The sequence below is a fragment of the Meles meles genome, chromosome 19, assembly GCF_922984935.1.
Source record: "Meles meles chromosome 19, mMelMel3.1 paternal haplotype, whole genome shotgun sequence".
Lineage (NCBI taxonomy): Eukaryota > Metazoa > Chordata > Mammalia > Carnivora > Mustelidae > Meles > Meles meles.
In genome coordinates, this window is record NC_060084.1 from 37610662 (window position 1) to 37682750 (window position 72089).

The 72089-nt window shown below is 43.9% G+C and overlaps 1 protein-coding gene, 1 long non-coding RNA gene and 1 pseudogene across 3 annotated transcripts; all 3 read right to left on the reverse strand.

Annotated features, from left to right (window-relative positions):
• LOC123930516 overlaps window positions 1–1466 on the reverse strand; it is a 5736-nt pseudogene extending 4270 nt beyond the window's left edge.
• A 968-nt stretch (window positions 1467–2434) lies between these two features.
• LOC123930687 lies at window positions 2435–5624 on the reverse strand. Its single transcript, XR_006816126.1, has 3 exons — window positions 5472–5624; window positions 3347–3348; window positions 2435–2451 (listed from the first exon to the last, which is right to left on the reverse strand). It is a non-coding gene; the product is annotated as an uncharacterized LOC123930687 (long non-coding RNA).
• A 32369-nt stretch (window positions 5625–37993) lies between these two features.
• Window positions 37994–50247, reverse strand: LOC123930684. Of its 2 annotated transcripts, XM_045986895.1 has the most exons (4): window positions 49785–50246; window positions 45813–45955; window positions 38787–39028; window positions 37997–38237 (listed from the first exon to the last, which is right to left on the reverse strand). In XM_045986895.1, the coding sequence occupies exons 1-3, from the start codon at window positions 50159–50161 to the stop codon at window positions 38793–38795; spliced, it is 756 nt and encodes a 251-aa protein (XP_045842851.1). In that variant the 5' UTR covers window positions 50162–50246; the 3' UTR covers window positions 37997–38237; window positions 38787–38792. The 2 variants fall into 2 exon arrangements, with proteins under 2 accessions (XP_045842852.1, XP_045842851.1); XM_045986896.1 differs by lacking the exon at window positions 38787–39028 and having other exon boundaries at window positions 37994–38237; window positions 45841–45955; window positions 49785–50247.
• Window positions 50248–72089: the final 21842 nt, after the last annotated feature.

The following is a 72089-nucleotide window of genomic DNA, read 5'->3' on the forward strand; positions in this document are numbered from 1 at the left end:
GGTCCCGGACACAGTGACTGACCGTGTCTGTGGGAGGCTATCTGGCTGCAGCTCTTGGAGCGAGATCTACAAACCGTCCGATGATGAGCATGTGCAGAAGCGTGACCAAGGAGGGATGCACTGTCAGCTGGAGGAAGGAGCACGTCCTCCCAGAGTGATGTGTCCCTTTCAGAAACTTCTGAAACTTGTGGGCAGCATGCTCTTTGGCAATTAACCCAGGGGATGATTCTGTCTAGTGCCTGTAAAAGCTATAAAGAGTATATACTAAGATCCATCAGTTCCTCTCTCTCTGGGAAAGCCGAAAGACAAACAACCTGTTGCCATGGGTAACAGACTCACTTTCGGTGCCGGTCTCATTAGTTAAGGCTAGGACAGGAGCCAGACAGTCAAACAGCAAGAGCCTGGCTGTGCCTTGCTGTGAAAGCCAAGTGCAAACCCAGCCTGAGTTGGTAAAGGGAGGCTGCCCCCTTGTGGCGGCAGTGGGAGAAGCTCCCTTAGCTTCAGGGGAACTGGGTCTCCCAAAGCCACACCCACTCCAGGAGGAGGAAGCTGCCTTAGGGAGAAAGGCAGGGAAGCCCTTGCATACCTCTGCTGCTCTAGCTTGATGTCAAAGAGGTGCAGCTCCCTCCTCTCCCTGGCAGAGAGGCCCTTGGATTTCTTTCTCTTCTCCTTGTGCTTCCGGCGAGTGGCTACTCCAAGGACCACAGCGTTGCGTTGCAGCTGGTCCTCGAGGGCTTGCTGGCTCATGTGGGGCATGCTGTACTTCAGGAAGGCCCTCACGAAGGCCTCGGCCTGCTGGTATCCCGGAAGCTCATGGGGACAGGGTCGGACGGTGCCCACTCTTCTGGTGGGGGCAGCCCCAGACCCCAAGCCCTCCTAGACACCACAGGTGGGATGCCTTCCCTGACCCATCTGTCTCCTGACTGAGCCCCACACAGCCTCTCATCTGCTGAAGGTGAGCTCCCCACAGCTGTCCAGATGTGAAAGTCACCCTCAAATACCAATTCGGACACCAACTTGCACAAAACAACCACATCAAAATTCAACTTCCTACTATACATCTCTGAGGTTATTGTGAAGGGATTACAAAGAAAAAAGCCCAAAACCCTTCACATTAGGAAAAACAGGCTTCTCTGATCCTTGGCAGGGTGGAATGCTCGAGAAATGTATGCCAACAATATTTATTCAGTCACGACCAGATGAAGGCAAGCTATGGCCTCAAAGGAATGATCCGAACACTTGGGAAAACAGTACCACCTGGTGCCCCCAGAGTGGGCCATGCCTTGGGGGGGGCAGGAATCTGACACGGTGCCCAAGTGGCAATCCCCTTTACTTGGGTTTAACCCCATGGATGTGTCATGGCTACTGGCTAAGTCTGTTCCCGCAGCACGTGGGGAAAGGAAGTACCAGTGCATCTCAGCCTCCTGGGCTCACTCTCTCCCGAGAGCACAACAGCACTTGACCATGACTCAACACAGACTCCTAGGACATGTGGGCAAAAGCACTGTCCTAATGATGTGAAATTCTTGAGAGAACTCCAAATGTCACTGCCTCTCATGTGGGGAGTTCCACTGGTCTACTCCTCATTCAGCTGCCTGAGTCCTAGGTCAGCCACAGCCCAGGCAGCAGGGTCTAAGCAAGTCCTGCCTTTTGGCTGGGATTTCCTGACCCCCTGCTGAGGTAAGCGGGCTTAAACCCTGTGAAGCTCATGTGTCAATAATCACGCTCTCCCTTATGGAGAAGCCGGGCTGGTGAAGGGATGATGTGATACACTCGATCTTCAAGGCAGCTCACAGTCAGGAGGGCAGTCAGTTTCAACTTTGCACTTTAGATACTAATTAAAGATTCATTATCGTCAGTATTATTACCATGGCAGGACAATTACTTACTTTTTAAAAATACCTAAGTGGCCCTGTTCATGAAGAAACCAAATAAAAGTGTATCAGTCTTTCAAAATCTTGATTTCCTGTGAACTCCCTCATTAGGAGTCCCCAGTGGAGCGTCTGCCAAACTGATAAAGCATGTTGGCAGCATCCAGATATAATCCAGGAATTCCACTTAGGAAATGTGATCGCCTGCCCTCTTCAAGAGCGAAAGGGGCACAGTGACAAAGTCAAATAACAGTGCCCACCAGGGCAGGTTTCAGATAAGCATAACCAGTGTCCCCTACATAGTGGAAGAGGACACAGGATCAAGAGGTCCCAGTTAACCAAACAAGGGAAAAAGAGGCCAGCATCGGGAAACAGGTCATCAGAACAGCAGATCTCCATGGAGCCTAACACATCTACTGGAAGGATGAGGAGTAAGACATGGGAAGGACATCTAAAGCAGTGCGAGGGGATCGAGCCATCCTTGTCATCATGTCAGCTGCTCCCAGACTTCCTGACATGCACTGTACCTGAATGTCAAACTCTTTGGCCTCTTTCTGAGAAAAGGCATGGTAGATCACACCTGGGGGATTCAAATAAATAAGAAATGGTCATTCAGATTGGGCATGACTATGACTCATGACTTTTCTAACTATGAAACTAACTATGGTTATTTAGACAAAGAAGACAGGGATGCTACAGAGAACAGAGGTTTCTAAGCTTTCTTGGATGCCTCTTATTCTACCCTGTGGTTTCCCATCCTAGGAGTTACAGGAGTGTGCTTTCAAACAGTGCTTCTCAGGGTGCCTGGGTGGCTCAGTCAGTTGAGTGTTCAACTCTGATTTCTGCTCAGGTCATGATCTCAGTGTCTTAGGATTGAGTCCTGTGTCTGGTTCTGCATTGCAGGTGAGTCTGCTTGAGAATCACTCTGTTTCCCTCTTCCCCTCCTGAGTGTGCTCTCTCTCAATTAAATAAATAAATGTTTAGGGGTGCCTGGGTGGCTCAGTGGGCTAAAGCCTCTCCCTTCGGCTCAGGTCATGATCCCAGGGTCCTGGATCGAGCCCCACATCGGGCTCTCTCCTCCGCGGGGAGCCTGCTTCCTCCTCTCTCTCTGCCTGCCTCTCTGTCTAGTTGTGATTTTTGTCAAATAAATAAAATATTAAAAAAAATAAATAAATGTTTAATAAAAGTTATATGATAGCAATTCCCTGCATGCAGATTTTGGAAATATTACATTTTGTTGACTGTAAGATGTTTAAAAGATTTTTCACATATTTATGTCCATGAAAAGCGGAGCCTTCGATAGCTCAGTTGGTAGAGCGGAGAACTGTAGTGGTGTGAGTTGCGGCAATCCTTATGTCCATGAAATTGGGGTGTGTCATACAACAATGGTGTCCTTCACTGGTGAAACACAGGTCTTTCTTTAAGCTCAAAATATATATTGATCAATGTGGTTTCAACCTTAAAAATTTCCACACTCCTGCTTCTATTTAATTTTCTGATGAAGAAAAACATGGCTTTGGGGACACAGTATGGGTATAAATGGAAGATGTATAACAGAAAGGCCTAGTTTCAGGTCCAAGAGACTACAAAATCTGATTCACACAACACTCTATAAATTCCACCCCAACTCTCTTGGGCTTCCTGGAGTACATCTGGACAAGAAAACCAAAGCACTTATATTATACAATATACGCAGTATATTATTTTATATAATGTACAGAGTTTTGTTTTGCTTCAAATGCAAGAACGGCATTAAAACCTGTTTCTAAAGAGCAACCCCAGAATGACTTTGCTTCAACTGTCACAGGTGCTTCAATTAGACTTGAAAGTCTTTTCTGGAATAAAACACATCTAACAGTTACTGAGCACTCATTATTTGTCATGCACCTGGCTAGAAGCTACACATTTTATCTCATTATATTTTCTGAACAATCCTTTAAAGTAGACATTATTCCTATAATGCACATGAGAAAACTGAAGCTCAGATATGCTGAGACCCATAACTGGATCACAGAGATAGGGAGTGGCAGAGGTGGAGATGAATGTACTGGTCCAAAGACCAGTTTTAATGCTGTCTATACTCCCCTGCTTACAACTGCCCTGAGGGATTGCTCCCTTCCTTGACATAGCTATTCTCTGCTCAACTCCCAAGGTCTTGGGTTACGATACCATTCTTCAGCATGGACAGATCAGGACATAGTAACAACATTAGGGTTTGAAAGTGACAGCTAAGAAAGAATTCTTGAAACGTCTTTTGTACAAAAAGGTGGTTTTGTTTAAGCATGGGGACACAACCCATGGGAAGAAAGAGCTGGACCAGGGTAATGAAGAGTAGCCCTTTATATACTTTCAGGTTGGGAGCGCGTTAGGGATAATGGAATTTTGGAAGCAAGGTTTCCAGGACCATGAGAGGGCTGGAAATTGTGAAAAATAACACGGAGGACATGGGGAGATGGAGAGAAGTGAGTTGGGGGAAATTGGGAGGGGGGAACAAACCATGAGAGACTGTGGACTCAGAAACAAACTAAGGGTTTTGGAAGGGAGGGGAGGTTAGGGATTGGGTAAGCCTGGTGGGGGGTATTGTGAGGGCACGTATTGCATGGAGCACTGGGTGTGGCGCATAAAGAATGAATTCTACAACACTGAAAATAAATTTTTTTAAAAACTGTCATTTACTAGTATCTAATAAAACCTGAGTCATGAGGCCCTTCAGAAGTTAATCAGTGGCCCATATGCTTGGCAGATGATTGCCAACACAGAGTTCTGGGGGTTTAAAATAAAGGAAGTTTCCAAAAGAATTTTTTTTAAAGATTTCATTCATTCATTTAATAGGCAGAGATCACAAGTAGGCAAAGAGGCAGGCAGAGATAGAGTGGGAAGCAGGCTCCCTTCTGAGCAGAGAGCCGGATGCGGAGCTTGATCCCAGGACCCTGGGATCATGACCCAAGTGGAAGGCAGAGACTTATCCCACTGAACCACCCAGGCGCCCCATCCAAAAGAATTTTTATATGTTAAAGTAGATTTACAGGATATTGGGAGGGGGTGGGGCTAGCACTGCTTTATGCCCTTAGCAAAATGTCAACATCAAGGCAGTTGAGTTCCTAGAGGAAGGCTACTCTCCCTGTTTCAAGGACTTTCCAGTGAGCTGTAGGTAGTATGGAAATTGAATAATTTTTCCTCTGCCTTTGTTTCCCACATCACTTTCCACCAGACAAGGGTCGTTCACAGAACAGCTGGCGGGGCAGGAACCACCATCAGCACCTCACAGAAGGGGAAACCAGGTCGCAGAGAGGATCGGGGCCTTAACCACAGTCAGCAGATGGCAGGCAGTGGCCAAGTCGGCCCAAGGCCCTCGGCCCTCCTTTAGCACACTGAGCCGGCCCATGGGGACCTGTCGCCAGCTCTGACATCAATCTTCACCGCAGAGACTGCGCCAGGCCAACGGGGACTCCGGGCTTCGGTTTCCCTTATGTAAGGCGGGACAATTCCCCTAGCAGTTTCAGTCCGCCTCCGCTGCGAACCGGTCCACCGACCAGCACCAACTTCCCGACCCTTTACATCCCACCCTCCCTGCGCACAGGCCTTCAACCTCGATTCCACTTCATCCTCCAGCCGCTTCCGGTGCGTTCCGATGACGTTTCCTGCAGGCGACCCTCACTCTTTACCTCTCTCCACTTTTCTCAGCAGCCCTCGGCCATCAAAACTTCTCTCGGGGGGCGACTGGGTGGCTCAGTGGGTTAAAGCCTCTGCCCTCGGCTCAGGTCATGATCCCAGGGTCCTGGGATCGAGCCCCTCATCGGGCTCTCTGCTTGGCAGGGAGTCAGCTTCCTCCTCTTTCTCTCTCTCTCTCTCTCTGCCTGCCTCTCTCCCTACTTGTGATCTCTATCTGTCAAATAAATAAATAAAATCTTAAAAAAAAAAAAAAAACCTTCTCTCGGTAAAGTTTGGGCTGGAGGTATTGCTCCCGAGCTCGTGCGCGACGCCAGACAGACGCTGCAACTCTCACCTGGAGTCGCAGGCGCGCCGGCTCGCAAGTGGCGTCGTCTGTGACGTCACCGACGCGCGCCGACCTAACGTTGCGCATGCGCCGGGTGGCGGCTCAGCTGCAGCAGAAAGTCGGCTAGTCTTGTTGGTGTCTCTGCTTCTTGGGGCTTTCTCAGCTCCCGTGTACTGTGGGCGGGGGAATGCTAGAAACCTCGGGGTTGTGGTTAGAGCGTGTGGACTGTTTGTGATGAGCTGGAGTAGAGTGGGGCCAGCCTACCCGAAGAGGACTCCGGGGACGTTGGGTATCGGGACTACGGAAGGGGGACAAGGATGGTGGGAATGAGGTCCATGGGGTCGCTCATCAGCCTTGTCTACAGAGTAGCCAAGGCACTGAAGTTGGGATGGACGGCTTAGGCTCTGCTGCTAAACTAGCTGTGTGACCTCGCTTAAGGCACTTCCCATCTCCAGCGTCCTTTTCCCATCACTGTGAGTGGGTTGGGCCCGATAGTCTGAACGTTTTCTTGAGACCCAGAATGTTAGTTTCTGTCAAAAGACAAGGAACGGATGCCCATTGTTCTGGGGAAGGGTCAAGAATTGCGGCTGGAAGGCCAGTGCAGACGTCTCAGAAGTGGCCTGGTGTGCAGCACTGTGCAGCCTTCATCTCTGCGGAGTGTGGCTCAGGAGAGCAGTAGGGCCCCTCCACTCTAAGTCAGTGGGTCAAACTTCCAGTAAGGTATAAAGTCCTTTTAAGGGAGCAGAAATTGTGTAGGAACCCCGAGGTTTTATGTCCACAGATACTAGTTTGGGAAACATTGATTTAATTGTTTTTGGGTGGTGACCTTGAGCCATTTTGATCTTAAACATAGGACTGCGGCCCTGAAATTCAATGGCTATCATGTGGCTTGTCCTGGTGAACGTGAACCTTGTATGTATATTAACATCGAAGTGGAATTACACACTGCACATTTAAATGTATTGTGCTTGGAGATGCCTGAGAATAGTTAGGAGTCTATGGGACTAAGCTTGAGAAACTGCTTTTGGGGATCCATACCATGTGAACTACCAAATGTGAACTTTAAAAGAGCAGCAGGAGATAGTAAGAGCCAACTTCAGTGCTATAGTCTCAAGGGGGCGCTTTTGAGAGGACCTTTGTGATTATGGTGACAAGGGAGAAGGCAGACCTCTCCCTTCTTGAGAGCTTCTTTTTTTAAGGTTATTAGAACTCTTTATGTCCTAACTGACCTTTCTGAAGTCGTCCAAGTCAGTTTGGAGAACTTCCAATCTTCCATGGAGTTCCTGCTTGTGGTGGGGTGAGCACTGAGAACTGCAGTTATTTTGTAATTCCCTGATCACTAAATCGTTTTAAAAACAAACAAACAAGTCGAACCACTTTATTATCCTCAGGAAGCAAACGTCTGTGTATGCAGACTGGCACCTGTCCTTACCAATATCAGTATTGTGATCGTTATTTATATTAGCAAAGACTTGGAAACCACCTGATACTAAATAGTAGTGGATTAAGTAAATGAAGTATGTGTTAATTGATTAAGTAGGTTAATTAAATGCATTGCAATCACAGGATGAACTTCAAAAATTCAGATTCCTCAGTATTCCTGGAGATTCTTATTTAGTACGTGGGTCCCAAGAATCTGTATTTAAAAAAAAAAAAATGTTCCCATGTGATTTTGTTGAGTAATTAGTTTTGGGAACTATAGTATGATACATTTGTAGAACTTAATATGATAGAACACCACATAGCCACTTGAACTATAATTTTTTTAAAGATTTTATTTATTTATTTGTCAGAGAGAGCATATACAAGCAAGGGGAGTGGCAGTTAGAGGAAGAAGCAGGCTCCTCACTGAGCAAGGAGCCTGCTCAGGTCCCAGAACGCTGGCATCATGACCTGAGCCAGAAGGAGATGCTTAACCAACTGATCCACCCAGGAATCCCAAATTATAATTTTTTAAAAGATCACAAAATACTAACACAAAATTATACATAAAAGGATTAGAAAGACATACTACTATATAGGAAGTTTTTTTTTTCCTTTTCATCATAACAGTATTCATTGTTTTTGCACCACACCCAGTGCTCCATGCAATACGTGCCCTCCCTAATACCCACCACCTGGTTACCCCAACCTCCCATCCCCGCCCTTTCAAAACCCTCAGGTGGTTTTTCAAAGTCCATAGTCTCTCATGGTTCATCTCCCCTTCCAATTTCCCTCAACTCCATTCTCCTATCCATCTATATAGGAAGTTTTTAATAGCAGTCTAGGTGAGCTTATGAAGAGATTCTTTTTTTTTTCTTTTTGTCTATTTTCTAACTTTTTTCAGAGAAAATAAGACTTTCTTAATTTTTTTTTCCATTTTATTTATTTTTTCAGCGTAACAGTATTCATTCTTTTTGCACAACACCCAGTGCTCCATGCAAAACGTGCCCTCCCCATTACCCACCACCTGTTCCCCCAACCTCCCACCCCTGACCCTTCAAAACCCTCAGGTTGTTTTTCAGAGTCCATAGTCTCTTATGGTTCGCCTCCCCTCCCCAATGTCCATAGCCCGCTCCCCCTCTCCCAATCCCACCTCCCCCCAGCAACCCCCAGTTTGTTTTGTGAGATTAAGAGTCATTTATGGTTTGTCTCCCTCCCAATCCCATCTTGTTTCATTTATTAATTTTTTTCATTTAACAGCTATAAATGATAAATTATCAAACATGGCTACACATGTGTTTTCCCACTAGTGGCTCTGTGAAACTTCCATGGGAAGTCAAAGTTCAATAGCATCATTGAAATGATCATCTCCTTCCCCCTGAACAACTTGTGAAATATGTCAAAGGTGCAGAAAAATGGAAAGAATTCTACTGTGAATACTCATATGCTTTTAAGTTCTATAGTTCATATTTTGCTCTCTTTGGACAGGTTTCTTTGCTGTTTTAAGACAGGCTGTTATATTCAATACCCACAAGTTTCATATTTAAGGTCAAAAATTAAGCCTCAAATAATACTAAATAAGTGGATATCTATGAGAGTTAGAACCTGCTTTATTGAATAAAAAAACATGGCATAGAGTGAGATGATGCCTATGTTAAAGCAGAGCCTGGCACAGATGACACACTTGGACAGGACAGCCATCATTATCTGAAATCTCATAAAACTGGCACATCCCTGAGACTCAGGATTAAGAAAGTCTCTTGCCCCATGATCTGTAGGCTGGTCCAAACATGGCACATTGATTGGCAAAGGAGCTGGGAGTGTTGGTGGTGGCTGACCTGTGCACAGTGGCACCAGCAGTCATTCCTCAGGCTTAATAGTGCTGTAGGAGATTCTCTGTGTGACAGAAAGTGAAGAGAGTAAGCAGTAAGGTTCCAGTTCTAACACTGGACATTCCTGCCAGAAAACCCGTTTCCAGCTAGGCGATGGAGTGTTATGGCTACAAGAATCAAAGAGCTGATGCTCATGGGAGGATGACCTACCAGCCCCTCTGGTCAAGAGACAGCACTGAGCTCTAAGTCAATTTCAGGTCAACCATTTAGAATTCCAAGCAGCAGGAATTACAACACTTAGCATGTGTAGCCAAATACCAGTTTTTGAAATCGAGGATTTTCAGTCTTCCAAAATCCAAAAGTGACTCTTCAAGGGCACCTTCATCCTGGATGTCTAAAATGCAACATTATAGATTCTTCCAGTTCCCTGAAGAAGTTTCCTTCTCAGCTGAAGCCACTGAAGCAATCTTAGTTTTGTTTCTCATGATGGGATGTCTGAATGAAGAGGAGGCTCTTTGGGGTCCTAAGAGATCTCCTTCACTGGATTCAAAGTGTAATTGCTGAGTCATTTGAAGGATTTGCAGGAGAATTTCTGCAGGCTTCATGGAGCATGTGTGGATGCAGCTCACACTCCCCCTCTCCTGTGCTCAATGTTGGGGAAGCAGCCATCAACTCCAGGCCTAAGAGCTATGTGTTAACATATGTATGAGTCCATTCCGGGCCAAAGTATGGGAAAGTGAGTGGGGGAAAGGAGCTAATATAAAATCACCCAAACTGGAATTAGGGCAAGGGAAGAAAGCAAAGAAACCTGGTTTTTGTTCTATTTGAATCCCAAAGTAGGGGACAGACTTCCATTTCAAGATATTTGAACCTAGAGGGGGACCTGAAACTATTTAAAAATCTGATTTAGTGAAGAGGTCAGACCTGCAAATAGCTGCCGGACAGGAAAAGGTGTGACCTTTCTGAGAAATGGGTCTACTTCTTACTTTCCTTTGGTCTCTTCTGTTCTTTAATATTCAGCATGCAACTTAAAATTTGAAAACCAGTATATCTAACATCTAAAGAAGCAGGAACTCTCACCCATAATCAAGAGAAGGATTGTCACCAGCATAGAACCATAAATGATCCAGATGTTTGGATTGGAAGACAATACTTTAAAATGTTTTTATAATACTTGAAAAACTTTATAATGCCATTACAGGAGGAGGAGTCCTAGGTGGCAGCCTAGGACCATCCTGAAATCACCTTTTCCCATGGACACACTGAATCTATACCTACCCGTGGACAAATACTTCCTGAAGAAGCAACTGAGGCTTATTGAAACATCTGCTGCACATGAAGGATAGCGGGACCACATAGAAAATGGAAGGAGAAATGGAGACACAGTAATGTTGGGGACCCCACTCCTGATGCTATGAACTATGATAGGGAGGGACAACATTGAGTGACTCACATGCAGATTTGCCTGATGTGCAACAAAACAAACCCTGCCAAACAAACAAAAAACTGGTTTAGAGGGCCACTAGACTATAAGTAAGAAAACCCATTTACTAACACCAGATGGTCCACCAATGTTGGGGGGAAACTTCTGGAATTCTCTCTGGGATTGGAGACACTGGTGTGCACCATTGTTGATGTTTCCTCTCTGTCTTGGTAGCACAGATGGGAGGAGGGCCCAGGCATTTTGCTGGCCCACCGTGTCAATGAACCTTGGCTGCTAGCCCACAGTGGCTCCAGCCATGCCTCTTAAGAGGCCTTCCTGCCCATGATCTTCCTAGCTCCAGCCATCCCACCATGATGGCTCTGACATGGACCAACCTGAAGCCCACTGGTCCATGCCCACTTCAGTGGCAATGGTCCCATTAGAGCACCCTCTGTGTGGAGGGTCCCAGTCTGTGCCTACCCAGCTCTAGCCAAATTGCCAGGGTGGCACCAACCTGGAGTATCCCAGGACCACTTAGGCCATGCTTGCTTCAGTTTCACCTGTTTTGCCCAGGTGGCCCAACTATGGAGTACCTTGGAACTCCTACTAGACCCCATACTAGTTCCAGATATTCTGCCAGCACGGCTCCATGCTGCCTCACAGCAGTACCTGGCCTACGCTTACTCCCATCTCCAGCTGTCTTGCCTCAGTGACTCTGGTGTAGAGCCCCTGCAACTTTTGGACTTATGCCTACCTCAGCTCCAGTCATCTCACCAGGGTGACCCTGGCACAAAGTGCTCTGAAACCTCCAACCTCCTCCTGTTCCAGTTCCAGCCAGCAAAGGTTACCAGGCCAATGCAGTCTACACAGATGACATTCCTTCAAAACTTGGAGAGGTCGCTCCTTTGCTTAATTCACAGAAACAAACACAGTCAAACAAAATGAGACAGAGGACTATGCTACAAATGAAAGAATATGACAAAACTTCAGAAAAAGAATTAAACGATAGAGATAAGCAATCTACCTGATAAAGAGTTTAAAGTAATGGTCATAATAATGCTTATCAGACTTGAGAGAAGAGTAGATGAACTCAGAGAGGACTTCAACAAAGACATAGAAAACACAGAAAAGAATCAGATTTGAAGAATACAAAAACTGAAATAAAAGATACAGTAGAGGCAGGATGCCTGGGTGGCCCAGTTGGTTAAGCATCTGCCTTCAGCTCAGTTCATGATCTCAGGGCCCTGGAATTGATCCCCAAGTGTGGCTCCATGCTCAGGCAAGGAGTCTGCTTCTCCCTTTCCCTCTGACTCTCCCAGCTCTTTGTGTGAGCTCTCAAATAAATAAATCTTAAAATAAAAAGAAAAACTAGAGGGAATCAATAGTAGATTAGGGGATGTAAGGAATGTATCAGTGACCTGGAAGACAAAGTATAGCATCCAAGCTGAACAGTAAAAAGGAAAAAGAATTAGAAATGAGGATAGGTAAAGGGGCCCCTAGGACAATATCAGGATTACTAATATTCACATGATAGGGTCCCAGAAGAAGAGAGAAAGGAACAGAAAACTTATTTGAGTAAATAAAAGAGAAGATGGCAGAAGAGTAGAGGACCTCGTTTCATCTGGTCCCTTGAATTTAGCTAGATAATCATCAAATCATTCTGAATACCCATAAATTCAACCTGAGATGTAAGAAAGGAATATCTGGAACTCTACAAGTAGAAAAGTGAACACTTCTTGCAAGTAGGACTTGTGGAGAAGTGATTCTGAAGAGATATATTGGAACATAAATGATGGGGGTGAGGGAGCTTCAGTAAGTCAGCTGCTGGAAAGTGGTATAGACCCAGAGTGCAAAATCAGAACCCTTAGAAATCTGCTCCAGTGAGAGAGAGCGCTGCTTGAAAGGTGCTCAGGTGGTGAAATGGCAGAATTCTGTATGGCATACAGTGTGGTCTCAGGATCCCAGGAGTCACAGAAAGAATGGGGGTGTCTGAGCAAGTAGAGTTTCCAGGCATTATAATGGGGAAACTGGTTATGGTCTGCAAGGCTGGAAGGCAGCTTTCAGTTTGGTTCACCATAAACCATGAGCCTTGGCCTACTCTCTGCATGGCGACCATCTGCCTTCCCCTAGGAGGGGTGGAGTGGGTGCACCCACGACTTTTCAAGAGCTTTCAGGGTGGGAGCCCTGTAAAGGACAGTAATGGGTGACTTTCCACTTTCCCCCAGATAGGGTGGAGTGGATGCATGCATGATAAGGAAACAACTCTTTATGCCAAGTCCCCACAAAATACAGAATCAAGGGATCCTCCACCTTTCCCGGGGAAGAAGTGCAGGCATGCACTGCAGAAGTCTGCAGAGATAGGCACACACAGCAGTGAAGACTGTTTTTCCCTGTGGTTTACCAAACAGAGGGGACCTTGATCCTTCAGCAATTGGGGTGGATACTCAGGCCATTAATTTGTATTTTGATCCACTAAAGAGGTGCAGAAAGTCTTCAGGGAACAAAAGCCACACAGAGCAACCAAAAGCAGCATACACTGAGACCAGCCCACTGGAAAGGGGCATGCAACTCCGCTTAGGTAAAGATACCTGAGAATCAGCACAACAGGTTCCCTCCCCAAGAAAACCAACTAGAAGAACATGTGAACAACAAGATTACAGACCACAGAAGACTGTTAAATTCCAGTGTCAGGAGAGAATAGTATATAGAATTTGAGGGGTTTTCTCGTGATTTATCTATCTTTCAGTTAAATTTTTCCAATTCTGTTTTTTTTTTAATTTTTATCAATTCTTGTTTTTAACTCTTTTTTTAAAACTTTCATTTTTTACATTTACATTATAGATATATTCTTCATTATTGGCTTCCTTTCTTTCTATTCAATTTTATATTTTTGTATATGTGTGTGTGTGTGTGTGTGTGTGTGTGTGTGTGTGTGTGTGACTTTTGCTTTCTTTATGGTTTTGGGATTTACTGTCTTCTAACACACAGAACAAAATACATCCAGGACTATGTGGATCACCCTGGTTTTTACACCCTGTGAGATTTTATTCTCTCTCTCCCCACTTTTTTTTTAATTTCCTTTTTTTTTCTTTTTTCTTTTCTTTTTCTCTTTCTTTTCTGGTATCTGAGGTCTTCAGTTATGTTTAGTGTGTATTTCATTTGGATCATGGTTAATATTATTTATAGTGCTCCCTCATTCATCAATTCTTCTCTGGACAAAATGACCAGAAGGAGGAATTCACAACAAAAAAAATAACCAGAGGTAACACTCTCTGCCACAGATTTAATTGATATGCATATAAGTAAAATGTCAAAGCTGGAATTCAAGATAGCAATTATGAAGTTACTAGCAAGATGTGAAAAAAATCAGAAAAGACCACATGCATTCTGCTCGAGTGTACATGGAACACTGTCCAGAATAGATCACATCCTAGGTCACAAAATCAAGTCTCAACTGGTACCAAAAGACTGGGATTATTCCCTCCATATTTTCAGACCTCTATGCTTGGAAACTTGAACTCAATGACACAAGGAAAATTGAAAGGAATTCAAACACATGGAGATTAAAGAGCATCCTGCTGATGAATGAATGGGTCAACCAGGAAACTAAAGAAATACTTTAAAAATTCATGGAAACTAATAAAAATGGAAACACAACTCTTCAAAACCTTTCAGATTCAGCAAAGGTGGTCCTAAGAGGGAAGTACATACAATACAAGCAATACAAGCCTCTCTCAAAAATGTAGGAAAATCTCAACTACACAAGTGATCTGTGTACCTAAAGGATCTGGAAAAAGAACACAAAGCCTAAAAACAAGCAGGAGAAAGGAAATAATAAAGATTAGAGCAGAAATCAATGAACTAGAAACCAGAAGAACAGTAGAACAGATCAACAAAACTAGGAGCTGATTCTTTGAAAGAAGTAATAAGATCAATAAACATCTGGCCAGTCTTATCACAAAGAAAGAGAAAGGACTCAAATTAATAAAATCACAATCAAGATCATTACCAACACTAAGAAAATACAAAAAATTGTAAGAACATATTATGAGCAACTATATGCCACCAAATTAGGCAATCTGGAAGAAACAGATGCATTCCCAGAAACTTATAAACTACCAAGATTGAAATAGGAAGAGGTAAAAAATCTGAACAGACCAATGACCAGCAATGAAATCGAAGCAGTAATCAATAACTTCCCCCCAAAATCAAGAGTCCAGGGCTGGATGACTTTCCAGGGGAATTCTACCAAACATCTAAAGGAGAAATAATACCTAATCTACTGAAGCTACTTCAAAAAATAGAAATGGAAGGAAAACTTTCAAACACATTCTACAAGGCCAGAATTACCTTGATTCCAATACCAGTCAAAGTCCCCATCAAAAAGGAGAATTACATACTGATATCCTTGATGAATATGGGCACAAAAATACTCCCTAAGATACTAGTCAAAAAGAACCAACAGTACATTAAAAGGATTATTCACCATGACTAGGTGGGATTTAATCTTGGGATGCCACTGTAGTTCAACATTCACAAGTCAGTGTGATAGAGCACATCAGGAAAAGAAAAGACAACCATATGATCCTCTCAATTGATGAAAAATCATTTGACAAAATACACCATTTCTTGATGAAAACACTTCAAAGTATAGGGATAGAGTGAACCCACTTCAATATCATAAAAGCCATCTATGAAAAGCCCATAGCAAATATCATTCTCAATGAGAGCTTTTCCCTTAAGGTCAGGAACACAACAGGGATGCCTACACTCACCACTATTGTTTAACATAGTACTACCAGAAGTTCTAGCCTCAGTAATCAGACAACAAAGATTAAAAAGCATTCAAATTGGCAAGAAGAAATCAAACTCTCTCTTTGCAGAGAACATGATACTTTATGTGGAAAACCCAAAAGACTCCACCTCAAAATTGCTAGAACTCATACAGCAAATTAGCAATGTGACAAGATACAAAATCAGTAAACAAATCAGTTGCATTTTGATACACTAATAATGTAACTGAGAAAGAAGAATCAAGGAATCATTCCCATTTACAACTGCACCAAAAACAATAAGATACCTAGGAATAAACCTAACAAGAGCGGTAAAGGATTTATACTCTAGAAACTACAGAACACTTATGAAAGAAATTGAGGAAGACACAAAGAGAAGGAAAAATATTTCATGCTCATGGATTGGATGAATAAACATTGTTAAAATGTCTATGCTGCCCTGAACAACCTACACAATCAATGCAATCCATATCAAAATACCATCACCATTTTTCATGGAGCTGGAACTGATAATCCTAAAATTTGTTTGGAACCAGAAAATCACCAGGAGATTGTTGCAAAAGAAAACCAAAATGGGGCATCACAATGCTTTACTTAAAGTTATATTACAAAACTGTAATCATCTTCAAGCTATATTACAAAGCTGTAATCATCATGAAGCATGATACTGACACAAAAACAGACACATAGATCAGTGGAACAGAATAGAACCATAAATCGACCTTCAACTCTATGATCAACTAATCTTTGACAAGTCAGGAGAGAATGCCAATGGAAAAAAGACATTCTCTTCAATAAATGGGGGGGGGGGATTGGAAAGCCACAGGTAAAAGAATGAGACTGGACTTTGTTCTTATACCACACACAAAATAACCTGAAAATGGATGAAAGACCTAAATGTGAGACAGGAATCCATTAAAATCCTAATGTAGAATGCAGGCAGCAAATACTTTCTCCTCACCCACCAGAACTTCTTGCTAGACACATCTTAAAATTCAATGGATACAAAAGCAAAAATGAACTATTGGGACTTCACTAAGATAAGAACTTCTGCAAAGCAAAGGAAACAGTCAACAAAACTAAAAGCAGCCTACAGAATGGGAGAAGATATTTAAAAATAGCATATCAGATAAAGGGCTAATATCCATGATTTATAAGGAACTTTTCAAAATCAACACCTAAAAAACAAAGAATACAGTCAGGAAATGAGCAGAAGACTCAAACACACACTTCTCCAAAGAAGGAATACCAATGGCCAACAGATACATCAAAAAATGCTCACATCCTTTGGCATCAGGGAAGTACAAATCAAAACCACAATGAGATACCACATCCCATGAGTCAGAGTGGTTAAAATTAAGAGGACAGGAAACAGCAAATGTTGACAAGGATACAGCAAAAGGGGAACCCTCTTACACAGTTGGTGGGACTGTAAGCTGATTCAACTACTCTGGGAAACAGTATGGAGTTTCCTAAAGAAGTTAAAAGTAGAGCCACCCTGTGACCCAGCAACTGCACTGCTAGGTATTTACCCTTAGCTTCCAAATGTAGTTATCCTAAGGGGCACCTCCGCCCCAATATTCATAACAGCAATGTCCACAATAGCTAAACTGTGGAAACAGCTGAACTGTCTGTAAACAAATGAATGGATAAAGAAGATGTGGTATATATAGACAATGGAATGTTACTCAACCATCAGAAAGGATGAATATTTACCATTTTCATTAATGTACATGGAACAGATTGGTATTTTGCTGAGCAAAATAAGTCAAACAGAGAAAGACAATTATATGATTCCATTCATATGTGGAATATAAGAAACGGAAGAGAGGATCATAGGAAAAGGGAGAGAAAACTGAAGGGGAAGTCATCAGAAAGGGAGATTCTTAACTATAGAAAACAAACTGAGGGTTGCTGAGGGGTGGGTAGGTTGGGGGATGGAGTAATTGAATGGTGGGTCTTAAGTAAGGCATATGATGTGATGAGCACTGGGACTTATATGCAACTGATAAAGTATTGAACACCACATATGAAATGAATGATGTATACATGTTGTCTAGTTGAGCTTAAATTTAAAAAATAAATTAAAAAAATAATAAAATTTCCTAGACGGGAGTTAAAGTATTTTTGGCCACTAAACCAGCTTTATATGGAATGTTATAGGGACTTCTTTATGTAGAAAATGAAAGGCATATGTAGAAATAAAATTATCAAAGAGAAAAAAGTTCAGTGGTAAAAACAAACATATAGTAAAAGTAGTAGATCAATCCCTTATAAGTATGAAGGTTAAAGACAAAAGTAGTAAAATCAGGGGTGCCTGGGTGGCTCAGTGGGTTAAAGCCTCTGCCTTCGGCTCAGGTCATGATCCCAAGGTCCTGGGATCGAGCCCCACATCAGGCTTTCTGCTCAGCAGGGAGCCTGTTTCCTCCTCTCTCACTCTGCATGCCTCTCCACCTACTTGAGATCTCTGTCTGTCAAATAAATAAAATCTTAAAAAATAGTAAAATCAGTGGTTCAAAAAAAATTAGCTAAGGGGAAGAGCAAGGCAAAGGAGCAGGAGATGTAAATTTTATCAGGTCCCAGAAATTCAGCTAGATAGTTATCAAGCAACAGAATACACATTCTTCTCTAGTGCACATGGAACATTTTCCAGAATAGATCATATCCTGGGTCACACATCAGGTCTCAACTGGTACCAAAAGATTGGGATCATTCCCTGCATATTTTCAACCACAATGCTTTGAAACTAGAACTCAACCACAAGAAGAAAGTTGGAAAGAACTCAAATACATGAAAGCTAAAGAGCATCTCGCTAAAGAATGAATGGGTCAACCAGGAAATTAAAGAAGAATTTTAAAAATTCATGGAAACAAATGAAAATGAAAACACAATGGTCAAAAGTGTTGGGATACAGCAAAGGTGGTCCTAAGAGGAAAGTATATAGCAATACAAGCCTTTCTCAAGAAACAAGAAAGGTCTCAAATACAAAACCTAACCCTACACCTAAAGGAGCTGGAGAAAGAACAGCAAGTAAAGCCTGAACCCAGCAGGAGAAGAGAAATAATAAAGATCAGAGCAGAAATCAATGAAATAGAAACCAAAAGAACAGTAGAACATGCAATACATGCCCTCCCTAATACCCACCACCTCATTCCCCCAACCTCCCACCCCCTGCCCCTTCAAAACCCTCAGGTTGTTTTTCAGAGTCCATACTCTCTCATGGTTCACCTCCCCTCCCAATTTCCCTCAACTCCCTTCTCCTCTCCATCTCCCCATGTCCTCTATGTTATTTGTTATGCTCCACAAATAAGTGAAACCATATGATAATTGACTCTCTCTGCTTGACTTATTTCACTCAGCATAATCTCTTCCAGTCCATCCATGTTGCTACAAAAGTTGGGTATTCATCCTTTCTTGCATGGAGCACTGGCTGTGGTGCAAAAACAATAAATACTGTTATGCTGAAAAGAAATAAAAAAAATGTTAAAAAAAGAAATTACAACTATCAAGAAAGAGAGGAGATATTACTATAGACTATGATGATATCAAAAATGATAATAAGGGGATACTGTGAGAAACTCTATCTATACATAGATTTGACAACCTAGATAAAACAGACTAATTCTTTTTAAAAAAATACTACTATTCACCCAATATGAAAGAGATCATTTGAATTGTCCTCTCAGTAGTAAGGAAATCAAAGCAATGGATGTCTTCACTATATTGAATATTCCAATGCATGAACAAAGTATGTCTCTACATTTATTTGGATCACCTTTAGTTTTTTTCATTAGCATTTTGTAGCTTTTAGCATACAAATCCTGTACATGTTTTCTTAGATCTATACCTAAGAGTCATTTTATTCTTTGTAATGATTATGAATGATATTGAAATTTCAGTGTCCATGAAAAAAAAAAAGAACAGTAGAACAAATCAACGAAACTAGGAGCTAAGAGTTAATAAGATTGATAATCCCATGGCCAAATTTATCAAAAGGAAAAGAGAAAGGACCCAAATTAATAAAATCATGAATGAAAGAGGAGAGATCACAGCCAACACCAAAGAAATACAAACAATATTACAAACAACTATACCCCTGCAAATATGACAATCTGGAAGAAATGGATGCATTCCTAGGGACATATAAACTACCAAAAGTGAACCAGGAAGAAATAGAAAACCTGAACAGACCCATAACCAGTAAGGAGATTGAAGCAGTAATCAAAAGTCTCCCATCAAACCAGAGTCCAGGGCCAGATGGCTTCCCAGGGGAATTTTAACAAACATTTAAAGAAGAATTAATACCTATTCACCTGAAACTGTTCAAATAAAAATCAAAAGAAAATTTCCAAACTCATTGTATGAGACCAGCATTACCTTGATCCCAAAACCAGACAAAGACCCCATCAAAAAGGAGAATTAAAGGTCAATATCCCTGATGAACACTGATGCAAAATTTCTCACCAAAGTACTAACCAGTAGGATCCACCAGTACATTAAAAGGATTATTCACCACAAACAAGTAGGATTTATTCCTGGGCTGCAAGGTTGGTTCAACACTTGTAAATTAATCAATGTGATATAATACATTAAATAAAGAATAAACAATGAATCTTGGAACTCTGCATCAAAAACTAATGATGCATTTTATGGTGACTAACAATAACACAATAACAACAAATCTAACACAATAAAAAAAGAACCATATTATATGCTCAATAAATGCAGAGAAAGCATTTGACAAAGTACAGTATCCTTTCTTGATCAAAACTGTTCACAGGGGATGCCTGGGTGGCTCAGTGGATTAAGCCATTGCCTTCAGCTCGAGTCATGATTCCAGGGTCCTGGGATCGAGTCCCACATGGGCTCCTTGCTCAGCAGGGAGTCTGCTTCTCTCTCTGCCTCTGCCTGCCTCTCTGCCTGCTTGTGTGCTCTCTCTCTCTCTCCTTCTCTCTGAAAAATAAATAAATAAAATATTTTTTAAAAAAACTTCTCACAGTATAGGGATAGAGGGTGCATTCCTTAATATCATAAAAGCCATCTATGAAAAAAGCACAGCAAGTATCGTTCTCAATGGGGAAACACACACACACACACTCACACACTGGAATACAATGCAACCATTAAAAAAAGCAGGGATGTCCACTATCACCACTGCTACTCAACATAGTACTAGAAGTCCTAGCCTCAACAATCAGACAATAAAAAGAAACAAAAGGTATCCAAATTAGCAAAGAAGAAGTCAAACTCTGATTCTGCAGATGATATGATACTTTCTGTGGAAAACCCAAAAGACTCCACTCCAAAACCACTAGAACTCATATAGGAATTCAGTAAACTGTCAGGATATGAAATCGATGCACAGAAATCAGTTGAAATTCGTTACACAAACAAGACAGAAGAAAGAGAAATTAAGGAGTCAATACCATTTACAATTGCACCCAAAACAGTAAGATACCTAGGAATAAACCTAACCAAAGAGGCAAAGATTCTGTACTCAGAAAACTATAAAGTATTATGAAAGAAATTGATGAAGGAACAAAAAAGGTTCCATGCTCCTGGATTGGAAGAACAAATATTGTGAAAATGTCCATGCTACCTAAAGCAATCTACACATTTAATGCAATCCCTATTGAAATAACTCCAACTTTTTTTGAAAGAAATGGAACAAATAATCCTAAAATTTATATGGAACCATAAAAGAACTCGAATAGACAGAGGAACTTTGAAAAAGAAAACCAAAGGTGGCAGCATCACAATTCCAGACTTCAAGCTCTATTACAAAGCTGTAATCATCATAACATTATGGTACTGGCATAGAAACAGACACGTATACCAATGGAACAGAACAGAGATCCCAGAGATGGACCCTCAACTCTACGGTCAACTAATCTTTGACAAAGCAGGAAAGAATGTCCAATGGAAAAAGGACAGTTTCTTCAACAAATTGCGTTGGGGAAATTGGACAGCCACATGGAGAAGAGAGAAACTGGACCATTTCCTTACACCACACTCAAAAATAGACTCAAAATGGATGAAATACCTCAATGTGAGACAGGAATCCATCAAAACCCTTGAGGAGAACACAGGCAGCAAACTCTTTGACCTCAGTTGCAGCAACTTCTTCCTAGAAACATCGCCAAAGGCAAGGGAAGCAAGGGCAAAAATGAACTCTTGGGACTTCATCAAGATCAAGAGCTCTTGCACAGCAAAGAAAACAGTCAAAAAAACCAAAAGAGAACCGACAGAATGGGAGAAGATATTTGCAAATGACATATCAGATAAAGGGCTAGTATCCAAAATGTCACGGCCCGCGTGACAAATCGACCAGGAACACGAGGGTAAGAGGCTGGTAAAAAGAAATCAAAGAGACAAAGAGATGGGAGCAGGAGGAGCACTGGGGATGATTTCCACCAAATGCCGCTTTATTAGTAAAAACGAGAGAGTATATAGAAGTCTTACAGTGAAAGGGTGTATCTAAGTGTTGCTGCAGGATTAAAGGTTCACACACCAGTTTCATAATATTTTTCACTACAGACATACCAGTGCCAGGTGGTGGATGGTAAACATCATCCACTAGAAACACACTTGAAAGTTATCTCATAGCTTCTTACAGGACAGCAAGAACCACTAGAAGATTAACAAGTGCATCTGGGTTGTTTTGAAGGTCAAATATCTAGAGGGCATGTGAGAAGTCATGTAGGCGAGCAAGCAGCGCATGGCACGGGCTCTTTCTCAAATGCAGCTCAACACCATTATCCTCTGCCTTGAATCAGGCAGTGAGACATTGGAGGAGGCATAAGTCTGAGCCTGGTTTGGCTCTCGTCTCAAGCCTTACCATGGCTTCCCACACCAAAATCTATAAAGAACTTCTCAAACTCAAAACCCAAAGAAAAAATAATCCAATTAAGAAATGGGCATAAGACATGAACAAACATTTCTGCAAAAAAGACATCCAAATGGCCAAAAGACACAGTGTTCAACATCACTTGGCATCAGTGAAAGACAAATCAAAATCACAGTGAGATACCCCCTCACACTGGTAAGAATGGCTAAAATTAATAAGTCAGAAAATGACAGGTGTTGGTGAGGATATGGAGAAAGGGAAACCCTCCTACATTGTTGGTGGGAATGCAAGCTGGTGCAGCCACTGTGGAAAAGAGTATGGAGGTTCCTAAAAATGTTGAAAATAGATCTACCCTATGATCCAGCAATCACACAACTGGGTATTTTTTCCTAAAGACACAAATGCAGTTATTCAAAGGACACGTGAACCTGAATGTTTATAGAAGCAATGTCTACAATAGACCAACTATGGAAAGAGCCTAGATGTCTATCAATAGATGAATAGATAATGAAGATGTGATACAAACACACACACACACACACACACACACACACACACACACACACACACACACTGGAATACAATGCAACCATCAAAAAAACCGAAATCTTGCCATTTGGAATGATGTGGGTGGAACTAGAGGGTATTATGCTAAGTGAAATAAGTCAATCAGAGCAAGACAATTATCACATGATCTCTCTGATATGAGGAATTTGAGAGGTAGGGCAGGAGTGGGGGGGAAGGGAGGGAAAAATGAAACAAGATGGGTTCAGGGAGGGAGAAAAACCATAAGAGATTTTTAATCTCAGGAAACAAACTGAAGGCTGCTGGGGGGATGATGGAGGGATAGGTTGTCTGGGTGATGGACATTGGGGAGGATATGTGCTATGGAGAGTGCTGTGAATTGAGTAAGACTTATGATTCACAGACTTGTACCCCTGAAATAAATAATACATTATATGTTAATTTTAAAAATTAGCTAAGGAACTCACAAAATTTTAAAAAAATCTAAAATACGGTATTCTAAATACTGGAGGGTGTGTAAAAATATAGTGCTTTTAGAATGTGTTTGAACTTAAGTGAATATCAGCTTAATATAGACTGATATATAGTTAACATGTTCTATATGAATCCCAGGTAAAAATCAAAACCTGTAATAGATAAACAAAAAGGGGAGGGAATGGAATCCCAACATAACACAAAAGAAAATTCATCAAACCACAAAGGAAAGAGTAAGAGAAGAGGAAAAAAACAAAGGAGAACTACAAAAACAACTATAAAACAATTAACAAAATGGTAATAAGTCATGCCAATCAATAATGCAATGGACTAGATGCTCCCTTCTAAAGACATAGGGTGACTGAATGGATAAAAATACAAGACTCATCTATATGTTGCCTACAGGAGATTCACTTCAGAACTAAAGACACAGACTGAAAGTGAAGGGATGGAAAAATATATTCCATGAAGATGGAAATGAATAAAAGCTGGGGTAACAATACTTATATAAGACTAAATAGACTTTAAAACAAAGACTGCAACAGGAGAGAAAGGGCATTACATAATGATAAAGCCTTCAATCCAACAAGAGGATATAACAATGGAAAATACCTATGAACACCTAGATACATAAAGCAAATATTAATAAAAATAAAATAAAAATTAATAAAAATAAAGAGAAAAATTGACAGTAATACAATAGTAATAGGGAACTTTAACACAACCTCACTTTCCTCAATGGATACATTATCCAGCAATACATCATAAGGAAGGAGATGGTGACTTTGAAAAGCACATTAAGCCAGGTGAACTTAATAGATATATACAGAATATTCCATCCAGAGGTCCTTGTTGTCTCAATCAGTTGAGTGTTTGCCTGTGGCTCAGGTCATGATCTAAGAGTGCTGGGTTAAGCCCCACATCAGACTCCCTAATCAATGGGGAGTTGGCTTCTCTCTCTACATTTGCCCCTCCCCCTGCTTGTGATCTCTCACATCAACTCTCTCTCTCAAATAAATAAATTAAATCTCTTTAAAAAGTATATTCCATCCCAAACCGGCAGATTACACATTTTTTTCAAGTGCACGTGGAATATTCTGTAGGATAGACCACATGTTAAGCCACAAAACAAGCTCAATAAATTTAAGTAGAATGAAATTATCCTAAGCATCTTTCTGACAACAGTGGTATGAAACTCAAAATCAATTGCAAGAGAAAAAAATCTGGAAAAACAAAATCACCTAGATGATAAACAGCCTTCCTGTTGAGATCAGGAACACGACAAGGATTCCCACTCTCACCACTCTTGTTCAACATAGTATTAGAAGTCCTAGCAACGGCAATCAGACAACAAAGAGAAATAAAAGGTATCCAAATTGGCAATGAAAAAGTCAAACTCTCTCTCTTCGCAGATGACATAATTCTTTATATGGAAAACCCCAAAGACTCCACCCCCAAACTACTAGAACTCATACAGCAACTCAGTAATGTGGCAGGATACAAAGTCAATGTACAGAAATCAGTGGCTTTCTTATACACTAACAATGAAAATACAGAAAGGGAAATTAGAGAATCGATTCCATTTACTAGAGCACCACAAACCAAAAGATACATGGGAATAAACCTAAACAGCATGCAACTAAACAACCAATGGGTCAATGAAGAAATCAATGGAAAAATTCAAAAAACTACCTTGAGACAAATGAAAATGGAAATACAATAGTTCAAAAATCTCTGTGATACAACAGAAGCAGTTCTAAAAGGGAAGTTTGAGGTGATATCTCATTGTGGTTTTGATTTGTATTTCCCTGATGCCGAGTGATGTGGAGCACTTTTTCATGTGTCTGTTGGCCATCTGGATGTCTTCTTTGCAGAAATGTCTGTTCATGTCCTCTGCCCATTTCTTGATTGGATTGTTTGTTCTTTGGGTGTTGAGTTTGATAAGTTCCTTATAGATTTTGGATACTAGCCCTTTATCTGATATGTCATTTGCAAATATCTTCTCCCATTCTGTCAGTTGTCTTTTGGTTTTGTTAACTGTTTTCTTTGCTGTGCAAAAGCTTTTGATCTTGATGAAATCCCAATAGTTCATTTTTGCCCTTGCTTCCCTTGCCTTTGCTGATGTTCCTAGGAAGATGTTGCTGAGGCTGAGGTCGAAGAGGTTGCTGCCTGTGTTCTCCTCAAGGATTTTGATGGGTTCCTTTCTCACATGGATGTCCTTCATCCATTTTGAGTCTATTTTCATTTGTGGTGTAAGGAAATGATCCAATTTCATTTTTCTGCATGTGGCTGTCCAATTTTCCCAGCACCATTTATTGAAGAGGCAGTCTTTATTCCATTGGACATTCTTTCCTGCTTTGTTGAAGATTAGTTGACCATAGAGTTGAGGGTCGATTTCTGGGCTCTCTATTCTGTTCCACTGATCTATGTGTCTGTTTTTGTGCCAGTACCATGCTGTCTTGATGATGACAGCTTTGTAATAGAGCTTGAAGTCCGGAATTGTGATGCTACCAACGTTGGCTTTCTTTTTCAATATTCCTTTGGCTATTCGAGGTCTTTTCTGGTTCCATATAAATTTTAGGATTATTTGTTCCATTTCTTTGAAAAAAATGGATGGTATTTTGATAGGGATTGCATTAAATATGTAAATTGCTTTAGGTATCATAGACATTTTCACAATATTTATTCTTCCTATACAGGAGCATGGAACATTTTTCCATTTCTTTGTGTCTTCCTCAATTTCTTTCATGAGTACTTTATAGTTTTCTGCATATAGATTCTTAGCCTCTTTGGTTAGCTTTATTCCTAGGTATCTTATAGTTTTGGGTACAATTGTAAATGGGATTGACTCCTTAATTTCTCTTTCTTCTGTCTTGTTGTTGATGTACAGAAATGCAACTGATTTCTGTGCATTGATTTTATATCCTGACACTTTACTGAATTCCTGTACAAGTTCTAGCAGTTTTGGAGTGGAGTCTTTGGGATTTCCACATATAGTATCATATCATCTGCGAAGAACGATAGTTTGACTTCTTCTTTGCTGATTCAGATGCCTTTAATTTCTTTTTGTTGTCTGATTGCTGAGGCTAGGACTTCTAGTACTATGTTGAATAGCAGTGGTGATAATGGACATCCCTGCCATGTTCCTGATCTTAGCAGAAAAGCTTTCAGTTTTTCTCCATTGAGAATGATATTTGCGGTGGGTTTTTCATAGATGGCTTTGATAATATTGAGGTATGTGCCCTCTATCCCTACACTTTGAAGAGTTTTGATCAGGAAGGGATGCTGTACTTTGTCAAATGCTTTTTCAGCATCTATTGAGAGTATCATATGGTTCTTGTTCTTTCTTTTATTAATGTGTTGTATCACATTGATTGATTTGCGGATGTTGAACCAACCTTGCAGCCCTGGAATAAATCCCACTTGATCGTGGTGAATAATCCTTTTAATGTACTGTTAAATCCTATTAAGTTTATATCAATACAGGCCTACTCAAGAAACAAAAATTTCAAACGATCTAACCTTACATCTGAAGGAATTAGAAAAAGAACAAAGTCAAAAGTCAGCAGAAAGAAGGAAATAAGAAAGATTGGTGTGTGTACTGTCATTTGTAAATATCTTCTCCCATTCCGTGGGTTGCCTTTTTGTTTTGTTGACTGTTTCCTTTGCTGTGCAGAAGCTTTTGATCATGATGAAGTCCCAAAAGTTCATTTTTGCTTTTGTTTCCTTGGCCTTTGGAGACATATCTTGAAAGAAGTTGCTGTGGCTGATATCGAAGAGGTTACTGCCTATGTTCTCCTCTAGGATTCTGATAGATTCCTGTCTCACGTTGAGGTCTTTTATCCATTTCGAGTTTATCTTTGTGTACGGTGTAAGAGAATGGACGAGTTTCATTCTTCTACATATCGCTGTCCAGTTTTCCCAGCACCATTTATTGAAGAGACTGTCTTTTTTCCATTGAATATATTTTCCTGTTTTGTCGAAGATTATTTGACCATAGAGTTGAGGGTCCATATCTGGGCTCTCCGCTCTATTCCACTGGTCGATGTGTCTGTTTTTATGCCAGTACCACGCTGTCTTGGTGATCACAGCTTTAATAAAGAACTTCTCAAACTCAACACACACAAAACAGATAATCATATCAAAAAATGGGCAGAAGATATGAACAGACACTTCTCCAATGAAGACATACAAATGGCTATCAGACACATGAAAAAATGTTCATCATCACTAGCCATCAGGGAGGTTCAAATTAAAACAACATTGAGATACCACCTGACACCAGTTAGAATGGCCAAAATTAGCAAGACAGGAAACAACGTGTGTTGGAGAGGATGTGGAGAAAGGGGAACCCTCTTACACTGTTGGTGGGAATGCAAGTTGGTGCAGCCACTTTGGAGAACAGTGTGGAGATTCCTCAAGTAATTAAAAATAGAGCTTCCCTATGACCCTGCAATTGCACTGCTGGGTATCTACCCCAAAGATACAGATGTAGTGAAAAGAAGGGCCATCTGTACCCCAATGTTTATTGCAGCAATGGCTATGGTCGCCAAACTGTGGAAAGAACCAAGATGCCCTTCAACGGATGAATGGATAAGGAAGATGTGGTCCATATACACAATGGAGTATTATGCCTCCATCAGAAAGGATGAATACCCAACTTTTGTAGCAACATGGACGGGACTGGAAGAAATTATGCTGAGCGAAATAAGTCAAGCAGAGAGAGTCAAGTATCATATGGTCTCACTTATTTGTGGAGCATAACAAATAACATGGAGGACATGGGGAGATGGAGAGGAGAGGGAGTTGAGGGAAACTGGAAGGGGAGATGAACCACGAGAGACTATGGACTCTGAAAAACAACCAGAGGGTTTTGAAGGGGCGGGGGGGGGGGGGTGGGAGGTTGAGGAACCAGGTGGTGGGTAATAGGGAAGGCACGTACTGCATGGAGCACTGGGTGTGATGCCAAAACAATGAACACTGTTATGCTGTAAATAAACAAACAAACAAAAAAAAAGAATGCTTGGATCAACCAGGAGATCAGAGATGAACTTAAGCAATTCATGGAAACCAATGAGAATGAAGACACTTTGGTCCAAAACCTATGGGATACAGCAAAGGCTGCCCTAAGGGGGAAATACATAGCCATCCAAGCCTCCCTCAAAAAACTGGAAAAATCCAGAATACACCAGCTGTCTCTACACCTTAAAGAACTGGAGAATCAACAACAAATCAAACCAACTCCACACGCAAGAAGGAAAATAATCAAGATTAGAGCAGAGATCAATGAGGTAGACACCAGAGATACAGTAGAACGTATCAATGAAACTAGAAGCTGGTTTTTTGAAAGAATCAATAAGATCGATAAACCATTGGCCACACTAATCCAAAAGAAAAGAGAGAAAGCCCAAATTAATAAAATTATGAATGAAAAGGGAGAGATCACAACTAACACCAAGGAAGTAGAAACAATCATCAGAAATTAATACCAACAGTTATATGCCAATAAGCTAAGGAACCTAGATGAAATGGATGCATTCCTGGAAAACTATAAACTCCCAAAATTGAACCAGGAAGAAATTGACAACCTGAATAGACCGATATCAAGTAACGAGATTGAAGCAGTGATCAAAAACCTCCCAAAAAACAAGAGCCAGGACCTGACGAATTCCCTGGGGAATTCTACCAAACTGTCAAAGAATAAATAACACCAATTCTCCTGAAGCTGTTTCAAAAAGTTGAAGCAGAAGGAAAACTTCCAGACTCTTTTCATGAAGCCAGCATTACCCTGATCCCCAAACCAGGCAAAGACCCTACCAAAAAGGAGAGTTTTAGACCAATATCACTGATGAATATGGATGCTAAGATTCTCAACAAGATCATAGCAAGAAGGATCCAGCAGCACATTAAAAAGATTATCCACCATGACCAGGTGGGATTCATCCCTCTATTACAAGGATGGTTCAATGTTCACAAATTAATCAGTGCGATAGAAGAAATCAATAAGAGAAGAGAGAAGAACCACATCGTCCTCTCAATTGATGCAGAAAAAGCATTTGACAAAATCCAGCATCCGTTCCTGATTAAAATGCTCCAAGGTATAGGGATAGAGGGAACATTCCTGAACTTCATAAAATCTATCTATGAAAGACCCACAGCAAATATCATCCTCAATGGGAAAAAGCTTGCAGCCTTCCCGTTGAGATCAGGAACACGACAAGGATGCCCACTCTCACCACTCTTGTTCAACATAGTATTAGAAGTCCTAGCAACGGCAATCAGACAACAAAGAGAAATAAAAGGTATCCAAATTGGCAAGGAAGAAGTCGAACTCTCTCTCTTCACAGATGACATGATTCTTTATATGGAAAACCCTAAAAACTCCACCCTAAACTATGAGAACTCATACAGCAATTCAGTAACATGGCAGGATACAAAGTCAATGTACAGAAATCAGTGGCTTTCTTATACACTAGCAATGAAAATACAGAAAGGGAAATTAGAGAATCGATTCCATTTACTATAGCACCAAGAACCATAAGATACCTGGGAATAAACCTAACCAAAGAGGTGAAGGACCTGTACTCGAGGAACTACAGAACACTCATGAAAGGAACTGAAGAAGACACAAAAAGATGGAAGACCATTCCATGCTCTTGGATCGGAAGAATAAACATTGTTAACATGTCTATACTGCCTAGAGCAATCTATACTTTTACGCCATTCCAATCAAAATTCCACCGGTGTTTTTCAAAGAGCTGGAGCAAATAATCCTAAAATTTGTATGGAATCAGAAGAGACCCCGAATTGCTAAGGAAATGTTGAAAACAAAAACAAAACTGGTGGCATCACGTTACTTAATTTCAAGCTTAACTACAAAGCTGTGAACACCAAGACAGTGTGGCACTGCCACAAAAACAGACACATAGACCAGTGGAACAGAGTAGAGAGCCCAGGTATGGACCCTCAACTCTATGGTCAAATAGTCTTCGACAAAACAGGAAAAAATATACAGTGGAAAAAAGACAGTCTCTTCAATAAATGGTGCTGGGAAAACTGGACAGCTATATGTAGAAGAATGAAACTCGTCCATTCTCTTACACCGTACACAAAGATAAACTTGAAATGGATAAAAGACCTCAACGTGAGACAGGAATCCATCAGAATCCTAGAGGAGAACTTAGGCAGTAACCTCTTCGATATCAGTCACAGCAACTTCTTTCAAGATATGTCCCCAAAGCAAAGGAAACAAAAGCAAAAATGAACTTTTAGGACTTCATCAAGATCAAAAGCTTCTGCACAGCAATGGAAACAGTCAACAAAACAAAGAGACTACCCACAGAATGGGAGAAGATATTTGCAAATGACAGTCCAGACAAAAGGTTGATATCCAGGTTCTATAACGAACTCCTCAAACTCCACACACACAAAACAGATAATCATGTCAAAAAAATGGGCAGAAGATATGAACAGACACTTCTCCAATGAAGACAAACAAATGGCTATCAGACACATGAAAAAATGTTCATCATCACTAGCCATCAGGGTGATTCAAATTAAAACCACATTGAGATACCACCTTACACCAGTTAGAATGGCCAAAATACACAATACACGAAACAACATGTGTGGGAGAAGATGTGGATAAAGGGTAACCCTCTTCTACTGTTGGTGGGAATGCAAGTTGGTGCAGCCACTTTGGAAAACAGTGTGGAGATTCCTCAAGTAATTAAAAATAGAGCTTCCCTATGACCCTGCAATTGCACTACTGGGAATTTACCCCAAAGATACAGATGTAATGAAAAGAAGAGCCATCTGTACCCCAATGTTTATAGCAGCATTGGCCATGGTCGCCAAACTGTGGAACGAACCAAGATGCCATTCAAAGGATGAATGGATAAGGAAGATATGGTCCATATACACTATAGAGTATTATACCTCTATCAGAAAGGATGAATACCCAACTTTTGTAGCAACATGGACAGGATGGGAAGAGATTATGCTGAGTGAAATAAGTCAAGTAGAGAGAGTCAATTATCATAGGGTTTCATTTATTTGTGGAGCATAACAAATAACATGGAGGACATGGGGAGATGGAGAGGAGAAGGGAGTTGTGTTAAAATGTAAGGGGAGATGAACCATGAAGACTATGGACTCTAAAAAACAACCTGAGGGTTTTGAAGGGGTGGGGGGTGGGATTTTGGGGGAGCCAGGTGGCAGGCATTATGGAGGGCCCATATGGCATGGAGCACTGGGTGTGGGGCATAAACAATGAATTCTGTTACACTGAAAATAAATTTAAAAAAAAAAACACAGAAAAGTAGCCAGGCAAAATGCTAGAAAGAAAATAAAAGCAGTCCTACAGTAAGGTGGCTTGACGGCAACCCACCATGGTGGGGAGGGCAGGTGGAGGAAATGCATATAAACCCAGGGCTGAACATGTCCAGGCAGGAAGACTGCAACTCTGTTTTGCCCAGGGCATGCAGGGCCCACCAGGATCCTTGCTCCCCTGGGTCCACCGATTTGTCAGTAGTCACTGCTCACAATGTATCACTGGGCCTGACACCAAGCTAGGCACTAGGAAGGTAGATAAGAAGAAGCACCTGAAGGACAAGCAGGGGGCAGAACCTTTGATCATCAAAATCAGCCTAACTCAGAGAGGTGAGCAGATATGGGCACCAAGTAGAAGGTCTTCTTATCTGTTCACAGAAGTCCCAGAGGCCTTCCTGAAGAAGGAGATGCCTGAGCTGAGTATTAAAAAGGAAAAGCCTGCCAGTCAGATAAGCTGGGAAAGGGCATCACAGGCAGAAGCACAGGACAACTCGGGATGATTTGAGGAATTTGGAACATAACATAACATAACATAACATAAGAGGAAGTAACAGAGAGAGACAGGGCTGGAGGGCGAGATCACCAAGAGTGCACATTCTTTGCTCAGAATAATGAATTTCACCCAAAGGGCAATGGGGCACCATCAAGAAATTTAATTAGTATGTGATCTGCATGTTTTAGGAAAGCCCTTCTGGCTGTTACATGAAGAATTAACAATGATGGGCCATGGGAAAGAGAGGAATAGGAGGCAAGTTCCTGAGAACAAGGACCAAGTGTGAGAAATACCAAGGAGGGAGGTAAATCAGACCTATAGCCCTCTGAATAGGGCCCTGAGAGGGAGGAAGGAGTCAAGGAAAATCATTTCCACAGAGCTGGTGCTGTTTTACCTGCCCAGTGACCAGGATTTCCCTTGGAAAGCACCTCTTCCCTGAAAACTGGTCCATTACAGACCCCTAATCCGAAAGTGAGACTATGACACAAGCCTGACCAATCAGAAATCTTCTCCTTGGCCAGCCACGGATGCAGGAGTGAGCATGTGACCCAAGCCAGACCAATGGACCTCCAGTATGGGATTCCGCCAAAATAGCTGAGTAAGCCACCTTTGCCATCACCCAAGAAGAGGCTGCTGGCAGCAGGACCAAGAGATGGGCAGAGCAGAAACAAATGGGCCCTGGACCAGCTATACCTGAAGCCACTAGACTTGCACTAACATGTACCAGGGGATCCTTTCCCTTAGGTCAGTTTGAGCTAAGAGCCTGTTATTGGTGACTAAAATAATTCTGAACAAATCATTAAAGAAGAAAAAAGTGATCAGGACTCAGGCCCGGCCCTCAAGGAGAACCTGTAGTTCCTGTTCAGACCAGAAGTCACAGCTCTGATCCCCTAGAACACAGAGCAGTAAGACCCTACGTTAGTGTCCAAAGGAGGTGCAGATGTGCTACTACACAGACATTCAGAGGAGGGCCGAGAGAGATGGCTCCAGAGAGGAGGTGGTATCTGGCTAGGCCTTGAATCTGATGTTGGCAGTTGAAGATGGACAGATGTACAAGGCAGGAAAGAAAATAGCAAGAGAATAGAAGAGGTTAGAATCCCAGAGGAATTTGTCTCCCAAGAAGCACAGGGTTGGTGCAGGGTGGGCTGGAAGACTTGGGCCTTGGGAGAGGCTGTCCTTGCCTGGGTAAACTCCTGCCTGCCCTAACCTCACCTGGTCACAGAGAGTGAATGACCAACCCTGCAACTCCAGAGAAGCAGCCACCCCAGGGAGGCTGCTTAGCTCTGACTGGGGCACTATCCCCAGAGGAGGGACCGACTGCCATCTAAATGAGTTGGTAGAGGCTGCAAGTGCCATGCTGGGCCCAGCCTCCTCAAATCAGTCTTCCAGTGTGGGAACATGGGCTGTTGCAGCCTGGCCTGTCTGCTTCCAGAGACGCTGAGTTTCCCACAGCATCAGCACCTCTTTGGTAAACAGTAATGGGGAACAGAAGCATCCTGGACAGGGAGCCTAGCATGCAGTTTAGAATGGAGGCTTGTTTCCATGAGTCACCTGCTCTCAGGAAACTCCTCCTTCCTGCCACGTTCCGAAGGACTAGACAATGCAGCTCCCAGGAGCCCTAGCCCCATCTCCAGCACCAGCTCATTTGAGCAACCTTCACCTCTCAGAGGCCTAAGTGTCTTCACCTTACAGCTCTACGCTGGCTGCTTCCTGAGGATCTTATTAGGGCACTGAGTGAAACTTGGTAGGAAATTGCAGGATCTGACCAACTACGAAAATAAGAAAATGATGCCATCTGGTTCTGTGCCATTTGTATCCTTCATGGTCTGGGTGTAGGAGGCCTAGTCTGCTGAGGTGAGCTGCGGGAGTAGAAGACCCCTGCCTTAGAGAGAAGCCTCCACTGTGGAACACTGAGGAGAACTGCCTCAAAAAATCAGAGAGTGGGGACGCCTGGGTGGCTCAGTGGATTAAGTCTCTGTCTTCAGCTCAAGTCATGATCTCAGGGTCCTGGGATCGAGCCCTGCATGGAGCCTGCTTCTTCCCCCTCCCTCTCTCTGCCTGCCTCTCTGCCTAGTTGTGATCTGTCTGTCAAATAAATAAATAAAATATTTTTTACAAAAAGAGAGTGACACGCCCTAGTCAGGCTGTTCATGCTGTGGAGAAATCAGCTTCATACACTGCTGAGAGGAGTAGAAAATATTTCAGAAGCTTTGTGAAGCAGTCTGTCAGTTCCTCCAATATTAAACACAAATTAACCCAGCAATTCACCCAACATCTACCCAAGAGATGAAAGCATATGTCCCCACAAAGACTTGTACACAAATGTGGAAAGTAACATATTCGTACTAAGAGATGGAAACACCCCAAATGTCCCTCAGTGGACAAGTTGATAAATAAAATGTGCCATCCCCACATAGAGGAATATTCTCCAGTCATAAAAAGAAATATGACAACATGAACAAACTGAAAATATTATGCTAAGAGAAAGAAGCCAGTTACCAAAGACAGAATACAACACGATTCCATTCTATGAAAAGCCAGATTAGGAAAACCCAAAAAGAGAGAAAGTAGATTAGTGGTTGCTTAGGGCTGGGGAGAGGGGCTTAGGAGGATAATAGCTAATGGGTTTTGAGGAGATGACAGTGTCATAGAACCAGCTATGGTGATGGCCACACATATCTGTGAATGTGTTAAAAGTTACGGAATTGTTCACTTTACATGGGAAAACTATGGCTAAATAAAGCTAAAAGAAGAAGAAGTTAAATAAATCCAATCATCAGACAAATCTAGAGTGAGCAATGTCCTACAAGACAATTGGCTGGGACTTAAAGAACCAAGTCATGAGAAGAGAGGGGGTGGGGTTGAGAGGAGTTGAGAGTTCTATACAGAAGGAGACCAAAGATAGACCAAAGAACCAAAAGCAAGGCAGGGATTTGTTTGAATCCTGACTGAAAACCGGTATCTAGAATAATGGGAAAATTTGACAAGGATTGGATATCAAATGACATCATCTAATTCTGATGTGTCTGGAAGGAGGAGAAAGACCATTTATCTTTGCCCCTTTGGCTGGTGGCCTAGAAAGACCCTACCTAGTCTCAGAGCTGTCAGCTCATGGTCATGGACAATTGGCTATTCCTGCTTTCGGGAAAGGAAGATGTCAGGTTAGCACAACTCCAACTGCTGGTTTATAAATGGGTCATGGCTGAGTTAGCGGGATGGACTGTGGTGGACATGGAGACGCAGCCCCCAAGGCCCCCTGTAGGAGGTACTAGTGCCCCAGCTGCTGGGCGTGTCACCAGCACTCAGCCTCCAGCTGCCAGCCTTTCAGGACTTCCTCAGCCTTGCCAGGGCCACATGCTGCCACACAGTGGCTGATGGAGGCAGAGATAGAAAGGCCTGTTCACTTTGTCCAAAGCAGGACAGCCCTCAGGCCACATCCACTCCAGGGCCCTCTGGCCACTCCTACTTCTACATTCCCCTGTCCTTCTGAGAATGCAGACCCATGACCTTGGGTCCATGGTGGCTGACAAAGAGCAGGAGCAGTGTTGTTGGGCAGAGATGTGAAAATACAGCTTCCCTGCTCTCTGCAAGTGAGGAGCCCCCTGAGAAGCAGGGACTGGCTTCTCGGCAGTCCCTCCTCACCTCCCACATACTCCACTCTGCTTCTGGGGTCCACTAACTGCCATGTGCAGTTTTCCACTATTCTAGGAGAAGGCAAAGGGCCACTCTCACAATGAAGATGAAAAGCCACGCCACTGCGGGCTACATGGGAATGTGTGTCCTTGCTGGTATGGGCAATGCCACTATTCCTCTACCACCATGGTAAAAGACAGTCAGATGGACGTTGGAAAGGGCTGGCTAACACCCCAAGGCTTCAGGCAGTCTATTTAGAAGGGTCCTCCTGAGGTGCCCCTTGTCCTGTGTGATCCTAGGCAGTGACTTCCTCTCTCTACCCTTCCACCTGGCAGGAGAATGCTGGTGATGTGTCACTATGCTTATGACTATGGAGGCGAGGGGACAGGAAAGAAAAACCAGGCTTTTCATGAGGAGTGACACAGACGGGCCTCCTCACCTGCAGAGAGCAGGGAAGCTGTATTTTCACATCTCTGCCCAGCTACACTGCCCTGGTCCTTGTCAGCCACCATGGACCCGAGGTTATGGGTCTGAATTCTCAGCAGGCAATGGGCAGCTCTCCCCCACTCTATTTGCAAACACATCTGACTCCTGTGACCACCGCCATCCTGCCCCAACTTTGGCCAAGCTGCCATCTTTCCTGGCTTGGGTGACTGGCCTCTAAGACACCAGGATATGCCTGCTTCCCCATCCACACTCCCCTCAGCAGCAGAGTGTTCCATAAACATGTAAATCAGAGGGACACCTGTGTGGCTCAGTGGGTTAAGCCTCTGTCTTCAGCTCAGGTCATGATCTCAACATCCTGGGATCGAGCCCTGCATCAGGCACTCTGCTCAGCAGGAAGCATGCGTCCCCCACTCTCTCTCTGCCTGCTTCTCTGCCTACTTGTGGTCTCTGTCTGTCAAATAAATAAATACATAAATGAATAAATAATCTTTAAAAAGGCATGTAAATCAGAGTAGTCACTCTTCTACTTCAAACACTTCAGCTCTTCTAATAGCACCAGAGTAAAACTCAAACTCCCTACGAGTCTATAAGACCCGGATGCCTCTGTCTCCCAGCTCTCTTGTTATCTTGTCCCACTCTCCCTCACTCACTCTACTCCAGCCTTCTTGCAGTTCCACCAAAGCACTAGTTCATTCCCACCTCAGGACCTTTGCACATACTGTTCCCTCTGCCTGGGCTACTTTCTTCACAGCAATTCTTGCTGGATTTTCCTCATGCCTCAGAGCTCGGCTCTACTGTCTGCTCCTGAGAAAGGCCTTCCTGAAGCCACTTTATGCTTAGTCACAGGCCTCTGCTCCACCTCCTATCACATCGCCCTGTTACTTTTCAGGAGTTCTCGTAACTGGAGGCGATCATCATGTCTTTCTCATGTGTTTTGTTTACCTATGTCCTGACCCCTTCTCCCTCCCTCAGGACAGACCTATGCCTGTCCTGGTTCCTCTGTCTTGGTGAGAGAACTGTTCCTGGCCCATGACAGGAATTCAAAGAATATTTGATGAATGAATGAATTAATGGAATGAATGAATGAGTGGATGGATGGAAGCCGGCTGGCCTTGACTGGGACACACAGGCCGGAGGAGCCGGTGGCCCTGGCTTGCAGAAGCAGCTCCTCAGACGAAGGCAGAGATGATGCACTTCTGTTGCCTTCCGTCCCATGTCTTCGCCATATGGCTTGCTGCACACTGGGCTGAATTGCAGATGCTCTAACTTGGAGCTTTCTTGCTTTTGTATGTTAATAACATGAAGACGGAACATAGCTTACCACACATTTTGTGTTTTCTGACTATCTATATGTATATAAAACAGACGTCGGTGTTACTAGCCAACCCACTTGTGAAGTGGAAGGAAAACAGAGCAATTAGGGAGGGAGGAAGCGAGTGCTGCTTGAGTCCGTGGCCAAGTCTCCACAATTATATCCACCTCCCGTGAAGGTTGGGCTCTATCCAGGAGGTCATGGGCAGGGCAGGGTCAGGCACAGAGATCTCATGGCCCCACGGCCCCCAGGATAGGGTCCAGCTCCTCATGAAGCATGGCACAGAGTGTGCTCCCTGCGCTCCCGCCTGAGTCTTCCTCGGCCTCCGTGCTTTCCTTTCCCACATCCACTGAGCCCCAGACACACCTGATGACTGTCACTTCCAGGATGGACTACTCTCTCTCTCTCTCTCTCTCTGAACCCTCCATCTGCACACCCCACCTCAGACCACGGCCCGCTCACTCCTCCTGGCCTTCACTCAGCAATCTTTCACTCAAATGTTTGAGACTGAGTACCTCCCACGTGCCTTTGTGTAGCTACCTTCTGAAGGAAGGAGGGCCCCTAACAAATAAACAGACGCACAGTGACAAAATATCTCACACGCAATGAAGAACAAAATATGGGGCTTAATTAAAAAGACAGAAATAAGCATTCATGCTACTATAGTAGCCACATTGTAGGGCAACCAAATGGCCCTAATTGATGTAGAATATTTCTTTAAAGAAGATGCCAGTGAGTAGACTCTGAACAGTGGAGTGTCGAGGCAGGGGCCAAGCAGGGGTCTTGGGCCCAGGGAGGAGCAGTATTCCATCATGGACATTATTTGGAATGGCAAACCTGTGGGAATGATACAAATGGATGAGTCTTAGCCCATTTCTCTTTTTTTAAGTTCTTCACAGACAATGTAAGACAAAAGCAAGAATACTAAAACCACTGGAGCCAAGAGGAGAGCCTGAGGGGAAAGCCAGGAAAGGGTTTTCACCTCCTGGGGGAGACAGGACTTGAGTTCCAGCCTGTCCTTTCAGGCCCAGCACCCATTACAGTCACCCCAGGACCCAGCTAGTCCACACTGACTTCACTCAGCAAGATCTGCTCCGTCTGACCCAAAATGCTCAGAAGTTGGGTCAGGGTTTTTCCCAGGAATGAAGGCAGGCCAGACAGGGGAGGGACTTCAGTGGGCATCAGGGTAGGACCTCTGACTAGGAGCCCATGTTCCCTGGGTCTGGGAGAGTTGGACTCAACGCATGAGCAATGAATGCGTGAGGCTTCCCCCAACTCCCAATCACCTCTATGAGTTAGGAAAACCATCTAAACGGTCCACCACCCTGTGGAGAATCATCTAAATGAGACCCCTGCTTTCCAGAAATAGCTTTGAAATCAATGTACTGGACTTCAGCCTTTGAGGCACGTTTCCAGCTTGGCCATCAGCTGCTTCTTCAGGTCCTCACTGCCCATGACCAGTGTGGTCAGGTCTTCGGTGTCCCTCCACTTCAGGGGCTTGAGGATGGCCATGGCTTCATTATAGAGCTTTTGCTTCTTATCAGTCGGCAGCCCCATTATGGCCTGAGGAATTGGCTTGGACTGTCTGCTCATCCTCCATGCACCAAAGGAGCCCCAAAAAGCCCACCCTAGAAAACAAGGAAGGTTCAGTTAGTTTGTTCAATGTGTTCTCTTGCTGGGAGCATGTCCACTGCCGTGACAAGTGAGCACATTCACACACAGGCCAGAATGGGCTCGGCTTCATGCCCACTCCACCCCCTTGGTGTGGGGGGCAAGGGTTTCTGGGGTTCTTGTTCCATTTGGCTCAGATAACTGACACCCAATGTGCCCTTCCCTACGCTGTGCACTCACGGACGCAGCCAAAGCATCTCCCACCACACAGCACTGCATCTCCCACCACACAGCACTGAGAACTGAAATCTTCTCCAGGGCCTGCAGGTTTCCTGCTTCCCACAAAACTCTCATCTTAAAGGACAGAGCTGAGAAGCCAGTGCATTTGCACGGACCATCATCTCTGTGGTGAGGCTGAGTTTTCTCCATAATATGCACTTGGCCACTGAACTTTGGAAATTTTCAGTGAAATGCTATGGTTAAAGGACCCAGTGGACAGAAAAGGAGACCATAACTCTGGAAGCAACTGTTTTTCATGCCAGCCCTCCAGAGTGGTTATGATAACTATTAAATAGAGCTTACTCAACTATTTCTCTTCCTGTGATCCCAAAAGGACATAACCATTATCTTTAAGTGTAAATTTATGATTGATTTAAAGTGTATGATTTTGGGACTTGAGGCCCTTATGTCAATGGAAAGTTCTTTCTGATCAGGTGGGATGTAGATTTGCTACAGGAAGGTGCCCTGGGGCAGGGGTCTCCAACTCAGGTGCCTTCAGGGGGCAGGAAGTCGATGAAAGGAATGAAGAAGGAGGAGTGAGCCTGTGGGTGATGGTGAGCTGGGTCGCTGTCTAAATGGGCAGTGGCATTGGTGCTCAACAGAATGCTAGAAATCCTAGCCTCAGCAATCAGACAACAAAAAGAAAGAGGAGACATTCAAATTGGCAAAGAAGAAGTCAAACTCTCACTCATTCAGGATGACATGATACTTTATGTGGGAAAACCCAAAAGACGGCACCCCCAAAATTGCTAGGACTTATACAGCTGTTCAGCAACATGGCAGGATACAAAATCAATGCACAGAAAACTGTTGCACGTCTCTACACCAACAATGAGCCTGAAGAAATAGAAATTAAGGAATCAATCCCATGTACAATTGCACCAAAACTGTAAGACACCTAGGAATAAACTGAACCAAAGAGGTAAAGGATCTGTACTCTAAAAAGTACATAACACTTGTGAAAGAAATTGAAGAAGACACAGAAAGATGAAAAAACATCTCACACTTATGGATTAGAAGAATAAGTATTGTTAAAATGTCTACGCTGCCCTGAGCAATCTACATATTCAATGCAATCCCTATCAAAATACCATCAACATTGTTCACAGAGTTGGAACAAACAATCCTAAAATTTGTATGGAACCAGAAAAGACCCTGGATACCCAGAGGAACGTTGCAAAGAATGCCAGCGCTGGGGGCATCCGAATGTCTGACTTCAAACTATATTACAAAGCTGGGATCATCAAGACAGCGTGGTACTGGCACAAAAACAAACACATGGTCCAATGGAACAGAATAGAGATCCCAGAAATGAACCCTCAACTCTATGGTCAACTAATCTTTGACAAAGTGGGAAAAAATACTCAACGGAAAACATATTGTCTCTTAAATAAACAGTGCTGGGAAAATTGGATACCCACATGTAGAAGAATGAAAATGAAAAATTTCCTTAACCTTACCCAAAGGTAAACTCAACACAGATGAAAGACCTCAATGTGAGACAAGAATCCATCAAAATCTTAGACAAGAAAATAGGCAGGAAACTCTTTGACTTCAACTATGTCAACTTCTTCCTAGACACATCTCCAATGTCAAAGGAAACAAAAGCAGAAATGAAGTCTTGGGACTTCATCAATATAAAAAGCTTCTGCACAGCAAAGGAAACCATCAACATAACTAAAAAGCAACCTACAAAATGGTAGAAGATATTTACAGATGACACTGCAGACAAGGAGCTGATATCCAAGGTCTATAAAGAACTTCTCAAACTCAACACCTAAAGAACAAATATAATCCAGTCAAGAAAGGGGCAGAAGGCATGAGTAGATATTTCTCAAAAGAAAACATACGAATGGCCAACAGACACATGAAGAAATGTTCCACCTCATGTGGCATCAGGGAAATAGAAATCAAAACTAAAATGAGATACCACCACCAGTCAGAATGGCTAAAATTAACAAGGCAGGAAACAATAAATGTTCAAGACGATGTGGAGAAAGGGAAACCTTCTACACTGTTGGTGGCAAGGCAATCTGTTACAGTCGCTCTGGAAAACGGTATGGAGGTTCCCGAAGAAGTTAAAAATAGAGCTCCAGTATGAGTCAGAAATTGCACCACTGGGTATTTATCCCGAAGATACAGATGTAATGAAAAAAAGGAGCACCTGCACACCAATGTTCATAGCAGCAATGAGTGTATATATAAACATATGTATATATATATATATACACACACATACATACATATATATGCAATGGAATATTAACCCTCAGAGAGGATGAATACTTATTATTTACACCCAAATGGATGGAACTGCAGAATCTTATGCTAAGTGAAATAAGTGAATTAGAGAAAGACATTATATGGTTTAACACATATGTGGGCTATAAAAACAGTGCAGAGAACCATGAGGGAAGGTAGTGAAACCTGAACAGGAAACAAAAGAGAGGGAGCAAACCAGGAGAGACTCTTGATTATGGGAAACAAATGAAGTGTTACTAAAGGGGAGGTAGTTAGGGTGTGAGGTAACTAGGTAATGGGCATTAACAAGGACACAGGTTGTGATGAGCACTGTATATTATATGCAACTGATTAATTGTTGAACACTACATCTGAAGATAATGATGTACTATCTGTTGGATAATTGAATTTAAATAGAAATAAAAAATAAAGGAGCAGTGGCTACCCCTTGACAGTTCATTGCTACCACACGGAATGCAAGATGTATATCCTAAGTCTCATGACTATTAAATATTGATGATCAGATATTAATAGATGCAGCCCAGTTGGACTTAGGGACTCTCTTGGAAAGAGCAGAGTGTGGAAAGGGGAGACATTGACTTCAAAATGGACAAACCTGGCAAAGACCACCTTAACCAGGTGATCAAGTGGGACATTGCCAGGGAGGACTGTGGGTGTCACATGTCCCTGAAATGGCGCTATGAGACAGGTGCTCTGCCGCTGTCTGCGGTATGCTTCCCTGAGGTCCACAACCCTGGGCTAAGCATGTGGAAGCATCAGGCAGACCCAAACGGAGAAGCATTCTATGAATACCTGCCCAGTACTCCTCAACAGTACCAGATCATGAAAACAAGCCAAGTCTGAGGAACTGTCACAGAGCCTGGAAGACCAAGGAGACCTGAGGATTAAATGCACTGTGATCTCTTGAGCTGGATTCTGGGAAAGATCTTAAGATGAATGAAAAGATCTTAATGCCAAAACTGGAAAAGTACAAATAAAGTCTGGAGAGCAGTTAATAGTGTTCCACCTGTGTTGACTTCATACTTTTCACAAGTGCACCGTGGTGGTAATGTTACGGGAACTGGGTGAGGGATGTCTGGGCATTCTCTACACAGTCTCAGCAACGTTTCTGTAATTCTACTACTTTTGCAAAATTGAAGGTTTATCTGAGAGAATAGAGCCCAGGCCAGAGAGAGCCCGGATGTGGGCTGGACCCCGCCAAAAGGCAGTAAAACCTGAACCCACTCAGGAAGTGAAGTGTGGAGGCATCTGGAAACACGCAGCTCCCCTGGGGCTGAGCCCAGGCCAACATCAGGCCCAGGAGATTGCACACGGCCCCTGGTCAGCCTTCTGCTCTGCTCCAAAAGAAGGGAGGATTCGGGGAGGGAAAAACCAGTCATTTACAAGTTTTACTTAACTTTCCCCATGAAACCCATGAAGTACTCTGTGCCAACAAGAGATGTACTCATCTGCACTAAACCAGTATTTGATTTGGAACAACACTTCATGCAAAAAGTCACCAGGAATATCGACCAGCAAATTACTAGCTCTTTGGATAAGAGAAAATTCCTTGGTTTTCTGGGTAAAATGATGCTCCGCCCACAACTAGTGGCTTCAGAGAGCAAATCCCCGGATTCCCCTGGCAGACGTCCTGTTCTCTACCAGCTCTGACAGAATCCGAACAAGATATGTGCTCCCACAATGGCATCTGGGAACAGCCATAGGATAAATGATCCCATCAAGCCCTCCCCTGAGCACATTAGGTGGAGGTGGAGGACAAAGATGTAGAATGTCACTGAGGAAGGAGGCCATGGCCACGTCTCCTCCCTCACTGGCTGCTCCTTGGATGGTGAGAGGCTGAACTCAGGACTCACTAATTCACAGATGGGAAAGGGGAATGTACAGGTGGAAGGTCTGGGGTCACCCACATACTGATTTACTCCGCAGTGTGATCTCTGCATCGTGAAACATCCTTGAATGCCAATCCTGCCACAGAAAGGCAGAACAGGGCAGGAAGCCATGCCAGGAGCTGGAAACAGAAGCCAACCTGGGCAGACAGGCAGTCACCTCCCCAGCCTGTGTTCATGGGAGAACTGGAGGACGTACTGTGAGCTCTCCCATGTCCCCAGCACAGGCTGGCTGGCACAGAGCAGGCATTCAGTGATGTGTCTGCTGAGCCCAGTGTGGCAGACCATGTCTTTGTTGCTCCCCTGTGCTGCAGGGTCCATCTGAGGCACCTCATGGGAGAAGTAATCCAGCTCCTCCTCACATCAGACCCACACAGCAGCCCGCTTTCTTTCTTTTTTTTTTATTTATTTGACAGACAGAGATCACAAGTAGGCAGAGAGGCAGGCAGAGAGAGAGGAGGAAGCAGGCTCCCCGCGGAGCAGAGCCTGATGCGGGGCTCGATCCCAGGACCCTGAGATCATGACCTGAGCCGAAGGCAGCGGCTTAATCCACTGAGCCACCCAGGCGCCCCAGCAGCCCGCTTTCTGATGCCACCCTGGCCCAAGGGGAAGACCACACCAGATTACTTCCTACTCCTAAGACAAAGGAGGCAACCCTTCCTAGCTTTAAGAAATGATGGGTGTGGTGCAAAAACAATGAACACTGTTATGCTGAAAATAAACAAATAAAAAAAAATGATGGGAAAAATCATCCAAATCTCCATTCATAGCCCAAAACTGGCTCTCAAGTAGAAGCAGGTGGCAAAACCGGGGGACAGGGATGGCCACCTAGGAGAGTTTGCTGCTTTTTCTGCATTAGACTGTTGGTTTCAGAATGGGGTGTTCCCCATGAATGAGTTCATGAGAAATGGCCAGACAGCATCTGCTCCTAGGAGGTGCTCAGCCACTCCCAGCTTCCTCCCTGCTTCCCCTCTGCAGTGACATGTAATGGTGACAGGGGAAGGAGACCATCCAAGGGACCCAGGACACCCTGATATCTTCAGAGGCTGGGACATATTCCTGAGGGGAGAGGCGCCCTCCAGGTCTGCATGACACACATGTCATTTACAAGAATGCCCTGTGAGACATTCACACTCAGAAGCCTGTGTTTTCTTTACTTTTTTTTTCTTCTAAGAAGCTTTATTTTTTAATTGTGTTATGTTAGTCACTGTACAATACATCATTAATTTTTGATGTAGTGTTCCAAAATTCATTATTTGTATATAACACCCAGGGCTCCATGTACTTCATGCCCTCCTTGATACCCATGACCAGGCTCAACCATCCCTCATTCCCCTCCCCTAAAACCTTCAGTTTGTTTCTCAGACACCACAGTCTCTCATGGTTCATCTCCCCCTCCAATCCCCCCTGCCTTCCCTTTTACTTTTCTTTTCCTAATGTCCTCCGTGTTCTCCCTTATGTTCCACAAGTAAGTGAAGCCATATATAAATTGACTCTTTCTGCTTGACTTACTTACTTCACTCAGCATAATCTCCACTCCCATTCATATTGATGCAAAAGTTGGGTATTTATCCATTCTAATGGCTGTGTAGTATTCCATTATATATATGGACCACAACTTCTTTATCCATTTGTCCATTGAAGGGCATCTCAGCTCTTTCCACAGTCTGGCTCTTGTGGAAACTGCTGCTATGAACATTGGGGTACAGATGGCCCTTCTTTTCACTACATCTGTATCTTTGGGGTAAATACTCAGCAGTACAAGTGCAGGGTCATAGGGAAGCTCTATTTTTAATTTCTTGAGGAAACTCCACACTGTTTTCCAAAGTGGCCGCACCAACTTGCATTCCCACCAACAGTGTAAGACTGTTCCCTTTCCCCATATCCTCTCCAACACTTGTTTTCTGCCCTGTTAACTTTTGCCAGTCTAACTGGTGTAAGGTAGCTTCTCAGTGTGGTTTTGATTTGAATTTCCCTGATGGCTAATGATATTAAACATTTTTTCATGTGTCTGCTAGCCATTTCTATGTGTTTTGTGTTTAAAATTATTTTTATGTATTTCTTTGACAGAGAAAGAAACAGCTAGAGAAGAAACACAGCAGAGGGAGTGGGAGAGGTAGAAACAGGCCCCCTGTAGAGCAGGGAGCCCAATGTGGGGCGCAATCCCAGGACCCTGGGATCATGACCTGAGCCAAAGGCAGATGCTTAACGACTGAGCCACCCAAGCGCCCTTCTATATGTTTTCAATAGGATGAATTAGGGACACAAAGATCATGTCACAAAAGCACCTGCAATTCAGCAAACATGTCCCACAGGACAGAGACTTTTGTGAGGTCTCGGTGGTTTCAAAGTCTGGCTGTCCTGCAAGGCTTACCAACAGCAGCTCCAGATGGGCTTCTGACCTGACCACCGATCATTCCACCCATAGCTTGCTCCAATCTCCCCTCTTCCCTCTCCTCAACGATGTAGTGCAGCAGCTTCATGATGTCTTCCTCCTTGAGAGGTTTCTTGGCAAGCCTAGAAGGAAGCATTTCAAAGGGAGTGTTCTAATGCGTGTCAGAGTATTTGCACCCAAATGTCACTCTTGCTAGAGTTTGGAGGATAGCCTCATGCAGAGAACAGGAGCTCTGCTGTACGTAGAACTGACAGCACCCAGCAATGTGATGGGTTCCTTGTCACAGAGGAAGTCGGGGATCCGCTAGTTAAGAAGCACACAGAACCCACAGAGGGACAGAGGTCTTCCTTGCCTCTGCGTATCTTCTCATGACAGATTATGGAACAGGTCCAGCCACAAGCTGCAGTGGTTCACCACAAGTGAGACAAATGTGCCCTCTCTCGCATCTGTAGCTTTCCTGCTGGCTCAGGCACCCCCGGTGCACAGAGCCTGGCAGAGGGCAGAACGTCCCAGCCTCGAGCCCTCTGTCATGTGACAGGGCAACGGAGCTCATGCCAAGCCCAAGCAGGGGAAAGTACTGAGCTCTGTGACCACACTGGCCTGTGCCCCCACCTGTCCCATGGCCCTGAACCAAGCATCGGTTTCCTCACCTATAAAGGGAGGTAAGCCACCTACAAGCTGGATTCTGGAATGGTCTGAGGGGAATGGATGCAAAGTATCTGTGGTGAGTCTAGAACATGTGGCCCTGAGACCTGATGGCTCTAAGTGAGTGTTCTGTTACTGATACACACCAGTGGCTTTTCTGTAAGCAACTGCTCCTAACCCCCATCCAGTTCTGTGTGGGGGATAGTAAAGGAAGGGATAGGATGGCCCTAAGGATGACCAGCAAAATGGAACAACCAGAAAATAAAATAAACCAAAGAATTCCAGAGGTCTTCATGTGTTTGGATAGACAGACAGATGGACCTTTGGAACAATGACCTAAGAACAACTCTCTGTGGTCAGCAAACTGTTATCCACACTGGTGGGAAACTGACAGGCACACAAGGTAAAGGCAGGGTGGGCTCTGCCCCAGGGTCAGTGCGCATGGAAAGTCACAACACTGACGGGACTCTTGACAGGACCCAGAACCCAAATCAAAGTGGCCATGAGCTGGTGCTTCTCCTCTTGGCTTTAATTGGACCCAAAACTGGAAGGGCTTTTTCTTTCCTTCACTGCCCTTTTCATGCAAGCAGTCCCTAAACGATCTTGACATAGTTTGGGGCAGACCCTTTGCTCAAGAACTCTTGGTTATATCTCCTTGTAACCCACGGAAAATCCAGAAACAGACACTCCTGTAGAAATCATCCTCTCAATCCTGGGGGAGAATTTTGAGCCCCTAGAACAAGTCTGTGGGTTTTCTAGATCATCATAGTTGGGGTTCAGAACCTCTGCGCTATTCCAGAAAGATAATTAGTGTCCTGGACTCTGGCCCCTGCCATGTTCTAAATCAATGATTCTCCATAAGTGCACCCCACTTCAGACAGCAAGAGTCTAAGAGAGCATGACCCAGACATCTGACATCGGCTACTTAGTCCTTGAGTTCAGAAAGTGCAAACAAGCACCCCCTCCAAAGTGTCTGTTTGACCATGTGGGGTGTGGAGGCATTGAGGGGGCAGACCCTGCAGGGGTGCTCAAGGGACTGGAGGAGAAGTCAGGAGTGCCTGCCCCCGCTCTGGCACCATGTGTCCGGGACCTACCAGCACACCTCCGAGCTTCCTGCCCCTTTGCTCACTACTGGCAACCCCTTGCAGGGAATGGAATATCTGTCCATTATCCTGGGAAAAAGGGAGATGAAGCTTGGACCTGGGAAGGCCCCTCTGGGGGCTGCAGGGAGCTTCCCATGTCCAGGCACATGAAGAACCCAAGCATGGTCTTTAAGGCTGGCTGCTGGCCAGGGCACTCTGCCCAGACACCACTCCTAAAACAGAGTTTCTGCACAATTATTGACCTGCACTTGGAAACAATTTCTGCAGGGCAAGAAAATGTGTGGAAAGGAGGCAGGAAACAGCCATTTCACACTCTGGTCCATCAAAGAACCTAGCTTCCACCTGCTCTGAATGACATACAAACCCAGAGGGGCTAATAAAATATTGTCATGCAGAGACTACTTACTTCTAACCTCCTCTCAGTCCAGGAAGACCAGCCCAAGGCAGGAGCCCAGGGCTCTGTAGACCTGGAGGGCCAGCAGGTGTCCCGGTGTGTGGGAGGGCACAAGAGGATGTTGGTCACCTCTGGCTAGGTTCAACAGCTTCACACCACAGCAAGACGTAGCACTACGGCTGCCTCAATGCAAGACAGAGCTGGTCTAATTTCCATGTGAGAATCATTTTAGACTTGAGAGCATCAATAGACTCTTGTGGAAGAAAGGTTTGTCATCCCATCTCCTGAGTCCTTACTGGAAAGCCCAGCCTCCTGACTTCTCGGGGATTGCCAGATTGAGGACAGAAGCCAGTCCTGTTTCCCCTCTCACTCCAAGCTTGCCTTTGTCCGTGAGCAGCAAGGATGCCAGTAAGGAGAGAAGAGGGAAGAAGAGAACTCTGATGGGGACAGAGCTCAAAGTATGGGAATGGAGTCTCCCTTCCCCATATCACACCTATTTCAGAATCAGACTTGTCCACAACACGGGCTCCGGTCACAGAAAGCCCATCTGCCAGCTCAGGGAAGGGAAATGTGAACTTGAAGTCCTGGTTTCTTGCAAGTACCAGGCTGGTCTGCTGGTGACAACAAGGTTCTGGGGAAGAGGGAGATGAGCACATCCCTGGGACTGCAGCCCGGCTTTTTGAGATGGACCAGATCGTGAGAGAGCAGGGAGAGGATGGCTTCAGAGCTAACACAGACTTCTGTGCACTGTGTTTAAAAAAAAAAAAAATTAGAAAAGCGGAGCCCCTTAAGGAGTCAGAGTGATCGTGCTCACCTGCCATCCTCAGTACTTTCTACTTCTCGGCTGCAATTTATTAAACTCCTCTGTGTGGCCTGCCTCTTGCAAGCCTTGTGTCCCCACTTCTGTAGGTCTGGTCCAAAGGTCCCATGTGGACCCCACCAGCACTTTCAGATTAGCCCCCAGACTTTTTCATGACTGAAGTGTTGCCAGTATTTAAAAACCAGATTTAACGTACATCTGATTTCTGATTTCTCTTGAAAAATCAAAAGAACACCTTGACATAGACACAGAGGCCAAAGCTAAGCAGGTCCTGGCAGGGCGACCTTACCTGAGCAGAGGCCCATAAACAGGTCATCTGCAACCTCTCAAAGTCCCCCTGCTTCCTCTTTCAAAGGCGAAAGAAGCCACCAGTCCCCACCACAGGAAATGTCCCCTCCGAGATCCCTGACATCCATTCTTGATCATCTCTCAACTTTATCTTCAGGACGAGGCCAGGCGTGGTGACTCACAGGGTATCCTAGGACTCTGTCCCGGATTTGTAACACCTGCCACCCCACCCACGCACCTGGGAGGCAGACGAGGGTGACGCACACCCCGGGTTAATGGAGATGGCACGTACATGCGGGTAACTCAAGAGGTCATACACACACTGGGGTCACTCTGCTGGGTGCCAGGGCCCTGAGTCCCGCTGCCTGGGTTGTAACCCCAGCTGGGCTGCTTCTGCTTACTTCTGGCGTGACATCAGCCTCTCTCTGTCTCAGTGTCTTCATGTGGAAAATGAATACTTTAGCGACGTGGATCCCGCTCCGCGACATGGATCTGGCTCCGCGCCCCACCTCACCTGCGCCACCCCCGTGCACCAGCCCTTCACCTGCTGGGACGCGACCCCTGGCACCAAGGAGACCTAAGGATTGGCTTCTCTGGCCCCACCCAGGGTCTGCTCGCCCCGCGGCCGCCCCAGCGTGCAGACCCACTCCCTGACGCCTTCCCGCTCGCCCTCGCCGGAGGGCCTTCTGGTCCCCACTCACCGTGGCACCAACGCCACCACTACTATCACCACCACTGCCCCTGACGCAGCCGCAGCCACCTTCATCTTCTCTGCGGCTGCCTCCGCTGCCGCTGCCGCCTTCATCCTCTCTGCGGCTGCCTCCGCTGCCGCTGCCGCCGCCTTCATCCTCTCTGTTGCTGCCTCTGCTACCACGGTCCTCCTGGCGGCTACCACCACAGCCACTACTGCCACCACTGCCACCGCTATGGCCACCAACACCACGGTCCTCACAGACAGGCTGTGCTGCTCTGGCGTCTTCACCTTCACGCGATGGTTCTCTGGCTTCGGCTTGCTGGCCAGGTGTTGCCCTGGACCTGGAGACTGAGGGCTCTCGGCGAGCTTCTCCTGAGGGTCCATCTCCAGCCCTCTACCACACACGTTTTGTCTGGGCTTCCCTTCACCTTCCTGAAGCTGGGGGAGGCCTCTCTCTTTGGTTTTGATTCAGTATCTCTGACCCTTGGGCCCAAGGAAGCTCCTCCCCCACTTCACTGGGCTTCAGGGAGAGCTCAGCAACACACGGAAGCTCAACGTGCTAAGTTAATGTTTGCTAAATGTATGGGCGATAGTCCAACATAGACTGTCCCCATCCGCTGCAGCAGCTGCAGCAGCGCCGGGCCTCTGGGTCGGGGGTTTAAGAGGCTGAGCACAGGCTTCACTCCTGGGGTTCCAACAGAAGGGGGAGTCCAGCTTCCAGGACAAAGCTGAGGTCGGGGAATCTCTTGGGAGGGGGCAGAGTTGCGTGTGGTAGGCTTGCGGGCAGTCCTTCAGAGGGAGCATGGAGAAGATTCCCTCCCCGCCCTGCACCCCGAACACACACACACACACACACACACACACACACACACACACACACACACTGGCCTTGAACCATCTGAAATCTGAAAAATACTCTGGGGGCTTTCTATGAAATAGCCCACTTAATCCTGACACTGTCCTCCCACCTAGGTGTGGTTGCCACTGCTGTATTACAGATAGCTACAAGAGGTTGGTCTGCCCAAGGCCACCCAGGTAGGGAGTATCAGGGTCCACATTCTAACCTGGGTCCACCTGGCTCAAAGCCCTCACTGGGCCTCTTTCACACAAAGTCTTTCTGTTTCGTTTTCTTCTCTTTCCTCCTGTGAATGGGAACGTATTTTGGGAGTATATATGCCATATATACACACACATATATACACCATAATATTCAACATATAAATATGAACACACATTGCTGAATTCCTGTATCAGTTCTAGCAGTTTTGGAGTAGTCTTTTGGGTTTTCTACATACACATCATGTATCTGCGAAGAGTGAGGGATTGACTTCTTTGCTTATTTGGATGCATTTTATTGCTTTTTGTTATCTGATTGCTGAGGATAGAATTTTTGGTACTAAGTTGAACAACAGTAGTGACGGTGAACATCTTTGTAGTATTCTTTTTTCCACTATTTTAATAAAATTATGAATGAAAAGGGAGAGATCACAACTAACACCAAGGAAATAGAAACAATCATCAGAAATTATTACCAACAGTTATATGCCAATAAGCTAAACAACCTAGATGAAATGGATGCATTCCTGGAAAACTATAAACTCCCAAAATTGAACCAGGAAGAAATTGACAACCTGAATAGACCAATATCTAGTAATGAGATTGAAGCAGTGATCAAAACCTCCCAAGAAACAAGAGCCCAGGACCTGATGGATTCCCTGGGGAATTCTACCAAACTGTCAAAGAAGAAATAACACCAGTTCTCCTGAAGCTGTTCCAAAAAATTGAAGCAGAAGGAAAACTTCCAGACTCTTTTTATGAAGCCAGCATTACCCTAATCCCCAAACCAGGCAAAGACCCTAACAAAAAGGGGAATTTCAGACCAATATCACTGATGAATATGGATGCAAAGATTCTCAACAAGATCCTAGCAAACAGGATCCAGCAGCACATTAAAAAGATTATCCACCATGACCAGGTGGGATTCATCCCTGGGTTACAAGGTTGGTTCAACATTCGCAAATCAATCAATGTGACAGAACAAATCAATAAGAGAAGAGAGAAGAACCACATGGTCCTCTCAATTGATGCAGAAAAAGCATTTGACAAAATCCAGCATCCGTTCCTGATGAAAATGCTTCAAAGTATAGGGATAGAGGGAACATTCCTGAACTTCATAAAATCTATCTATGAAAAACCCACAGCAAATATCATCCTCAATGGGAAAAAGCTTGCAACCTTCCCGTTGAGATCAGGAACACGACAAGGATGCCCACTCTCACCACTCTTGTTCAACATAGTATTAGAAGTCCTAGCAACGGCAATCAGACAACAAAGAGAAATAAAAGGTATCCAAATTGGCAAGGAAGAAGTCGAACTCTCTCTCTTCACAAATGACATGATTCTTTATATGGAAAACCCCAAAGACTCCACCCCTAAACTACTAGAACTCATACAGCAATTCAGTAACATGGCAGGATACAAAGTCAATGTACAGAAATCAGTGGCTTTCTTATACACTAACAATGAAAATACAGAAAGGGAAATTAGAGAATCGATTCCATTTACTATAGCACCAAGAACCATAAGATACCTGGGAATAAACCTAACCAAAGAGGTAAAGGACCTGTACTCGAGGAACTACAGAACACTCATGAAAGAAATTGAAGAAGACACAAAAAGATGGAAGACCATTCCATGCTCTTGGATCGGAAGAATAAACATTGTTAAAATATCTATACTGCCTAGAGCAATCTATACTTTTAATGCCATTCCGATCAAAATTCCACCGGTATTTTTCAAAGAGCTGGAGCAAATAATCCTAAAATTTGTATGGAATCAGAAGAGACCCCGAATTGCTAAGGAAATGTTGAAAAACAAAAACAAAACTGGTGGCCTCACGTTACCGATTTCAAGCTTTACTACAAAGCTGTGATAACCAAGATAGTGTGGTACTGGCATAAAAACAGACACATTGACCAGTGGAACAGAGTGGAGAGCCCAGATATGGACCCTCAACTCTATGGTCAAACAATCTTCGACAAAACAGGAAAAAATATACAATGGAAAAAAGACAATCTCTTCAATAAATGGTGCTGGGAAAACTGGACAGCTATATGTAGGAGAATGAAACTCGACCATTCTCTTACACCATACACAAAGATAAACTCAAAATGGATAAAAGACCTCAACGTGAGACAGGAATCCATCAGAATCCTAGAGGAGAACATAGGCAATAACCTCTTTGATATCAGCCACAGCAACTTCCTTCAAGGTATGTCTCCAAAGGCAAAGGAAACAGAAGCGAAAATGAACTTTTGGGACTTCATCAAGAGGAAAAGCTCTGCACAGCAAAGGAAACAGTCAAAAAACAAAGAGGCAACCCACGGAATGGGAGAAGATATTTGCAAATGACAGTACAGACAAAAGGTTGATATCCAGGATCTATAAAGAACTTCTCAAACTCAACACACACAAAACAGATAATCATATCAAAAAATGGGCAGAAGATATGGACGGACACCTCTCCAATGAAGACATACAAATGGCTATCAGACACATGAAAAAATGCTCATCATCACTTGCCATCAGGGAGATTCAAATTAAAACCACATTGAGATACCACCACCTGACACCAGTTAGAATGGCCAAAATTAGCAAGACAGGAAACAACGTGGTTTGGAGAGGATGTGGAGAAAGGGGAACCCTCTTCCACTGGTTGTGGGAATGCAAGTTGGTGCAGCCACTTTGGAGAACAGTGTGGAGATTCCTCAAGAAATTAAAAATAGAACTTCCCTATGACCTTGTAATCGCACTACTGGGTATTTACCCCAAAGATACAGATGTAGTGAAAAGAAGGGCCATCTGTACCCCAATGTTTCTAGCAGTGGCCCAACTGTGGAAAGAACCAAGATGCCCTTCAATGGACGAATAGATAAGGAAGATGTGGTCCATATACACAATGGAGTATTATGCCTCCATCAGAAAGGATGAATACCAAAGTTTTGTAGCAACATGGACAGGACTGGAAGAGATTATGCTGAGTGAAATAAGTCAAGCAGAGAGAGTCAATTATTATATGGTTTCACTTATGTGTGGAGCATAACAAATAACATGGAGGACATGGGGAGATGGAGAGGAGAAGGGAGTTGAGGGAGATGGAGGGGGAGATGAACCATGAGAGACTATGGACTCTGAAAAACAACCTGAGGGTTTTGAAGGGGTGAGGGGTGGGAGGTTGGGGGAACCAGGTCGTGGGTAATAGGGAGGGCACATATTGCCTGGAGCACTGGGTGTGGTGCAAAAACAGTGAATACTGTTACGCTGAAAAGAAATAAAAACAAAAAAGTGGGGGGTACAGAAGTGACCAAGACAGACAAGGTAGGGAAGGGACACTGAACAAGGAAATGAAGACCAAGAGTCTTCTGCTGCTAAGTTCTGTGGAGGAAACACAGCAGGACAATGAGGTGGAGAGAAATTCCTAGGGAGTGGGGTGCTCCAGATGAAGTGGTCATTGAAGTTCTAGAGAAGGAAGAGGAGCCCAATGCAGGGCACAAGCTCCAAGGCCCTGAGATGAGAAAGGGCAGATGGTGGTGAGAAGCTGAGAGGGTAGGGGGTTGAAGGGACATCTGAGAAGGTATGAAGGCCAATTCCAGTGGAGCCCCATACGCCAGGACAGGAAGTCGAAATTTGACCCTGAATCTGACTTTAGTCACTCTGAAGGCTTTCAACTAGAGGGTGCTGGGCTGCCTGGAATCCCAAGGGCCAAGTCTTCTGATGCCCCAGAAGAGTTTGTGGGGGAGGGCCACATAGGGAAGGTGCTGGGCTGTTCATTGAATGAATGAATGCACCTTTGGAAGGTTCTAGGGACTCACGTCCAGGGACACCTACAGTTCCACAGGTGCCCTAGACCCCGGAGGCTGCCAGAGGCACTGGCTGTAGGCCGGGGTCCAGGAGCTGTGCCCTTGGTCACATCCCTGCCAGGGTTCATGGCCTGGAGTCCTGACCGCAGGGAAGGACAGTGTGCATGCAGCAGTCCAATAAATAGAGGGTCTTCCTGCTTGCTCCTGGGCGACCCTTGCCAGACCCCTTTCCCTTCCCAAACCCTGGTCACCTGCTCTGTTCGCATTCGACCCTTAGAAGACACGTGGCCTTTTGCCACTACAGTGTCACTTGGCTCTGCCCGCGGACACCTAGACAGGAGCCTCCGATTTGCTCCCGCCTACCTGCTGTGGAGATGGCTTTGGGAAAGGGCCCTGTCGCGAGCTGTGGGACGGCGCACAGCGAGGACTCCCACAGCACCCGGGTAGGGCCAGGCTGGGCCAGGGTGGGGATGGGGTGAGGCAGGGTCGCCGGGTCCCTGAGGCGTCAGAGCAGGGTGCCCCGGTAGGGTGGCTCAGAGACGGACGGGAGGGAGATATTGAGGGGGAGACTGAGGCAGCCCTCCCCGCAATGGAGGCGGTAGGCTCTGTCCCTGTGGGGACGGGAAGGATGTTCAGTGGTGGGAGAGGGGTGATCCCAGATTTGGGAAGAACTCACCCAGACCTCTGTGCCACCCTGGCTTTGCAAGGATGCAAAGGAACGGGACACCATGAAGGAGGAAAGTGGCACTGATGTCTCTGTTCGCTCCAGGAAAAGGAAGGCAAATGTGGCTGTTTTGAGTACAAAGGAGACAGGGGTGGGGGGAGCACCCCTCCCTCCCCCAAATCTTACCTGAGAACCAGACTGGGCTCTGCCACATGTTTATTGGTAGGGGATTAATGGGAGTGCATTTGGCAGAAGTGGTGCCCACAACCTAACCAACTTTTTCTTTCTTCTCTATCTCTGTTTTTGTCTTTGAACTGTTTGGTGTGTTTCCCTGGGTGGGGGAAGGGGTGCTTTATGTTAGTTTTTGCAGGATCCAGATGAAGAAATTGCAAAAATGGACGGGACTGTGAGAAGTCATTGTGGTAGTCAGGTACACTTGCTGATTGGGCTTAGGTGGAAGACTCCTGCTCTTTGTGGGTTAGATTGAAACTTAATTCCCCTTGCCTCCTTCTGAAGGCTTGTTCTGTACCTATGGCCACAGTACATATGGCTGAGCTCTGTGCCCATCAGTGGCACTGACCTCCGCCAGCCATGGGAGGAGGGCTTCTGACACAGAGATCTCTGGGTAGCTGTGATGATGTGGGTCTGTGTGTGTTCATAAGTAACCATGAATTCTCCCTGTCCACACATCTATTTTTCCATCATGTCATGGTGCTTAAGGACTTCCCACCCCCTTTAGGTCAGGTTTCTAACTTACCCCACTCTGGGGGTTCTCAGCCCACAGTTGGGACTGTGACTACTACTAGTAACTACTAATGTCTGGGTTTTGACCTGACCTCGCCAGAATATTCGTGGAATATTCTGTGTGATGATATATATGTCTCAACCCAGTGTTTTAAGTGACTAGTCCATTTCTCTTGTCTCTCTGTAATGGAGTTACCACCAAATTTTCTGCATGCTCATGATATCATTACAATATCAGAAGTTCTAGCAGAAAAAGCTTGTGTTTTATCAGAAGTTCTAGCAGAAAAAACTGGAGACTGTAGTTATGGCTTCAGTAGGGGAAGCAGCCTTTTTCCAAACTAGTGGGTCAGGCCTTCTGACCCTATCATAGAGAAAAGCTGAACAGGAGTAGTATTTGAGATGAGGACAATGGTCCCCAAGTACATCACTTTGTTGGGCAGTGAGCCACAGCCATAACAGTTGGCTCTGGAAGACTGAAGGGCTTTAAGGCAGTGGGTTTGCAGTAACAATTGTCACTGCACGTAGACCCTAGTAAGTAGCATTTCTGGGGATGATTTCCTTCTCATTAGAAGAAGAAATACTTCACTTTAGGGAAGTAAATAAGACGGCATGTCCCAACTTCTTAACATTCTTTTCTTTTTCTCTCCTTTAAAAACCTAAAAGCAAACTTTAAGCAGATTGATTTTTTGAGGCATGATAAAATTGGAAGGGGAGGCGAACCATAAGAGACTATGGACTCTGAAAAACAACCTGAGGGTTTTGAAGGGTCAGGGGTGGAAGGTTGGGGGAACAGGTGGTGGGTAATAGGGAGGGCACATTTTGCATGGAGCACTGGGTGTTGTGCAAAAACAATGAATACTGTTACGCTGAAAAAAATAAATAAAATGGAAAAAAAAGTAAAAAAAAATGGATCTACTTTTTGAAACTCAAGATTGTTTATTTTCCCAGCTGTTTTTGAACTAAAATCTCCAAGTGAGAAGGAAGCAAAGCATCTATATTGACTTGTTAAGAGTTTTAGAGTAGTTTCTGTTCTCCAGAAGGATCTGAGTAGTGCTATAGTGCCTTGCATAGGTAGTTCTAGCCTTAATTAAAAGAGGCATAAGGAGTCAGAGGTGGTTAGAAATAGTTAGAGTTGGTCTCTTGTTCTTATCCTTTTCCTTCCTAAGGTCAGATGGATCTGGTCTCCTTTAAAACCCAGTATCTGCTCAAGAGAAAGGACAGAGACTTCATATTGTGCTTCATCCACTGGGTCCTAAAACTTTCCAAACCACATGTCTGCTTGTGGGTCATCCAGTTCCAGTTTGTCTATGAACTGTGGTTTGGAAACTGCTGCCATTTTCTCCCCAGAGCTGCTCTCAGCTCTTTCAGCCATCTTTCAGCCTCTTTCAGCTGAAAGATGGTGCCTTCACAGCTAGAATTCATTTTTGAATGAAGAACAACTTAAGGCATTTGTCATGAAACTCTTTTTGTGTCAAGGAAATGCTACACAGCACATGATACTAGAGCTGGAAGGGGAGGTTGCCCTTCTGGAACAGCTGTTGGCAGGAGTTGTCCTGGTTAATTTGCATGCCCAATTCAGTGCACCCTGGGTGGAGAAGAACTGTATCCTGCTTTGCTCTTCTCAGCATACTGAAAGTGCTCCTGCTGCCTCTGAAAGTGGCTGGTGTGTCACAAGAGCCCTGCTCTACCCTCCAGACAGCACCTGGAGCCCACATCCCTATGCTCATTTCTAGTTGCCCCATTGTTCCTTTTCTTCTCTAGTCAACTTTAATGAGCTGTCTGCTTAAAAAAAAAAAAAAAGTGCCAAGAGTCTCAGACTTCGACATGGTTTCCATGTTGGTGGGATTTATCTGCTACATTGTCACCAGAATCACTCTTCTAATTCAAAAAAAAAAAAAATCCATCATAGGCTTCTTTTCAGAGTAGGACAATAAACAGACTAGCTTTAAAAAGAAACCAAAGTAAAAAAAAAAATTCTGATAATAATACATTAATAGTAGGAGACTTTAACACCCACTCACAGCAACAGACAGATCATCTAAGGAGAAGATCAACAAGCAAAGAAGGGCTTTAGTGACACACTGGACCAGATGGACTTCATAGATATACACAGAACATTCCATTCCAAATCAACAGAATACTCATTCCTCTCAAGTGCATCTGTAACTTTCTCTAGAAGAGATCATATATTGGGTCACAAATCATTATTCCCTGCATATTTTCAGACCACAATGTTATAAAACAGGAACTCAGTCACAAGAAAACAATTGAAAGGAACTCAAAGTCTTGGAGGTTAAAGAATATCCTGATAAAGAATGAATGGGCCAAAGGGGAAATTAAAGAAGAACTTAAACAATTCATGCAAACTAATGAGAACAAAAACACGCTGGGTCAAAAACCTATGTGATACTGCCATGGTGGTCCTAAGAGGGAAGTACATAGCCATCCAAGCCCCCCTCAAAAAAATAGAAAAATCCCAAATACAGAAATTAACCTTACACTCTAACATATCTGGAGAAAGAACAGCAAATAAAGCCTAAACCAAGCAGGAGAAGAGAAATAATAAAGATTAGAGCAGAAATCAATGAAATCGAAACCAGAAGAACAGTAGAACAAATCAACAAAACTGGAAGCTGGTTCTTTGAAAGAATTAATAAGATCAACAATCCTCTGGCCAGAATTATCCAGAAGAGAAGAGAAAGGAACCAAATTAATAAAATTATGAATGAAAGGGGAGAGATCACAACCAATACCTAAGAAATAGAGACAATTGTTAGAACACATTACCACCAAATACATGACAACAAATTGGGCAATCTCGAAGAAATGGATGCATACCTGGAAATGTGTAAATCACCAATAATGAAACAGAAAGAGGTAGAAAATCTGAATAGACCAATAACCAATAAGGAAACTAACATAGTAATCAAAAACCTTGCAAAAAAACTAGAGTCCAGGGCCAGATGGCTCCCCAGGGGAATTCTACCAAACATTTAAAGAAGAAATAATACCTATTCTACTGAGACTCTTTCAAAAAATTAGATATAGATGGAAACTTCCAGACTTATTCTATGAGGCCAGCATTACCTTGATCCCAAAACCAGACAAAGACCCCATCGAAAAAGAGAATTACAGACCAATATCCCCGAGGAACATGGATGCCAGAATACTCAACAAGATCCTAGTCAATAGGATCCAACAGTACATTGAAAGGATTATTCACTACGACCAAATGCGATTTATTTCTGGGCTGCAAGGGTGGTTCAACATTCACAAATCAATCGTGATACATCACATTAATAAAACTAGAGACAAGAACCATATGATCCTCTCAACTGATGCAGAAAAACTACTTGACAAAATACACCATCTTTTATGGATGAAACTCTTCAAAGTGTAGGGATAGAGGGAACATACCTCAATACCATAAAAATCATCTAGGAAAAGCCCACAACGAATATCATTCTCAATGGGGAAAAATGAGAGCCTTTCCCTTAAGATCAAGAACATGGCAGAGATGCCAACTCTCACCACTGTTCTTCAACACAGTGCTAGAAGTCCTAAAATCAGCAGTCAGACAACAAAAAGAAACAACAGACATTCAATTTGTCAAAGAAGAAGTCAAACTCTGTCTCTTCACAGACAACATAATACTTTATATGGAAAACCCAAAAGACTCCACCCCAAAATTGCTATAACTCATCCAGCAATTCAGCAACATGACAGGATACAAAATCACTGCACAGAAACCAGCTGCATTTCTATACACTAACAATCTGACTGAAGAAAGGGAAATTAAGGAATCTATCCCATTTACAGTAGCACCAAGAACCGTAAGATACCTTGGAATAAACACAACAAGGAGGTAAAGGGTCTGTACTCTAGAAACTATAGAAATTGAGGAAGACTCAAAGAGGTGGAAAAACATTCCATGTTCATGGATTGGAAGAATAAACATTGTTAAAATGTCCATTGCACCACTGAATGGATATAGAAGATGCAGTGCACATATATATAATGGAATATTATTCAGCCATCAGAAAGAATGAATACATGCCATTTACACCAACATGGGTGCAACTGGAGGATATTATGCTAAGTGAAATAAATGAGTCAGAGAAATACAATTATCAGATGGTTTCACTCATATCTGGTATATAAGGAATAGAAAAAAGGATCATAGGGGAAGGGAGGGAAAACTGAAGGGGAAAAAATCAGAGCTGGAGACAAACCATGAGACACTCCTGACTCCTCCTCTGGGAAACAAACTGAGCATTGTGGAAAGGGAGGTGGGGGGGGGGGATGGTGTAACTGGGTGATGGGCATTAAGGTGGGCACGCGATGTGATGAGAACTGGGTGTTCAGGTGTTATATGCAACTAAGAAATCATTGAACACTACATCAAAAACTAACGATGTACTATATCTTGACTAATTGAATTTTTTTATTTTAAAGATTTTTATTTATTTATTTGACAGACAGAGATCACAAGTAGTCAGAGAGGCAGACAGAGAGGGGAGAAGCAGGCTTCCCGAGCAGAGAGCCAATGCAGAGCTTGATCCCAGGACCCTGGGATCATGACCAGAGCCGAAGGCAGAGGCTTTAACCCACCACCCAGGCACCCCTTGGCTAACTGAATTTAAATTTTAAAATAATGGTTTAAAAAAGGGTACTATATTTTGTCAAATGCTTTTTCTGTATCAATTAAGAGAATCATATGGTTCTTGTCTTTTGTTAATGTGATGTATCTTGTTGATTGACTTGTGAATGTTGAAGCGCACTTGCGGCCCAGGAGTAAATCCCACCCAACAACATGGTGAATAATTTTTTTTAAAGATTTTATTTATTTAATTGACAGACAGAGATCACAAGCAGGCAGAGAGTCAGGCAGAGACAGAGAGAGGGGGAAGCAGAACGCCTGATGTGGGGCTCGATGCAGGGCTCGATCCCAGGACCCTGGGACCATGACCTGAGCCAAAGGCAGAGGCTTTAACCCACTGAGACACCCAGGCGCCCCGTGAATAATCCTTTTAATGTACTGTTGAATCCTGTTGGTTAGTATCTTGGCGAATACTTTGGCATCCATGTTCATCAGGGATATTGGTCTGTAATTCTCCTTTTTGAGCGGGTCTTTGTCTGGTTTTGGGATCAACATAATCCTGGTCTCATAGAATGAGTTTGAGAGTTTTATTTTATGTTTTGTTGGGTCCAATTTGTTAAAATCTTGTTAAGAATATTCCCAAGAATATTCTTGTTAAGAGTATTTGTATTTCTATGTTCATGAGAAATCTTTTTTTATGAACTTTTTTTTATTTCTTTTCAGCATAACATGAGAAATTTGAAGTCCTCTTTTCTTATAATTTCCTTATTCGGTTTTGAAGTTAATGGCAATGCTGGCTTCATAGAATAAATTAGGATGTCTTCTTTCATCTTCAATTTTCTAAAACAGTTTGGATTGAAGTGGCACTATTCTTCCTTCAATGATTGGTGGAATTCTATACTAAAGCCACCAGAGCATGGAGTTCTTTTTATGGAAAGTTTGTCATTGTTGTTGTGTTGCTTGGTTGTTTGTGTTTTGTTTTTAGTAGGTTCCACACCCATCATAGAGGTTGAAGTCATGACTCCAGGATTAAGAGTAGCATGCTTTACTGACTGAACCAGCCAGATCCTCCTGTGGGAAGGTTTTTAACTATAGATTTAATTTCTTTAATAGATATTGGGTTATTTGTTACATACGTTTTTCATGAGTAAGCTTTAGTAATTTGCGTCTTTCAAGAAACTTGTACATTTTATCTAAAACTGTGGAGTAATGATTATTTTTCCCGATGCTCTGTGTATTACAAGACATTTCCACTTTTGCTGTTGGGAACAAAACTTATTCCAGCCCTGTATGAGTTCTGGACACATTGTTCTACCTGCTTATTTCCAGTGGATCTTTCAGTTGCCTCAAGTGGTTTCCTCACATTCATGCACTGACTGGTAATCAGCTGAAGACTTGAGTGGAACCTGAAGGAGTCCAGAGTGTTCTCTCTTTCTCTTTCTCTTCTCCCTCTTTTCCTATCTTTTCACCCCACCTCTTTTTCTCTCCTCCATCCCCTCATACCTTTCTCTCTTCACCCTGTTCTGGTAGTCTGCCTGCAAATGCTAGCAACTTTGCCCTCCCTGAATCTTCCAGTCTCTTCATCATGGGAAAACCACTGGGCCCTGTTTGGACTTTCCTTTCCTAGAAACTCACTCACCTATGGAACAGGTTGGGGCCAGAGATAAATATTTGGGAGCAAGTGCATACAGCTAGTAAATAAGACCATAACTGCAACTGGAGAGAACTTGTAGTGGAGGAAGGATAGTATCTTAAATACAAAACCCACAGGGGCAGGGTAGGCACAAAAGAGACTATGATGTAGGAGTAGAAGAAAGATATAAGTGGAAAGAAGTTCAGCAAAGAATGAAGTTTTGGAACTCAGGGCTTGAAGGGTTTCAAGAAGCTGAAGGGGCCCAAGTGTTCTTGCTCCAGTGGCCCAGAGCATCAATGTCAGAAGGGCTTACACAGGCACAATGCCACGCATGCAATGAACACGTCCTGTGCTGTGGCTTTGCATATGCTTCTTTCACTGGTTTTGCCAATATGGAAAACTGGTCCAGACTTCAGAGAAGACTGAAGTGCAAGTGAGTGAATGAGATAGGCAGAAGTGGTACAGGTCATCCTTTCAAGAAGACTGGTTGAAAAGGGAAGAAGATTAGTAGCTAGTGGAAGGCAGGACCAAGGTGTTAAGAGGGGAGGGGACACTTTCTTCTCAGTATCCACGTCTTCAATCTGTCCATATTCTGAGGAAGAAAAGGCAGTGGACAGGTAGAGCCTGAGATATGGAAGAAGGAAGGTAATTGATGGAGCAAGATCCCCGGAGATGGGAAGCTGGAAGGGTTTGGCTCTGTGCAAAAGGAAGAATGAGTGCCGAAGCAGGAAAATAGCAGATTAGAGAGAGCAAGTCTGAAATCCAGGTACTGGTCTCCCTCTTTACCAAGAGAGGTTGACAACACATGGGCAGGTTAGGTGTCCGCCTATGACAGCCTGAAAACAAGCCTCAAATTGGTTTCTAGCAGCCCAAGATTGCAACTCTGAGACCTCTGCAGCCATGACTGTAAGTCCCATCAATTAAGTGAGATAGTGGGCATCAGAACGTGGTGCTCAAGGCCACAGTTTAGGACTGCCTTGGATCACCCAAATGGTGTGATATAGACAAGATACTAAAGAAATCCACCTTCCATAGCATCTGTACTGAAGCATTAAGTTCCACATAGGAGAGGCACAACCACCTGATTTCTACAATTCAGAAGTGTATCATATTGATAGAACATGGCAATCCAAACCGGTTAAAACCAAAAGAGAATGTATAGGGCTGGATTTGGCTGCATCTTATTCCAGAGCCCTCTCAGGTTACCTGATGGACAGATAGCTACCTGTGGTAAGCTAATGGCAGCAAGTTTACCAGCTGAACAAAAGTTCTGGAGTTGACTCCTCATTCTAACTGACCTGGCCTTAACATAGGCTCATTTAGAACCAATCGCCAGGGCCAGAGGGACTCAATACGCTGACTGTGTAAGCCAGGATGGCTTCACCTTCACAGAATGCACATGGGCTAGAAGTGAAGAACAGTCACCTTATTCCTGGGAAGGAGGGGCAGAGAAATGAATGCTGGGAGGCACCAATAACTAGTGTTCCCTACATGAATCTCTCCGAGGCATCAGCTCTGGGGGGTCTGCTCCAGGAATGGAACACAGACACAAAGAGCCATGGCCTGCGTGTGCATCTGTGATGGAAGGCAGTCCTACACAGTATGTGTGAGAAGGAGAGAGACAGTGATCCACAAGCTTGGAAAATGAAACTGTCATTCTAGAAGCACTGTGTCTTTCAGATGGTGCAACATCTGCTTAGAAAACAGGGTTCATTCGCTTCTGCTTGACCTTTGATCTTGCTGCCTCTTCAGTTTTGCTTCAAATGAACCCAAAATTCCATCTCAAGAACTTGACTGGAACTAACTCCTTTATTGAATAAACTTCATTTGGGGGCTGACTGCCTTGCGTCATGGAAGAAAACACACCTTACTTTTGCTGAGACCAATCCAGGTTGGCAGTGCAAAAGCTTCCTTTTGAGAGAGGTGAACCACCATCCCTTGGATGAAGGGCTGAGGAAGCTTTTGTACTGAAGGTGCAAAGTGGAGAAAAGAGAGCCATCGCATAGGAGCCAGTTCAGAGGGTGAGCAGAGTGCACAGCCACCTGCTGCTTCTCTCACTGCCCAGCCAGGAAAATTCTTTGAAACAGAGGCATCTCTGTGATCACAAGCAGACATGAGCAATATCTCCAGAGCAGACTCAGAGCTCCCACTGCTGCCTGTAACCTGAGGCAGAGGTTCCAGTAGTCTCCACAGAGACTGACAGTTTGTTCAGGAGTGAGAACAGACACAGGGATATTTGGGACTCCTGGGTCCCTTTGCTAGCAGGAGACAACCCCGGTATTCAGCCTCCAAAATGGTCCCCAATTATGCCTGTCTTCTGGTATCGCCTCTCCCACATTGAGGAGGACTGACCTGTGCAACCAATAGCATATTGCAGACATGGTGATGTCTCTGGAGGGTAGATCATGAAAGATACTGTAGCTTCTCATTTGCTTTCTCACTGACTCTGGGAGAAGCCAGCTAGTATTTTGTGAAAGATAGTCAAATAGCCCCATGGAAAGACACACAGAGCAAGGAACCAAGGTCCCCTGACCATATCCATGTGGACAAGCCATTCTTGGGAGCAGACCCTCCAGCCCAAGTCAGTCCTTCAATTGACCAAAGCTGTGACTGGTGTCTGGGCTCCAAGATGATGAACCCAGCACCAGAATTCCTCAGTTAACCGACTCCCAAATTCCTGACTCACAGAAACTAAGATAATAAATATTCTCTCAAGACAGTTTTGGAGTCATCTGTTATGCAGTAAAATAAATAATATAGCTCCACTTCCAGATGCAGGCAAACAAGACTTGTTTCCTGGTTATCCAGTATTTGCAGGACTTGTTCTCAGTGCCACAATCCATCCTGTTGGATAGAAACGTCCAGAGGTCAGGGACAAGTCTATCATTAACACCCACTTCCTATCCTCCTAATTTCCCCACATACTATAAATGCTCAACAAACATTTGCCAGATTAATTTGAATTTCTGTCCTCTGTATGGGAGACGATTTGGGAACACCTGTGTTTCCTTCTCCCAGAAATTACTTTCCATAATTCAAAATGAGAAAATGCAGCTTTTTAATTAATAGAAAACATCTAAACCCAGATATCAACAAATCTGGTGTATTGTAGGGGCTGCCTCTTGCAGAGATTATAGCTACTTGAAAGAGTTCACAGATCAATACAATTTCAGAGAATTGTATCCAGCAGGCAACCTCAATGTCTGAGAAAGGACCTCACTGCAGCACAGACCAGCAGCATGTGTCTGCTCCACCAGCAGCATCCCTGCCAAGTCACAGCATTGAACAGCCCACCCATCAGGGAGGACTTAACCTGTGCCCAATACCTGCTTGCTACTCTACCAAGGTGCCCAAGACAGAGCTCCATCCTCAGGGAGCTTGCAGTTGGCTAGGGCAGGAAAGATTCCCATGGAACGATGACCCACACTCCCATCTGAATTTGCCTACAATCCTTTAGAGTGGCAATGATGGTAGGTGATCTTGGTAAACCAAGGAGGGGCTCTAAACTCTGGAAAAGTGTGCCACACCCTATATTCCTCGTCAAGGAATTCGTGGTCTTCCATAGAAAGCTTGCCAGGGAGGGTTTCTAGCCCAGTGCATAGACAATGCACTCATGCTGAGCCCTAAAGAATGAGCAAGAAGCATCTGGGGAGGAAGAGAGCATCACAAATTAGCAGCCTCATGAGGCAGGGAGACAAGCAGCTCGTCATGACTGAGCATGCGGTGTAAGGCAAGGGTAAAGACAGATAAATTGGGACATGGGTTGTGGAGATGTTGGGAGACAGCTTTTCACGGATATCTCATGCTTCTGCCTATCTTGTGAGCAGAAGCACTTGTGCCTTTATTCTGAACTATCTTTTCGAGCGTGTTTGTGCAACAACAACCTTGAAAGACAAATAGATTTTCTCTCCCTAGGCTGAAAGACAGGTATGCTGAATTTCCATTACAAAAATTCAGCGGCCCTAAGGATTCCTCTCTTGTGGAGTTGAGTTGAATTAGTACCAGAAAATGTCGATTATGGGTTACTGTTATTATTATGAAAATGGAATCCTTGGCCACACTCCTGTGTGTTCTATCAGCATCCATGAAAATGGCAGGCCAACTTGTGAGCTGGCAAATGGAGTACAGTTCCTGATGGGAGGCCCCTGAATTCCAGGTTTTACCTTGCTGGTTCTTGAGCAGCAAAATTACATATGTCTTTAGTCATAAAAGTGTGTTACTGGGAGCATAGGAGGGTATGCTGATATTTTTCAAGATATACAGAAATCTCTGAAGGACAAAATTAAATCCTCTGATTTTTTTTTTTCTTAGTAGGAGTTAAGTAAGAGTCTAAGGGCAGAAGGGGGAGGAAACCTGGAGTGTTCCACCAAAATTAAAGAAGTTCCCGAGACTGGGAGTCCACTGAAGGCTCCAGGACTGCTGCCTGGAGGGGTTAACCAACCTTGCCCACCACCTGTAACAAAGAACCTGCTGACACAGATCATCAGTCCCCTCTACAGACACAGCAGTCTGAACCTTCTTGGGCATCGTCTGCCTAGGCTGCCATAACAGCAAAAATCTCACAAACTGGGTGAATTACACAACTTAAATTTAATTTCTCACACTCTGTAGGCTGGAAGTCCAGGTTCAGGGGACTAGGGTTGAGTTTTCTGCTGAGAACCCTTGTCCCGGCTTGAAGATGGCTGCCTTTGCTCTGTGTCATCACATGATAGAAAGAGAGGGAGTAAGATCTCTGGTGTGTCTTCTTATGTGGCACTAATCCCATCATGAGAGCCCCATGCTTATGACCTCACCCAAACCTGATTACTTCCCAAAAGTGCCATTTATGAACACTATGATGTTGGGTATTATAGCTTCAACATATGAATCTTGGGTGGGAGAGACACAATTTAGTCTGGGGTCTTGACCTCCAAACTCCCAGTACACACAACACCTACTAATTTATCATAAAACACTCATGGACAACTCAAGTCCTCAAGGCAAGAGAACCTTGAACACCAACTAGTTCAGCCTCTTGCCCTTGGGTGGGGAACAGCAACATCATCTAGAGTAAACAGCTGGTTACTTCGTTTATAAAATCTCAAGGAAGCAGGTACCCTCCTTACTCCTCTTAATAACCCAATGTACCCTGATGGTCAAATTGGTCAAATCATCTGACTATATTCTCTTTGGATTTCTTTCAAACCTAATTTCTTGACCTTTTGTTTCCATTAAAATGGCACTTGGTTATCATAACAATAATTTGTGCTGAAAACCACTTGAATTGTTTTAAAGTCAAATAGGCAGTTGGGAAAAGGAAATGTTAAGGTGCCCTAAGCCCAGTCATAAAACATTCTGCCATTACAATTCAATATCAGGCAAGTGCTGTAAAGAGGTCACAGTTAAAGAGATATCACCAGTGAGGAATCTCTCCTGCTCAGTGCTGAGAATCCAGACCAGACTTGAGGCTATGACCCAACTGGGCCGTCTACTTGTGATGGTTCCTTCTCTTCTGCATCACTTCGTCTATCACAGGTCAAGGCAGCAACTGCAGCACCAGGTCTGACACTCCAGATTCCCAGAATCCAGGAGCCAATGCTTCTCTGATCCACTTCCTGGCCAGCTGTCCAAAAACTACACACAAAAAAGTCACTAAAAAAAGGCCATATGGGGGCGCCTGGGTGGCTCGGCGGGTTGAGGCCTCTGCCTTCGGCTCGGGTCGTGGTCTTGGGGTCCTGGGATCGAGCCCCGCGTCAGGCTCTCTGCTCCGCGGGGAGCCTGCTTCCTCCTCTCTCTCTGCCTGCCTCTCTGCCTACTTGTGATCTCTCTCTGTCAAATAAATAAATAAAATCTTTAAAAAAAAAAAAAGGCCATATGTTATACTCTGACCCCAAAAGCCTTTGCTGGTAGATGATTTCTGGCTTTCTCTGCAATTGACACAGCTAATTGTCACCTCTCAACTTAAAGTTTTCCCCCAATGATGGCAAGATATGGGGTTTATAAAAGAAAATGTATGCTGGAAGGGAAGGTGAGAAGGCTCATATCTGCAGTGCAAGGAGCAGGGGCTGCTCCCAGCTCTGTCATTTTTCCTTCTCAGAAAGGATGCCTAGGGAACATCAAATAGAATTCATGTAGAGGACTGGAACAGTTTTAAACCTCCATCCACCAGGTACAATTTCCATTTTATTATAAGTTGATAAAATCAAATTTCCTGGTAACCTTTTGAAGGTGTGGCTGTCCCAGGTCTCATCCAGTAACACATCGCACAGATTTCTCCCTTCCAATTAGTGCCTGATGCAGGTACTGATGTACTAAAAATTAACTTAAGTGATCTTCATCTGAGAATATAACTAACAAGGCATAATTTTTCTGATCAATGTTATTGATCAATTATCTAATGAAAGAAAAATAAAGGAAGGGCCTCAGCATTGGAATGAACTTATATACCTCCAATGCAGCACACCTATACCTCAGGACTGGTTCTCTGTTCAGGACTCTGCATAATAACAGATAACTTTCATGCACAACGAGAAATTTGTGCTCTGTGCTTTCAAGGAAATCATGTGTGTCTCCAAGAGGGAAGGGAAATCACCTCCTAAAGCAGTCAGCCTTGGGACAAACAGAACTTCGTGCCTGGCATAGATAGATGAAGCAAGGTGGCCCACTTTCCAAGAAGAGGCAGGCATAGGAAGGCTACTCACACCTCCACCTCTAGTGGTTTTGCATACAGTTTTATCAAGATCCTCAGGAAGGAAGGCCAGGAAATAATAAAGAAGAAAAACATTTTACTTCTCCCAGTTACAGCCAACCAAGGTAAGTCAAGCTCTCAGGACTGTGCTCCATCAGATGAAATTCTAAGTACATTTTCATTGTGAAGGCAAAAGGGTAAAATGAGCCAACTCAGTTTTTATCTCCTCCCTTGTCCCCACCCCCCATCCCATTTTGGCTCCTTAGACCAGACTCAGCTGCCAGGTGAGGGGCTCACTTGTCACATGGCAGAGTTTCTTTATTACCCTCAATTAGTGTTTACATTTCAAAATAAAACTCTGGAGAAAGCAATGCTCCCCTGAAGGAATGACTCCCCATTGGAATTCCAAGCAGGAGTATGCCTGTTACTATATGAGTGGGGGTACCCACAGGGGCATTTTATGGTGCCCCTGGATTCCCACTGCTCAGGAAGTAACCTCTTCTGCCTAAGCAAGAGGCAGCCCCTCTCTGTGCCTCTAAGTGGATTGCAGACACTCAGTCATTCATGCATCCCTTCAAAGACACTCTCTGCATGTCCTTGGGGTTCCCACACTGTGGATCCCACAATTCCCACAGGCAGCCTGGAATAACAAGAGGTAGCATCTTATTCCACTGCCCTTGCCACCTTCTGCCTCCCCTCCATAAGCACTTGCTGTCCCTTGATGAGGAGAGAAAACTACAATCAAGTTCTTCCTAACCCAGATGTCATGAATAAATGTCACCAGATAGTCCAACATCCAAAAAATAAAAAATAATAATAAAACTTAATTGGTAGCAATTTTGCTAAGTAGCTTGAGCTCCCTTTGTCTTCATTAACACAGAAAAGGACACTTGTCACATGAAATTCATGAGCCCATATCTATACATCACTGCCCCATTTTGCATTACTTACTCTGTGGGTAGGAGTGTCTCTCTCCATGGTAATAACAAGGACACTGGACAGAAAATCATTTCTCAGTAAAAGAAAAAAAGGCACTTCCAAAAACAAACAGACCCCAACGCAGTGGAAATTCCCTCACCTTCCTCTAAGCAGCCCCACCTAGAACTCGCTGCAATCTACCCGAAATCCAGCGAGCAGAATTGCTCCTCACCTGCTGTGCCATCAGTTTCTGAATGTCAGCCACAATCATGCCTCTTCCCCAGGGTTTCATCATTCTTCTCTCCTTTTAATCTCTATCTTGTTTAAACCACTTAACTTGGTCACCATCCGTTCTGGCAGGGAAAGTGTTGATCAAAATCAAGTTACATTGTTTAGAGAGAAATAACCCCATCTCCTGGATGGTCGTGGTTTTTAGTACCCAGGCTGCAATTCTTTGAAGTGGATGGTAAACCCGGTGTTTGACAGGCGTGGAGGAGATGACTCCCAAGACTCTAGAGGAAGCTGCCAGCCACTGACTCAAACCTTGTGTTAGGCTGCCATCTCGTGACACATTGGGGTATGCAGCTGAGGACCCAAGACAGCATGTTATATCAGCGTTCTAACATTCTAAAAGCTTCCCCCTCCCCAAAATGCAAACCAATAAATAACAGATGCCAATATAACCTGTCTTAGCCTAAATGGTTGATTTAATATCAAAGCCAGTTCTTTTCAGGCATCAAAGGACCTCATTATATAGAAAAAGAGATTTCACAGCTGACTCAATGTTTGTCAGAAATCTGAAGTGCGTCCCTGCCATCAGCACCTCAGACCACCTCCCCGCTCATGTTCTTGCACCACCCAACCCTGTGTCAGATGGGCTGGGCTCTGCTCTTGGCCGTGAGCCAGGTGGGGGGTCTCCCTCACAGTCATCAGTGCACCAAAAGCAGAGACCAGCAGGCCTCCAGGAGTGTGCTAGAGATGGATCTACCATCAATATCCTCACAGCTCCTGGGTGTCTCCACTGAGTCCAGAGGACTGTGATGAATAGAGAAACCTTTCAAGCTCACAAAGAAGGCTGCTGTCCCTTCAGGTCCTGACTGCTCTGCAGGCCAGCACCGGGGATAAAGTGGAGCTGGTCCTCCTATTACTTCACGGACAAACACGAACAGCTTTCAGTAATGAGGTCTTACTTGGCTACTGAGAAAATTGGAAAATGACTCAGAGTCCAGCCTGGCCCTGCAGCTATTCTCCAGCTGGCATGCTCCACGTCCCAGCTGTACAGATGCCTGAGGCTCTGGGACACAGTTCTCAGGGCCCAGAGCTCACAGAGACCATTTCCTGGGCGATGACTCCTCTCCAGTAGCACAGTAGGGACTTCAGGGGGGTGGGTAGAGTCCCCAGGACACCTTTCGTTTAACAAGCAAGACACAGGGGCCCAGAGAGCACTCGACAGACAAATATCTGTTTATCAGATGATTAAAAAGGAAAGTGTGTGTGGTCTGGGGATACAGCCTCAGTAGTTATAAGGTTAAGTTTGCACAAGTAGGCTACTGCCGTTGCAGGAAACGTTGAAAATACTTTTCAGCTATGGAATTTCTCTGCTGAAATTCCTCCTCTTTTTACCCACTTTGTCCCTCTGTTCCTCTAAGTTATTCAAAAAATACAATCGTATTTTTTACTGAAGTAGAGTTGACCTACAACATCCTAGTTTCAGGTGTGCAACATGGTGATTCAACAACTCTGTGCAGTACAAAATGCTCACCATGGGAAGTGTGGTCACCATCTGTAACCATGCAAAATTGTTACATTATTGGCTATATTTCCTACTCTGCACTTTCCATCCTGTAACTGGAAGTCTGTAACTCTTAATTCCTTCACCTATTTTGCACATCTCTCCGCATTCCCTCCCTCTGAGAACCACTGCTTTGTTCTCTATATTTAAGAGTCTGGGTTTTTTCTTTTCTTTTTTTTTTAGATTCCACATATAAATGAATTCATATGGTATTTGTCTTTTCCTGTTCGATTATTTCACTTACACTTGTACTCTCTAGATCCATCCACCTTGTTGAGAATCTTAAGTTTTCATCCTTTTTAATAGCTGAGTAATATTCCATCGTATATCACGGTTGATTCTTGAACAACATAGATTTGAACTATATAATAGGTTTATTTATACATTGATTTTTTCAATAAATACAATGAAATACTATAAATGTATTTTCTACTC

Bases quoted from the DNA above. Each gene is read 5' to 3' on its own strand.
- LOC123930684 (XM_045986895.1), bottom strand. From the start codon at position 50,161: ATGGACCCTCAGGAGAAGCTCGCCGAGAGCCCTCAGTCTCCAGGTCCA. The intron at 45,956-49,784 runs GTGAGTGGGGAC...GCTTCCTTCTAG, and splicing joins GTGGTGGCGTTGGTGCCACG to GCTTGCCAAGAAACCTCTCA. The intron at 39,029-45,812 runs GTAAGCCTTGCA...CTTGTTTTCTAG, and splicing joins CCCATCTGGAGCTGCTGTTG to GGTGGGCTTTTTGGGGCTCC.